Source organism: Desmodus rotundus, chromosome 5 (genome assembly GCF_022682495.2).
Source record: "Desmodus rotundus isolate HL8 chromosome 5, HLdesRot8A.1, whole genome shotgun sequence".
Classification (NCBI taxonomy): Eukaryota; Metazoa; Chordata; class Mammalia; order Chiroptera; family Phyllostomidae; genus Desmodus; species Desmodus rotundus.
The window spans coordinates 45,162,235-45,233,683 of NC_071391.1; the positions used below are offsets into that span (position 1 = coordinate 45,162,235).

The window sequence follows — 71,449 nt, forward strand, 5'->3', positions numbered from 1 at the left end:
GAGCCACTGACATAGAAGGAAATCCAACTGAAATAGTGCTACAAGCGCCAGAGGAAGAAAATACGTTGGGAAGGAAGAGTAGACAGCAGTGCAGAAGGCTTCTGAGAGATCAGGCAGTAAATAGACTAAAAACAGAAGCTCACTAGTTACCTTGAGAGGAGCTGTTGAGGTGAGCTGGTGGGAATAGAATCTTGAATGAAGTAGAGTAAGGAGTGTGTAGGGAAGAAGTAGAGAAAGTGAATGTACACAACTCTTTTAACAAGTTTGTACATGACAAGAATCAATAAAATGGGCAACATGTGAAGAACTGATAGAGCCTAGGAGAGTTTTTAAATGCGTATTTTGGAGCCAGGAGAGATTGAACACAAATGTCAACAGGATGGAATTAGTTGAGAGGCTCTCTGTCCTTTACCTCTCATATTACTAGTGGGGTTCTTCAAGGCTATGATCCTACGCAACTCTCTATCCTTCCCCCTCTATATGGTAACCATGAGTAGAGTGGGAGCAATATCACCTGCTCCCATAGCTTCTATCTCCCAAACAATCCACACCAATATCCTGAACTCAAGACGTAGCAATGTCTAGGACATCACCATTCGGTTGTCCCTAGGGCACCTTAAACTCAGCACATACAACTAAGCTCATTATCTCTGGTCCTCTGTCTCTGCTCCTAATCTACGTTTTCTGTTTCTTATCACAGAAATAATTATGTTGCCCAATCCAGATATCTAGAAGCCATCATCTCTGCCTTTACGCTCTCTCTCTCTCTCTCTCTCTCTCTCTCCTCCCCCCTTCTCCAAACCCATCCAGTCAATCACCAAGTCCTCTTCATTCAGATGGCCAATAGACATATGAAAGGTGCTCAGTGTCACTAATCATCAGAGAAATGAAGTTAAAACCACAGTGAGATCATCCTCATACCTGTCAGGATAACTATCACTAATAAATCAACAAACTAGTATTGGAGAGGATGTGAAGAAAAGGGAACCCTTGTGCACTACAAGGGGTTCCAAATTAGTGCAGCTACTATGGAAAACATAGTATAGAGGTTCTTCAAAAAATGTAAAATGGAACTACCTCATGACAGAACAATTCCACTTCTGAGGATATCCAAAGAAACCCAAAACACAAATTGGAAGAATATATGGTCTACGGCCATACCACCCTGAGCACTCCCGATCTTGTCTGAAAGAATGTATGCACCTCTATATTTATTGCAGCATTACTTACAATAGCCAAGATATGGAAGGAACCCAAGTGCCCATCAGTAGATGAGTGGATAAAAAAGCTGTGGTACATATATACAATGGAATATTACTCAGCCATAAAAAAATGAAATCTTACTATTTACAACAGCCTGGATGAAACTAAAGGGTATTATGCTCAGTGAAATAAGTCAGTTAAAGAAAGACAAATGCCATATGATTTCACTTACATGTGAAATCTAAAGAAAAAATAAATAAACAAACAAATGGAAACAGACTCACAGACACAGAGAGAGTACTGGTGGTTGCCAGAGTTGAGAGTCTGTTGAGGAACTGAGTGAAAGAGGTGCAGGGATTAAGAAGTAAAAACTGGAAATTATAAAAGAGTCATGGGGATATAAAGTACAGCATGAGGAATATAGTCAATAACATTCTAGTAATTGTGTATAGTGCCAAGTGGGTACTGGAAATATCTGAGGGAACACTTGGTAAAGTATATGATTGTCTAACCACACCTGAACCAATACAAAATAATGTTGAAATTAAAATGTAACTGAAAAATACTATTCAGCAGAAAGAAACAAGGAGCTCATACTCTTTGCCACAGCACGAGGAGCTGGATGGAACTGGAGAGCATTATGCTAAGTGAAATAAACCAGGCAGTGAGGGACAAATACCATATGATCTCACCTTTAAGTGGAACCTAACCAACAAAACAAACAAGCAAGAAAAATAGAACCAAAGACATTCAAATGAAGAACAATCTGACAGTAACCAGAGGGGAAGTGGGAGGGGATAATGGGGGGAAATGGGTGAAGCGATTTCAGGAACAACTACAAAAGACACATGGACAAAACCAAGGGGGGTGGGATCAGAGGAGGGAGGTGGGGATGGTTTGGAGGGGGGGGGGGTAAAATGCAGACGACTGTACTTGAACAACAATAAAATAAATAAATTTTAAAAAAGAAAAATAGAAAAAAATTCACAAGTCTTTTTTAATTTTTCTCCTGGATATCTCATGAATTAGATTATTTTTCCCATCTCCTTTGCCTTTACTCCAGTTCAAGCCAAGAAAACCTCTTGCCTAAATCATCAGAATAATTTGTTCACTGCTGAGCCTCATTGAAGATTTTTCCTACCAATTCACAGTGGGCAGCATGATCTTCAAAACACAAATCAGTCTGTAGTATCTTCCCAGTGACATTAGAATGAAAAGTTGGAGTTCATACTTCCTAACCCAGCTCCTAAGGCTTCCATGAGCCATCTCAGTGTATCTCTATACCCCCATCCTAGCAAGTCTACCTCTTCTTTTTCATACCAAGTCCCAGAGGTACCAAAATTATCCCATGGCTACGATGTGCCATGCCTTATCTCACTTTTCAGCTTTCACATATTTTTCCACATGGGAAAGACACACATCCTACTTCCTGCTCTTATTAATTCTTTTTAAGTATATCTTATTAATTATGCTATTACAGTTGTGCCATGTTTTTTCTCCCCTTTATCCCCCCTCTGCCCTGCAACTTCCACCCTTAGTTCATGTCCATAGATAGTACATATAAGTTCTTTGGTTTCTCCATTTCCTATACTATTCTTAACCTCCCCCTGTCTATTTTGTACCTACCACTTATGTTTCTTATTCCCTGTACCTTTTCCCCCATTCTTCCCCCTCCCTCTCCCTGCTGATACCTCTCCATGTGATCTCCATTTCTGTGATTCTGTTACTGTTCTAGTTGTTTGCTTAGTTCATTTTTTGTCTTTGTTTTTGTTTTTAGGTTCAATTGTTGATAGGTGTGAGTTTGTTGTCATTTTACTGTTCATAGTTCTGATCTTCTTTTTCTTAGATAAGCCCTTTAATATTTCATAATAATGGCTTGGTGATGATGAACTCCTTTAACTTGACCTTATCTGGGAAGCACTTTATCTGCCCTTCCATTCTAAATGATAGCTTTGCTGGATACAGTAATCTTGGATGTAGGTCCTTGCCTTTCATGACTTTGAATACTTGAATACTATGCAAAGTGAAATATAGGAAAATATACAGGGAACCAACAGTGAAGGGAAGGAAAACAGGACTCAAATCAATAATCTGGAGCAGAAAGAAGAAATAAACATTCAACCAGAACAGAATGAAGAAACAAGAATTCAAAAAAAATTAGGAGAGGCTTAGGAACCCCTGGGACAACTTTAAACATTCCAACATCTGAATCACAGGGGCGCCAGAGGGAGAAGAGGAAGAGCAAGAAGTAGAAAACTTATTTGAACAAATAATGAAGGAGAACTTCCCCAATCTGGCAAAGGAAATAGACTTCCAGGAAGTCCAGGAAGCTCAGAGTCCCAAAAAGGTGGGGCCCAAGGAGGAACAAACCAAGCCACATCATAATTACATTAGCCAAGACTAAAGATAAGGAGAGAATCTTAAAAGTAGCAAGAGAAAAGGAGTTACCTACAAAGGACTTTCCATAAGACTATCAGCTGGTTTCTCAAAAGAAACCTTTCAGGCAAGAAGGGGCTGGAAAGAAGTATTCTTATTAAATCTTAACCTTCAAGCGTCTGTTTAAACATTTGTGCTTAGGAAGATATTTCCTGGCTCCTAATCTTAATGGAGCCACTTTACTCATTTTTTAAATATATTTTATTGATTATGCTATTACAGTTGTCCCATATTCTCCCCTTTATTCCCCTCCACCCTCCCATCCACATTTTCCCCCTTTAATTCATGTTCATGAGTCATGCATATAAGTTCTTTGGCTTCTACATTTCCTATACTATTCTTAACCTCCCCCTGTCTATTTCATATCTTTCATTTATGCTTCTTATCCCTGTACATTTTCCCCTATTCTCCCCTGTCCCCCTCCCAGCTGATAACCCTCCATGTGCTCTCTATTTCTGTGAATCTGTTCCTGTTCTAGTTGTTTGCTTAGTTTGCTTTTATTTTTGTTTTGTTTTAGGTTCAGTTGTTGATAGTTGTGAGTTTGTTGTCATTTTACTGTTCATAGTTTTGACCATCTTCTTTTTTTAGATAAGTCCCTCTAACATTTCATATAAGGGTTTGGTGATGATGAACTCCTTTAATTTGACCTTATCTGGGAAGCACTTTATCTGCCCTTCCATTCTAAATGATAGCTTTGCTGGATACAGTAATCTTGGATGTAGGTCCTTGCCTTTCATGACTTGGAATACTTCTTGCCAGCCCCTTCTTGCCTGTAAGGTCTCTTTTGGGAAATCAGCTGACAGTCTTATGGGAACTCCCTTGTAGGTAATTGTCCCCTTTTCTCTTGCTGCTTTTAATATTCTCTTTTTATCTTTAGTCTTGGGTAATGTAATTATGATGTGCCTTGGTGTGTTCCTCCTTGGGTCCAGCTTCTTTGGGACTCTCTGAGCTTCCTGGACTTCCTGGAAGTCTATTTCCTTTGCCAGATTGGGGAAGTTCTCCTTCATTATTTGTTCAAATAAGTTTTCAATTTCTTACTCTTCTTCTTCTCCTTCTGTTACCCCTATGATTTGGATGTTGGAATGTTTCAAGATGTCCTGGAGGTTCCTAAGCCTCTCCTCATTTTTTTGAATTCCTGTTTTTTCATTCTGTTCTGGTTGAATGTTTCCTTCTTCCTTCTGGTCCACACCATTGGTTTGAGCTCTGGTTTCCTTCCCTTCCCTGTTGGTTCCCTGTACATTTTCCTTTATTTCATTTAGCACAGCCTTCATTTTTTCATCTAATTTGTGACCATATTCAACCAATTCTGTGAGCATCGTGATTACTAGTGTTTTGAACTGTGTGTCTGATAGGTTGGCTATCTCTTCATCACTTAGTTGTATTTTTTCTGGAGCTCTGATCTGTTCTTTCATTTGGGCCATTTTTTTTATTTTTATTTTTATTTTTATTTTTTTTTTTGTCTCAGCATGCCTGTCACATATAATGGACGGAGCCTTAGGTGTTCACCAGGGTGGGGCAGCCCACATCCATAGGTTGTGATGCTATATGTGGGGGAGGAGTCCTGGAGGAAACAATGCCACTTGCACTGCTCTCTGCTGGTTTTCAGTCACTTCCCCCACTATTCACAATCAAATTGGTGCTGATTCCTGGGTGGGTGGGTTTGTGTACATTCTAGGACCCTCTGGGTCTCTCCAAAAAACTCTCCTGTGAGGCTGGGAGTTTCTCCTGCTGCCACCTCAACCCCCACAGGTGTTTTCAATCAGATGTTTGAGGTTTTATTTCCCCATGTTAGAACTCTGGGTTGCAAGGTCTGTCACCCAGTCCACCAGCTGCTGCCTTGCCAGCCAGCTGCAACTTTGCCCACCCTGCTCCACAATCCACCACCTCGCTGGGTCAGCCAGCCGCCATCTTGCTGCAAGTCCTATCTGCCCAGCTGCCTGTCTCCACCCCTCCTACCAGTCTGGATGAATGTTTCTTCTTTAACTCCTTGGTTGTCGGACTTCCATATATTTCTATTTTCTGTCAGTTCTGGTTGGTTTTTGTTTTTAAATGTGTTGTTGTCCTTGTTTTGGTTGTGCGAGGAGGCACAGTGTGTCTACCTATGGCTCCATCTTGGCCAGAAGTCTGGAACCACTTTACTCTTTTCTCTTTGTTTAACTTAAAGCATTTAACGTTATGAAATTAATTATTTCTCATACTTCTGAGCAGATCTTATCCTCCTTTTTGGTAAGGGGGATAACACTTATGTGAATATTTAAAAGAGGAGGTTTACAGAATCCTCTTTGGATTTGTTCCCAATGCAGAGATTATTGGTCCTCTCATTGATGTTCACTCATAACTCACATTTACGTTATTTGAACTGAGACATGTCTAATGAGAAGTTCCCTTAAATTTTTGGTAGCAACATCAGGTACCAAGCTGGTTCAATTCTTAATGGCTATTTTTCACAGGAACTTTTTAAACAGTTTTTCACTTGTTACAGTAATGATACTCACTAAGGTAGATCATGGTATGGGTTTTAAAATAATACTATACACCTATTTTTTTCAATATTTTCACAAGAAAAAGTCAATCAACATAAACAGACTGTTAAAAGGTCCAACCAATGATGGAAAACTTTAGCTAAGAATATACTGAAATTGTCATCCTAGGAGGCCCCACATGAGATGAATTTGTGGATAATTGTTCCCCAACACCTTGTCATGACACCTTAACTGTCCCTCAATGTGGCATTCTTTCAGTTCCTCAAATGCAAGTTCTCTCTCCTCACACCTACTTTTAAGCATTTGTTCAAACTCTGGCTTAGTCTGGAATGGTCAACCTCTTTGTTCCCCTCCTATACATACTAACCATTCTTAGATTCCATCTTAGGTGCTACTTCTACAAGAATATCTGTCCTTTAAGAAAATGTTCACTTGTCTCCAAGGGTGTCCAAATTCCATTTGCCGATGAGTAATGCCATAGATTTTTGTTAAGAGATACTGATGGTATGTCAATACAAAACCTCAAATACCCTCAATGAAAAGAGCATAGTTTTGCCTGAAGATAGAGATGATTCCTTATGTTGATAATGCATAGTAAGGCAAGAAAATAACTATACGATATAGGAGTTAGACAAAGGAAATTATATAATCATTATTTGTGGGTAAGTGATTGCATATGTAGAAAAATGCAAAAAAAAATCTGTCAAGAAATAATTTGAATTAATAGGTAAGTATATAAAGGCTGCTGAATAAAAGGCCAATGTACAAAATTCCACTCTATTTTTAATAAAAATAGATATGATTTTTTTAAAAAAGCTTTACAATAGTATAAAAAATCATGTATCTAAGATTAAATCTAATAAAGGATATAAAAGAACTTCTACATAGAAAACCAGAAGTTATCTTTAAGAGAAACTGAAGAAGACCTAAATAAATGGAATAAATGTAGATATTATATAACATATAATATCTCAATATTATATATATACTCAGAAAAAAATGAATGAAATCTTGCCATTTGTGATAACATGGGTGGAATTTGAAGCTGTTATTATGCTAAGCCAAGTCAGAGTAAAACAAATAAAGTATGATTTCACTTATATGTGAAATCTAGAAAAAACAAAACAGAAACAGACCAATAGATACAAGAACAAGCTGATGGTTTCCAAAGCAGAGGTGGATGGGGAGATGGGGAAAAAAAGAAAGCATCTATGTATAAGCAGAGAAATGGGTTGGGATATTTAGCAAAAAATGTGTGAAATAGAAATTTTAAAAAGAGACACTATATAAACTACAAGAAACCCAGGAACAAGGGAACATATGGAAAGCGTATAACATTGTTTGGGATAGATTTCAGGAAAAAACAAACCTCAAAGAGAGTGAGTCAATTCTCTATAAATATTCAGTCCTCTGTTCAGTTCACTGATTCAAACACTAATGTGGAGTACTCACAGCTATAACAGTTTCTCCAGAGATGTCTTTTTTGCAGTAAATAGATAAATACATAATTTTTTGAAATGTAAAAGACAAAATTCAGACCTAAGATTGTATGGAACTTAAGTTGTGGCTCATACTAAGGCAGGGAGTAGGGAGAGAGAGAGAAACCAATTGGGTCTCTCAACAAGGTAGATTGTATGACATGCAATGTGGTCAGTTTCTAGTCTCCCTCCACAAATATAGGCTCCAGGGTTTTGTACCAGCTCCCTGCCCTTTCCTTAGCTTGGTTTCCTCAATATCTGTACCACCTTCCTGCCACTCCTCTCCAAGCCCAGATAAACATCATCTGACAGCCACTCAACTTGCTGTCCTGATCTTTCTTGATTTAGGCAGAGGATTGAGGGTTGAGGTCTGCAGTTGCAGTCAAAGGAATGTATCAAAGACAGAGCATCACCTGGACACACCTGTCTGCCTCTCACAGCAAACAAGCTCCCTGAAGGAGACTGGGAAAGAGAGCTTCTATGCCTGGGTTATAGACTCAAATGTCTTCAAAAGCTCTCCGTCCAGTCTTCCCCTCTCCCTTTGTGAACACAAACCTCCACCCCCAGAAACCCTAAGGTGCCCTTTTGCCAGGGTTTTAGCAAACAGATACTTTGGGGTTATGGTTATGGGTAATTTCACATTACAAATTAAAAAGATCACCACATTAACTGTTTTAATTTTACAGAAGCTCCAGAGAAGTACAACAAACTTGCTCTTGAGCTCCTTAGGAGCAGAGACTGTGACCCATAGTTATAATCCCAGCATCCAGCACAAAATGTTACAAGAACTTGATGCTTAATAAATGTTTAAAGTGACTTGTTTCAACTAATTCACTCACTATTCTGTCAGGGCAGCCATTCTCCAGATCAGGTGAGACAGAGGGTCCAACTCAGACCTCAGTTACATCTTTTTTGCTCATGGCCCCAATTGCTTCAGGAATTTTCTGGGCCTAACTCTTCAGAATTTCAACTGTATCTTGGGCCCTGACATTGGCCTGAGGACACAAAAGAGTTTAAATCCAAACAATGGAAGTTAGCTTCAACTGAAGGGTTTCTTTGTTATTTTCCACTTGAACAGGATGTGCCTTCATTTGCTTATTCAGTAAACACCTAAATATCAGGAAAAGGAGAAGTTACAAGGAGTCCAAGAATAACCCAAATCACGACCTTCAAGTAGCCCTATGTGTGTATCCTTGTCTGTTTGGCTGAGGAAGAAGTACCAGTTGTTAAAAAAATAATAATAATTTTTTTTAATGACAGTTTGTGCGTAGAGATTTATCCCAGTTTCACACTACCAGCTCCCAGTATCCACTTCTAACCTTAAGGTGGGTTGTGGAAATACTGATGAGAATGTGCTTCTGAAGTACAAAAGGAGGGGTTTTTTTAAGAACCCAGTATGTGCAGCTTGGGGCCAGGACAGATCCCTCATCTTGCTGGAAACTGCAAAGCCCACAGCATGTATGTGCCCATCCCTGCGCTAAACTGGGTCACTGAACCAGACATGGCTGATCACACACACTGGTGAGTTTAACAGGAGAAACTGGCAAATGAACAACATCAGGTGCCGTCACCCGGAAGGAACAAGGTTCGCTCAGAGGAGCCACTGGTCAGCCAGAGCGGAAGCGTGAAACATAAATGGCTCAAGAGGACCCAGAGCCAGCTGGGCCTCTGCTAAAGCAAAGCCTGAGCGGTCTCACCCCGGATCCCCACCCTTCACCCCTTCCTGGGACTGATTCTTGGGCCCTTATACAGCTTTAAGGGGCTCTGAGCTGGGGAAAGGGCCAGAAAAACCGAGATAGCGGAGAAAAAAAAAAAAAACACCGGGAAACCGAGAGGTGTGCAAAGACCCCATCTCCTCCTCCGATTGGCTAGGGTTTTCCTCATCCCTGTCTGTGATTGGCTGCTCCCATAAAGATGCCGCTGGTGCGCCGAACCCTGCCCGCCGCTCATTGGTTTCAGCCCTGTGGGCGGGGCCGGAGATCCCTGCCCGAGGCTGAGGAGCGGGCCGCTGCTGGGACCTTCTCCGGGTGGGCGGTAAGTGCTACGGTAAGACCAGACGCTTCTGAGTTTTTGGACACTTAGCAGTAGGACCTTAGTACCTACACTTTCGGCTTTTGCCTATGGGCGCTAGTCCGGGCTAAGGAGGGAGGTGGGTAGACAGCTGTGCCTCTTCTGAAGTCAAAGGTCCTGCAGAGTCGTCTCTGCCACCCACCCGCCCGCTGCCCTGGGGCCCTGCCTCGCGCCCGGTGGCCAGAAGGTTACCATCCCCCTCCGCTCCCAAACGCGGGAGATCACCGCTTCCACTCGCCACTCTCCCCACTCTGGTCCCTCCTCGCGAGTCTTTAACAAGCTCCGCCCCTCCAAATGTCTTTCCCAGACTGACTCCTCACCCTGCCAAAGGCAATTTGGAAGCAATTAAACGTTTACTAATTAAAGTTTTGTCGAAGTAATTTATGTTTAATAAAAAAGAACACTATGAAACAGGTTTTTTGTCTCTAAGACCAATAGCTACCCACCCCTAAATCCATTTTGCAGAGGCCACTGCTTTTAAAATTTTCATGTTTAGATCTTTTTATGACCCTAGTAAATCTAAATAATATGCTTACACCACATTTGTTGATTTATGATTTTGAGATTTTTTTACCTCACTTCCCTACTCCCACTAATTTTCGATTTCCATTTTTATTCTTTTGTTGATCTTTGTAGCTTTCAATCATAGATTTCAACCTGTATCGTGTCAGCCTTAGGTGGTGGCTCTCTGTGTTACAGGAGGATATTGACACTTCTTCCACCTGCAACCTACAATCAGCTGGACCTCAACAGTTACATTTTATTCTCATATATTCAAAAATATTGGAGGCACTGTTCTTGGACTTGGAGATATAGCAGTGAACAAAATTGATGATGTCACTATTCTCATGAAACTTCTAGTGTGGGAAATAAGACGATAAATAAATGCATACGTGTCAAATGATGGTAACAGCAGAATCATGGAGAAGTCATTTCAAGCTGGGAGAACAGCAGGAACCCCGGGGTGGGGTTGGGGGGTGTAGAATAAACAGGTACGGGGTTTCCAGGGAAGTGTGGAAGTTTCTCTCTCTGCTTGACTGGACACAGACACTGTTTCAAAGATGAAGAGCAAGAGCTTCCTATTGTACTGGATGCTCAGGAACCAGGATAGGCTCTTCAGTGGGTTAGTGATTTCGTAAAACTAGATTTTAGGATACTGGATCCCACAGTTTGGTAATGATAGTGGGAGCAGGGGAAAGCAGGAGGCAGGGTGGGCCTCCTGCTAGCCTTTAACAGAGAGTGCCGCAAAATCTACTTACTGCTTCATTTCCTCCAGGAAGACTTACTGGAATACCCGAAATCACAGTGATTTCTCTCTCTCTTGAATTTTTATTATAAGTTGAAGCTGGAGAGGTTAGTAATTTGCCCAAGATAGAATGGTGGGGCTCGGGACCAAGCATCTGTACAATGAGAACAGTAGAATAATGGTTTCTACTTAAGGTTGTGAAAATAGTGTCTGGAATGTAGCATAAGTGTTCAAGGGGTGCTTGCTGTTATTAATATATGTTCTCAATTATCTAACAAATTATAAAAGCATTTTGAGTTTAGGAACTACTTCCTATGTCTAGCTGGCTTATTTATTTGAGGAGTATTTCTTCAGCAATAACTACATTTCAGGTGGTGTTTAGGTGCTACAGATACAGCACTAAGTCTAAGATGCCTCTTCCCTTTACAGACTCCAGCTACTAACACAAACTTGCAAAGTGAACAAGTAAACATTGCCAGCTGTACCGAGAGCCTGCCATGGGCCATGTAAGTTCCAAACCCACTGGTGGCCCCGGCAGAAATCTCAGGTTTCTTGCTAGGGTAGTGACTTCATCATACAGGTTTGATTAACATCAGATGACCTTTGTTTTTATCTGCCAAGGGGTGTTGTTTCATCTCTGCGTGCAACACATCACTGAAGGCAGAGGAGTGTTAGCATCTCAGTGAAAGCTGGTGCTGGATAAGGAGCAGGGCTTTACAGGGTGTGGGGAAAGGATTGCTTGTTCTCTACTTCACACTTCAGTGTGCAATGCAAGAGAACCAATTAAACATAGTCAGTGGTTTCTGGCATATTATCTTTTTGCCCCTTGAGGTGCATAAGTATACATGTAAACATACCACAGACTAAGACTGGGGGTATTTCTGGCCTTATTTTCAATATTGAAACATCATATTTTTTGTGACCTTATCCAAGTTCAAGAGAAATAATGCTGATTTGGAGAGCATGATTGAGGTGGAGTGGGTGAACCCACCTCTGACCCACAAAGGAGGGTCAGAGGTGACCAAATGAATAAAAACAGAACTCCCAACTTGCTTTGGCATCCCCAAATGTCCCTCTGTAGTGTGAGGAATGTGACCCAGTCAGAACTTCACTTGGGAAGCCCAGTGCTTATTAAACATGGTCAATGAAGGATCGAAAGGAGAAACTTGGTTTTTTCACTCATTAATTTTCCCTTTTACTGATCCCTGTGCTCCTCTGTTACCTTTTCCTCTCATTTGTTTTTCTTTTCTTCTTCTCAGCCTTTATTACCTCTGCCTGGTTTTGTTCATGTTCTGAGGAGGCTGTGAAAAGGAACCATGGATCCTGCAGCATTGGTAGAAGCCGTAGTGGAAGAAGTGGCCTGTCCCATCTGCATGACCTACCTGAGGGAGCCTGTGAGCATTGACTGTGGCCACAGCTTCTGCCACAGCTGTCTCTCTGGACTCTGGGAGGTTCCAGGGGAATCCCAGAACTGGGGTTACACATGTCCCCTCTGCCGGGCTCCTGTCCAACCCCGGAACCTGAGGCCCAATTGGCAGCTGGCCAGTGTGGTAGAAAAAGTCCGTCTGCTGGGGCTGCACCCAGGAATGGGGCTGAAGGGTAATGTGTGCGAGCTCCACGGAGAACAGCTAAAGATGTTCTGCAAAGAGGATGGCCTGGTCACATGTGAGGCCTGTGGCCGGTCCCCTGAGCATGAGGCCCACAGTGTCGTGCCCATGGAGGATGTCGCCTGGGAGTATAAGGTGGGAGACAGAGGCTAGCTATCCCAATTTCTCCCCTGCTCCTCATTTGGCTATCTCTAAATTAAGGACTTGATCAGAGGCCCCAGAGATAAAATGAGAACTGATTCCTTTGGTCCTCACGCCCACAGAACCTTGGGATCTGATTCTGTGAGCCACATCTCTTCCTACATTGATGATATCCTTTGACCTCCTTCCCTCCCACTTCCAACCCCATCCCCAATCCCAGAGTGGCTTAATGCCTTACCCAAAGATGCTTCCTTACTGAGAATTGAAGACCAGTCTGGTCTACCTGGGGTTCTTGGTGCCTTGGATGATTTGTGTAAGAGGTAATCAAGGCTGCACCCATCAACACCTACAGACTCCTAGCAATGCCTTAGTCATCTGATATTGTATGAGTCACTTTAATTTCCTTGTTTTTATAGACAAAACTGAGGCTTAGAGGTTTGAGATCATGGTAGTTGGTTTTAGAGCTGGAAGAGACTATGGCTGAGTCATTTGGGATTGACTTTATGTTAAGTTAGTCAAAAGTTAGCTAAAGGAAGATCAAAGGAAACGAATCAGGTCTTCTTGCCCTTTGACCAGTATTCTTTCTCCTCTACCAAGCCTTTCTTTGCGGGGGAGGAGGGGCGTCATCTCTGACACACCGGCTACCCCTTTGGTATAGCTACCCTCATCGACTTCCAGTTTCTTATACTTTCCTCCGTTGTCCATGCTTTTATCTTTACTAGACATATCTTTACTAGAATTAAGTAATGACTCTGTGATCCAGTGATACAATACTGGTCTTAATTCTCTTTCTAGAAGTTGGAATTAGAAGGTAAGAGTATAAGACAAATCCTCAGAATTGACTGTTTTTCTATGTGAGAAGAATTTCTAAAAAATTAAAAGTATTAATTTAGTCATTTTGTTTTAAGAGCATTAGAATAGGGAGGCAGTATCACATGGGCATAGGAGTTACACAGCAGTGTTAAGGCCCAGCCCAAAGCATTGACTAGCTGAATGACTTTGAGTATGACTCTCTCTCAGCCTCAGTTTTCTTAATTTATACAATGGGGATAATACCAGTCTCAAGGGATTGTGAGTATTGAATGTATGTTTAGTACGTAAGCCATGTGTGACACTTGGTAACTCTTTAACAAAGTGGTTAATATTATCATCAGAATACTTTATGCTTTTCCAGGAATAATCTTTTACACTGGTGTTCTAGGATAGTGATTCTTACCTCTAAGGGCATTTGAACTACCCAAAATTCTTCCTAAAATTCAGTTCTAACTCAGGAGGCATGGGGTAGGGCTCCAAACTCCACATTTCTAACAAGCTCCCAGGTGGTGCTGACGCTGCTAGCCCACTTGGACCACACTTGGAATACGAAGATTTTAGGAGGCCATAGGATAACTTAACAGGTAAGGATAAAAAGAGGCATGGATAGGAAGGCCAAGGTGGTGTTCTGGCAAGCTTGGAAACAGACCTCTTCTTCTGTAGAAACTTAGAGACTCTGGGAGTTGAAGTGATTTTCAAATCAAAAGCTACTTTGGATGTCATGTGGGCAGGAATCCACTCCCTCTTTGGCATCCCTTTGCTCCTGGCATTCATTCTGGCTCATCACCTGAGGCACACTTTTCCCATTACCAACCAGTGCTAGGGAGCCTCATTATCAACCCAGCTGCCCGGGGTGACCTCATGAGGTTTTAATCTCTTCCAGTGGAAACTCCACGAGGCTCTGGAACATCTGAGGAAAGAGCAAGAAGAGGCCTGGAAGCTGGAAGTTGGTGAGAGGAAACGAACTGCCACCTGGAAGGCAGGTTGCCACCTGGGGAAGGAGTTTGGGTGGTCCCAGTGGTGTTCTGGAGCTGGCTTATGGCAGCTTCCTCATCTCTGTGAAGCAGAGTGTGGGGTTTGAGGTCAGAGAGCCAGGAATGTTCATACCAGCTCTCTCTACCAGGTGTGCAGCCGTAGGTGGGCCATGTACTTCTCATCCCAGATTCTTATTTGTGATGGGGGGTAACCTCGGCCTAAAGATGACCTCGTATGTCCTTATATACACCTCACTTACGTGTCAGCTCACGATGGTACAACTTGTGTAATGCTTAGCAAAACATAGTTTCTGTTTCACTTTCCCCAGTTAAAGCATACTTACTAAAAGTTAAGTTATTAAAATCCTGGAAAATCACTTCTGAAATAAATTTGAGGACCTTAACTACCAAACTATCAGAACTTCAGATCAACAGAAGATAACCTGAACCAGTCAAAAACAACGTATTGAACTGATGTGATACCAGTAAGAAGCAAATGCATCTAACACTGTAGCTGTCACAGTGCCTTAAAGGCTTAAGTGTAATGCTCTGGTGGTGGTTATGAGAATAGAATATATTATTCAGAAAATAGGAAGTAGAGCATATAGTACCAAGATAATGTTCCGGGCCCTACTGGAGTCAATAAGAATAAGGAATAGGGACCCAGAAGCATGTGGGAACAGAAAGGTAGGAAAAATAGTATCCTTTGTCTTGGCCTCTATAGTACTTGGCACACAGTTGGTACTGAAACATTACAGAGTGTGTGTGTGTGTGTGTGTGTGTGTGTGTGTACACACCCCCAGGTGTCCTCAGTCCCAAGTGGCTCTTACACAAACAATATCAGTGCTTCTGATCTTGGCGGTGCAGATGCAGGTAGAAACCCGAAAGCAGAGTATCATGTGGGAGTTTGAGAAGTATCAGCGATTACTAAAGAAAAAGCCCCCAGGTCGGCAGCTGGACGTAGAAGCAGCCACAGCTCTAGCCAGCCTGGAGCAGGAGGAGAGGGAGACCAGACAGAAGCTGGAGTTGAATCACGACACACTCATCCAGCAGAGCCGGGTCCTGTGCAGGCTGATTGCAGAGCTGGAAGAGAGGTCTCAGAGGCCTGTCCGATGGATGCTGCAGGTCAGTGGCTCTTAAAACCACCCCCCCCCGCATCCCCACTAATGCCTGCTCTTCTACCCTCAGTTGGTTGTCCAACCTGGCCCACTGTAGGCACGTAGGTGGGACAGCGTCCAGGCAGCTCTGGTATCATACCAGCCTTCCCCTTTAGCTAGAGAGTCGAGATGGAGCCTGGAGTCGGCCAGTCCAGCTCAGCCTGCCCTGCTCCCTTCCTATAGGATTCTACCCTCCACCTCTGCATACCTTCTCTCCCGCCTTGCTCTCTGCCTTTCGTGCCCTTAGAGAAACCCCCTCCCAGAGCTCATCGTCCCTCTGCTCCCTCCCGGGAACAGCACATACTCACATGCTTCATTTTTTTCTCCTTCCAGGGTATTCGGGAAGTCTTAAACAGGTATGTTCCCATCCTTCGAGCCCTAGGCAGACCTGGGAGGGATAGTGGGCCTGGCCAGAAGTGGAGAAGTAACAGAGACCCAGTACTGTAGAAAAGCAGGGGCTGCTCCATAATGTTCTCCCTCTTTCCTTATATTAGCCAAAGAAGCTTTGTTCATCTTTCTTTTTTCTTCTGTGTGTTTGGTAAGATTCATTTCAAATATTACCAGTAAGAATTTCAGAAAAGTTACAAAATATGTGTTTTCCAGTAGATCTCCCAAGGAGGGAAAAACCCTGAAGATGCAACCATTAGTGTTCCAAGCTCTGAGTGTAGCGTTTCTCCACTGGCACACCTGTTCCTCTCCCCGTGTCAGGTGCACCTCTAACCCTCCTCACAGCACTGGTACGCAGATGTTCTCCCTGTGCCACAAACGGTTCATCTCAGTCGAATAAGCATCACATCTCTGCTTAGCCTGGTGATGCAGGAGAGGGGCACCTGTTCCCTGTACTAAGGGAAGGTCCATGTGGCAGAGCTAGCACTTCTTGCCCCAAGCCTTAACCCTCCTCCTCTAGGAGCAACTCTTGGAACCTGCAGCGGCCAGAACCAGTCTCCCTGGAGCTGAAAACAGTTTGCTGTGTGCCAGGCCTAAGAGAGATGCTGAAGACGTATGCAGGTAATGAATGCTGGGGGAGGCTGTGACGGGCAGTGGGAGGAACCCTTCCCAGAGAAATAAAATGGTTCAGTGCCCTCTGCCTGCCCCCAGCTAGCCCCACTCCCACCCTTCACTGAGAAGCCTGTGGCTGTGTTTACCAGGCAGGCCTCACCCGTGCCCCTCACTCTGCCAGCGTCACCAACCAGGATCTTTTTCCCCAGCTGATGTGCGCCTTGATCCAGACACTGCTTATTCGCGGCTCATCGTGTCTGAGGACAGAAAATGCGTGCGCTATGGAGACACCAAGCAGAAACTGCCCGACAATCCTGAGAGATTCTACCGCTATAATATCGTCCTGGGCAGCCAGTGCATCTCCTCAGGCCAGCACTACTGGGAGGTGGAGGTGGGAGACAGGTCTGAATGGGGCCTCGGAGTGTGTAAGGAAGATGTGGACCGGAAGGAGGTGGTCTATTTATCCCCCCACTATGGATTCTGGGTGATAAGGCTGAGGAAGGGCAGTGAGTACCGGGCAGGCACCGACGAATACCCGCTCCTGTCCCTGCCAGTCCCTCCCCGACGGGTGGGCGTCTTCCTGGATTACGAGGCCCATGATATCTCCTTCTACAACGTGACTGACAACGGCTCCCACATTTTTACTTTTCCCCACTATCCTTTCCCTGGGCGCCTTCTGCCCTATTTCAGTCCTTGCTACAGCATTGGCGCCAACAACACCGCTCCTCTGGCCATCTGCTCCCTGGACAGGGAGGACTGAGAGCCACCATCCCAGCCAGAGGCTTCAGAATTTCACCTGGGCCACAGGAATCTTGGAGGGCCCTGCCCCTGCTGAGGGTCTCCTTCAATTAAGTTGAGCCTAGAATCTGGAGATTCCTCTACCTTGCCCAGGGGCCTGCTGTTCTGGGCTAGAGTCTCTCACTACACCACTCACGTGAAAGAGGTGAGGCTTAGTCAAATGAGCATTGTCCCCTGTGAGGGAAGCGAGGCAGGGCCAAGGGAGAGGATCAGAGTAGAATCAGAGTGGCTCTAACAATGATGACTTCTTTCCGTAGCTCTGGCCCCTCTCTTTCAGTCCCTGTTGTTGCCATAATTAAGTCAGTGAGGACAATGAAGTAGATCCAACCTTCTGGAAACCTGTTGGATAGGGTTTACCAACAAGCCAGAAGAATACTGCTCATATCCAGACCTGGCAGCTGTGCTAAAGCCCATCGGAGGAGACCTCACCTGAGGTTTGCTGCGAATGAGCAAGTGTTTGACCCCAGCTCTCCGACCCGTAAACCGTAGAAACGCATCACAAATGCCCAGACCGCTCCAGTGGTCGTCCCCCTCTGAGCACGAGCTGGATGTACCACTGTGTGCCAGACTGAGGAGACCTGTGTCCTGGTCCTGCCCTTCTCTCTGAGTGACAGGGTCAGAAAACCTGTGAGCCTTGTTTTAATTTTCACTTTATGGGTTAGAAAACTGAAATGGCCTTAATAGAGCAAGTTATTTCTCACAAAGCTGTTGAAAGAAGATTGTAAAGATTATAAAGTATTTCTCACATTTAAATGAAACAAGATTGACAGACTCACTTCTCAGGTCACATGTCTGCATGTCATTCATTACATTTGGGTCTGAAACTTCCCACTCGTTTGAAAGATGTTTCGTCCTACATGGAGAAATGAGCAGAGGGGCTGCATACTCTCCTACCTCACAGGGTTGTTGTGAGGACCTCAGATCCATCCCAAACTTGTGTTCCTTGCTCAGGGACAGAGGAAGGCACGCCGTGGATATTGCCTGTGTAGCCTTCCTATCTCTCCTCAGCCAGCATCTTACAGCAGGGCCTGTGTGTCTCAGGGCCTGTCCTGACAGTCTAGGGCCCTTTAGACAGAACATGGCCGTGCCAGGGGCATACTCTGGGTCCCAGTAATATATTGTGAATCTATTTTCTTGTATGTTTGTCTTCTTGCATTAGAGTTGGGACTGTGACTGCAGGGTAGCAGAGATAATTTTTAAAAGAAAAAAATTACCCAGGAAGGAAGGCTCACTCACCCACAAACTAGTTTGGCCAAAGTTTGGATCTTTTGGTGTCACCAAGGGAATCCACATGGTTCTGGTAACTACCTAACATTCTCCCTGCCTTTGTCTTCTCTAAAGCTATGGGGGAAGGAAGTGTGGGGAAAAGAATAGGACTGGGCACTAGAAGCCAGTGGTAGAGCCATGTAATAATGAAGGGGAAGTTAAGACCATCTCTCTGTGCTGTTGACTTAAAAGTGATATTGTGTGTGGCAAAAATAATTCACTGCAGGCCTTAAGAGTGTGATGTGGGAATACTGTCTGGAAACAAAGTGCAAGGCTTGCGTGTGAGGGTTAATGGCTTTGCCTGTTGTGAGAGGCTCCAGTATGCACCTCACATATCGTCACAATGACTGTTTGACACGACCCCTGATGTAGTTTAGACATGAAGGTAGTGGCTGTTTGAGTAGGATTGAGCAGCAACGAAGATACTGGGTAATGTATGGACAGAAGCAAAGTAATTCCTGTAATAAATAATAGCAAAAATTGTCTTTCTAATTTAATTGTATTGGTCATTAACATATGAAGGAGGAGCCCTGACTGGGTACTCGGTTGGGGTGTCCCATACACCACCAAAACATTGTGGGTTCAGTTCCCAGTTAGGGCACATACCTAGGTTTCGGGTTTGATCCCCGGTGGGGGTGCACATGGGAGGCAACCAGTCCATGTTTCTCTCTCTCTTTCCCCGCCCCCTCCCTCTCTCTAAACACGTCCTCAGGTGAGGATTAAAAAAAAAATTAAGGAGGTAAAACAGGCCAAAATGGAGAAATAAACTCATTCCACCTACCCTGCTTCCAAGTTGCTTCTTAAGCATTAGCAATAGAAGGTGGATGGACTAGTAAGTCACAGGCCTGGTCTTGGCAAAGGGCTAAGCCGACCTACAATAGAAAGGTTGCCTTTGAGTGGGAGGAATACACAAAGTGGTCCAGGTGGGTAAAAGGCAGGTGGGCAAGTAGCCGTGTGAAGGGTAGAGTGCCTGGGGAATTATGTATATACTTGAGAAATAGATTCTTTAGGAAGTGCTTCCCATTATCTGTCCTTAGACAGTTGGCAAAGGGGCTTGAGACAAATCAATGTTCTTTCCTATGGTTTTCTTAGGATAATCCTTGGAAGGTTCAGAGAAAAGATAATTAGGTGATAAATTCCTTCAAACCTAGAATGAATGAAGGAGTGGAATGGCTTCATTTATAATGTACTATTTAGGGGCTTTGGTTGTTGGGGTTTTCCCCCCCCCATTTGTATGCCGATTTGGGAACTGATTGCTTGTTAGAAGAATTACAAGGTTAAATGATGTCACATTGTTTATTTCATACTTCTGATTTTTAAGACCAGGCAAGAAGGTCAAAGTTCTTAGGTATATTAAAACCCTCTTTAGGGTACTTATGCATACTTGTAAGAACCCCAGGAAGACAAGACCTTATCCGTCGGCTTCCCCATTGCACCCCCAGTCTAGCACTGTGCACTTGTGTGTACACACTTTGATAAATACGTGAACGAATTTTCAATTTTACTCCTAGAATCAAAAATAAGCTCTTCTTGCCTTAAAGGGCATGAAAGACTAGATAATAATTATAACCCTGTTCAAAAACTGATTTGATGGACGACTGTCCGTATGGACCACTGAATGGGGAAGGGGCAGGTGGGGTGGGGGATAGGGTGCCTGCACATTTCCTGAAATGACCACCAGGGCACCTCCAACTTGATGTGATTATTTACTACAAGGTAGGAGTCAGGAACAAGCTTTGCATATTTCTGTTTCACTAGCAGAGAAACCAAGGGGAGCAGTGCCTGAGCCTTGAGGGGATAGGTTCCTAAAAGGGTGAAATGCTTGAGTCCTGCAAAAGGAAGACACAGAAGGCAGTCCTTGGCTTCACCCACAGGAAATTTCATCTGCCTTTGTTTCAAGCAGAATTGACTCCAATGTCTTAAAAGCAAACACTGAGTGCCTACAGTGGACCACAGGCTCTGGTTGAATGGTCACACATTGCTTCATGTGATGGGGCAGGGGTTGTATCTGAATGTATTAGAAAAAGAACAGGATTTTCTGTTTGAGGTTGGCCATCGAAGGGAACCAGCCCACTAAATACTTGAGTACCCACAGTGGGTCCCAGCGAGTTTCAGGGAATACTGACATGAATTAAACAAAGCTGGCAGGGTGGGCTTCTAATGAAAATGCTGTGAAGGAATATCTGGTTTGGATGCAAGCTGGACTACGTCTTTGTTGCTTTCCATCAAATATAGTCAGTCCTTAGGTTTGCTTATTAAGAAAGAATAGTGTGACTTTTCAAAATAGAAATTCTATCAAATATGCGTAACCACCTCATCTTGATTTGGTTTTGTGTTATGGGGTTGCAAGAGGAGAATTTCTTTTTACTACTCTGGACGCTCAGTGCATTATCAGATTTTTAGAGGCTGACTTCTGCCCCACGAGTATTCAGAAACAGAATATGTTCTAGTACGTGAACAAGTCCAGTGTTAGCAAAAGCTATGGATGCAGCAGATCTGTTTGGAAGAATTATCCCATGAATGATAATTACAGGACTGTATTCTAATAGTGCCTAAAATTACCTCCTAAATTATAGAATTAGAAATCAATTGTGTAGCCCTGGCCAGCTAGCTTTCTTGGTTAGAGCATTATCCCGATATGCCAAGATTGTGGATTCAATCCCTGGTCAGGGCACATACAAAATTACAAGAAACAACCAATGAATGCATAAATAAGTGGAACAACAAAATGATATTCTCTCTCTCCCTCTCTCCCTCTCCCTCTTTCTCCCTCTCTCCCCCTCTTCCTCCTTCCCTGCTCTCTCTAAAATCAATAAATAAAAATTGTTTTAAAGAGAAATCTATCAAGTTTGTTCTTTAAGTATGTACATCATGTTGATCTTACATTATGTGCTTTCCTTATTTGATTTTCCATACCCTCTATAAATTATCATTGTTCTATCGGTAGAAAGGAGATATTAACACTCAGATACAATAACTTGTTATCAATACTATTAGGAAATTACTGTTTATTAAGATTTTTCAAATGTACCAGCATCAAATATATGTATCTCTTACATGTGAAATCTTTTTACTTTAGTGCATACTGATCATTCACTTAAGACTTTCTGAAAGGAGGGAAAATAAGAAAAACAAGAATCTGGTGACATTTCAGCTTCATTAACGATATTGTTCTCTATTAGCCTTTTCATCCCAGCACACACCCTCTTAGAGGTGTTCAGAGGAAGACATATCCATGTCATATTTGATTCCTCTCCTTCATGTCTTACAGTTAAGTAAAAGGACTGGGAAGAAAAGCGAAAGGTATCCAAAACAGAACTCACAATGCCACGGCCTCTGTTGCTTAAAAACAAAAAGCTGGTGATTAGTACACTTATTCCAACTAGCCGAACAGTGGGGGACATAGTAAAAGGCTATAGAGGTAGCTTACCGAACTTAATAATAAGGGTGTATCAATGTACCCAAAATGAATTGGAAACAGAGAACCAGAGACTCGGTTCCTTCATCCCATTTTACTAATCTGTTTCTCTTACTATGGAATAGATTTCTCTTTCCAAGTTCATGTGTTACAAAGTGGCCACCATCAGTGATCCAAAATTTACATCGCAGATAAACGAATCCATTTGACTGGAGAAGGACTCTGGTTCAGGTGTGAGCACGTGACCCGAGGTGAATAGAGTCATCAGTGGGCCAGAAGGTAGTCATATATTAATAGCTGCTTCCATATAATCACATGAGGAAATGAACAACTCTCATAAAATCAGCCAGGTGTGAGGAGGCCAAACATTTGGTTTCTTTGGCAGAGGGACTGGGGTGATACAAAGTTGGAAATACGGGTCAGACGCTACGGAAAGAAAAGCCCCAAATCTATATTCTCTGCTCAAACTTATCTCTAATTCAGATTCCAGTTCATTGAAATCATTTCAAAAATACCAGAAAATTAACCATTGTTACTCACATTCTTGCTAGAAATTGAAGTTATACGAAGATATTCTTTGCAGCTTCATCTTAGAACTCCTAGGGCACCAGGTGAACCAAACCAGCTCCACAGATCTAAGACATATTTAAAGTAGGCTGGTCAGAGAGTGCTTCAGCAAGCTCCATATTCGTTCCCGTATCTGTTTGGTCCTCAGACCGTAGATAATGGGGTTTAAAGCAGGTGGGATGAGCAGGTATAAGTCAGCTAGCAGCACTTGGGTGTGCAAAGGCACTACGTGCTGCCCTAGCCAGGCCACGTAGATGGATGCCATCCCAGGCAGGTAGTAGAGAGCCATAACCCCCACATGGGAGCAACATGTGCTTAATGCTTTTAACTGAGCATTCTTTGAGGAGAGACCAAAGACTGCCCGGAGAATCAGGTAATAAGAAGCAGCAATGAAGGCCACATCAGAGCCCACAATGATGGAAGAACCAATCAAACTGTAGAGACTACTGGGCATGGGGTCTGCGCATGCCAGCTTGGCCACAGCTATGTGCTCACAGTAGGAATGGAGAACTACGTTGGAGCCACAGAAAGGTAGATGACTCACCATCCAACTTAATGGAGTCATGAATATGATAGCTCTGATCATGACGGTCACACTCATTCCCAGCATCACTTGAGGTGTGAGAATCCTCTTGTAGTGTAGGGGCTTACAAATGGCCACATAGCGATCAAAAGCCATGACCAGCAGGAGCCCTGTCTCCATAGCTGTGGCTATGTGGACAAAATACATCTGTGTGAAACAAGCATTAAAGCTGATGGAGCTGCCTCCTGAGGAGAAGATGCTCACCATCTTGGGCACTACAGAGGACGCCATGACAATGTCCATGGCAGCCAGAACACACAGGAAGCAGTACATGGGCTCTTGTAGAGTGGAATCCATCCAGATTACAGTCACTATGAGGATGTTTCCTAACAGGGCTACGGTATACATGGCACTCAATGAGATAGCCAGCCAAAGATGTGGAGACTGCAAACCTGGGATACCCACAAGGAAGAAGGTGGCAGGGGTTTCCACTGTGTGGTTGTGGGGTAGCCTCAGCATCACAGATGAGATTGCTTTCCTGTTAAGGCATAAAATGATGTAAGAAAAGGATATAATCCTGTGAGACTAATTCCCAGCTATGGTGTTAGGAGAGCCTGGTGATATTTTCAGCTCAGGACCAAAAACCTGACATTTGACAGTTATCCTTCTCCGTCTTCCATCCTCCTCATTATTCATTGTTCAAAGACCAGCTTATGAGAACACCTCCTTTGGAAGTGTCCTCAGCTCTACCTCCTCCCCCGCCCCTTATCAAAGCTAAACTAGGTACTTTCTGAGCTTTCATGGAATCTCTCGTGCTGACCTCTGAGGGACCTAAATGAACAATTCCAATATTCTACCTATGACTTTATTGTATTCAGTCATGTGTGTCTTGGTCATGGTTTACACCTTTTACCAAATCTGTGACACACGGCTGTGGTGCACAAGTCCATTAAAAGAAGATGTGTGTGCTCATTATAGCAAACAGTTGAATGAATGAATGAGAAATCAGAGGAAAGAGGTTTTTTTTTCTTTGTATGTTCAGATCCTAATATTTAATATTTGTTAGTGACACAATGAACTTCCTGACATTAAACATTTCATATTTTGTATCCCCAGGGTAGGGCTAGACAAAAGATGAATAAAGCACCCTTCTGGTTGAAGAGAGGGATTAGTAGATTTACAAAAATAAGGTCATTAGAGAACATTATAATTTTTCATAGTAAACTATCTGGAAGTATTTATAATGCCTACCTTTTCTTTATTTCAGCCTGGATTGCCTGGTGAACTAGTTTCAATTAATAGATTAAATAGCTGCAAGCAAAATTGTAGTGCTCTTTACACAAGGAGAGACCAAAAAAAAAACCCAAAAAAACAGACTTATCTTCTGGAGGGTGGGCCCCTTGTCATACAGGCTAATCCCACTATGTGAGTATCCTAGGAATGCATCTGTATCAATATACCACCTGGTGGTGTTTTAAGAGGATGTATTCAGCTTCAGTGAATCTTTTTTTGAAGACTCTTTCAGTGAACACTTTGCCCATTTCACAATGGCTAATTTATGAGCACACCTGCCTGAACCACACTGTGTTCAGCAGTTTTTGACCAAAAATGGCATGACCTCCGTGCCCCACCCTCCCTATTCACCTAATCTCGCCCCCAGCTACTTTTTTTGTTTGTTTCCCAGGATGAAAAAAATCCCCAAAGGGAAAGAAACATTTGCCAAATTGGAAGTGGTGAAACAAAAACAACAGAAGCACTAAAAGGCATCAAAACCATTTTGAGCAGTGGAAAAAAATGTCAATAGATGCTTCAAAGGGAGAGTACTTTGAAGGTGACTGAAGTTTAAACATACAAGAATACACAATTTTTTATAAAAAATTCCTTTTGGGGGTACCCTCTCATAGATGAACCCCCCAATATGTTTTTATGATTCTTCAATATAGGTAACTGTCTCTTCATGATAAGCTACCATGGCATTCCAAACAACAATGAAGCTTTATCTTTAAAATTTTGGAGACACGATTGCAAGCTGTGGTCTTTATTGAACCAGGCAAACCACCACCAACAACAACAAACCCTAAATGTAAGAAATGCCTTATAATGCAACGGACTGAATAAAATAATAAGCTCTGCTTCAGGTCAGATTAAAAGAACTTTTCTGTGTATGGTCACTGGGTGAGACAACTTCACTGACAGACCATGAGAAGACAAGCTTTCTGATAGAGAACAGAAGTGAAGAGCTACCAGGTTATCAGAAATAAGATTTCTGTGTACTCTCCGGATGCCACAAACTCAGTATTGAGCATCACTACTTAAGGAGCTGAAGAAGAGCCTGAGGAACCAGAATATCTGCTCCGCCAAATTGCCTCTGATCCAAGATCTCTTTCTCCTGGCTGGCTGCCCCGTATAATCTCCCTTTCTTCTGAGGGTCCCAGTTGTGCACTGCATATCCCTCCGCTCTCCACCCTGGCAATATCTAGCTGGTAAGATTTTTCATTCTCTTGATGGTTTTATTTTCCTCATTTCCCTTTCTTCTTAATTAGTTCTGCTAGCGGTTTATATATTTTATTAGTCTTTTTAAATGATGGGACATTTGGCTTGGTTGGTCTTTTTTTTTTTTTAATTTCACTTTTCAATCTATTGCTACTGAAAGTTTTCTTGCTAAGATCAACAATGATCTCCATCAATGACCTGTTGCCAATCCAGTGATTTCTTTTCATTTTTTATTTTACCTGACCTACCCAAAACATTTACTATTACTGCCTACTCCTTAATTTTCTGGCTTTTTGATTGAACTATAACATCCATACTGTAAAATGCACAAATCTTGGGCATTCAGCTTGATAATGTTTTTATAAAGTGAACACGTGAACACACTCACGTGGCCACTATGCAGATCAAGATACAGACACAGTTGCTTCCTGGTCGTTAAGGTTGTCTTCAGAAAGCTCTGGTCAAGAACTCTCTTAAGACATTTCCAGCCCAGCATCTGCCTCCACCTTCAGCCCTGCGGTGACATTCACATAAAGACCTGGAGGGCCAATCACTAAAGAAAAGTTTAGAAAAGTCACTTAACTCCAAGAAATAAAGTCAGGATGTTAGCATTTTTCATTCCTATTAAGAGGATGGGAAATGCACAATCCAAATTTTAAAAATTTTAAGGTAAAGGCAGCCATGCTTAACTCATTTGATGTAGCCTTTGTGTATGATAACCTTATGCCTCCCCTCTACGACCAAATAAAGGCGCACCCGATAAGCCCTTCTGCTCTGTTTCTTCTGTCTCTCCATCACACTGTGGTTGAACTTACCCCTTTCTCCCAGCTTTGAACCAAAGTAGTCATGTGTTCCCTGCTTTCTCCCTTTCCCCCATCCTCTCATCGTTTCCAGAAGTTGATCTTGGCATCCAAAGTACCCACCAGACCTGGCCAGACCTTTATAGTGGAGTGGAGAGCTTATATCCTTCTTTCTAGGGTGGCCCTGGCTTTCAGACTCCATCTGCCCAACCCCCAATCCCCAGGTCAGTTACCCACATCCCTGGAGTTTTCTCTGTTGGATTTCTTCTGATATGTCCACATTTCTTTCACTCAAAAGATTGGAGATTTACAGGACCCTTCAGGAGGAGCTGAAAGAGCAGCATAAGATCAAAGATGAACAGCACAGAGTCACGGTAAGTATTGTCACTTTCAAAGACCTCCCACTGGGAGCTGCCCCTTTAGATTCTCTATCATCCTGCTTTTTCCTTGGACACCCCAGCTGTCCTTGGCCTCTGTCCAACAGCCAAACACTGTAACACCTCCAGAGACTGGCTTTTCTCTGTGCTCTGACCCCTGGGGTTTTCCAGATAGCAGGAGGGGGCAGATGCTTAGTAGATAAACTCTTTGTTTCTTAAAATCCTCAGAGGATACCTAAGAGTGAGAAGAATATTCTGCATCCTGAAGAGAAAACAATAGGCCCAAGATTAGGTAGATTTGTAAAAGCTTGCTATGTGCCAAGCACCCTGCCTAAGTGCTGTTCAAAGATGATCTCATTTAATTTTCTCATCCCTCTAAAGTAGCTGCCATTATTACTCCTTCATTTTATAGATGAAACTGAAAGGCAGAGAAGGTCACAAAGCTGCTAAGCCAGAGTCAGGATTCAAATTCTAGCAATCATAATTCATTTCTTTATTGCAATAAAACTCTTCACACTGACAGCATACTTAATCTCTCAAAGTCCACTTCACTGTTCAGTTCAGTTCTGAAGTTCTGCCTAAGGGCTTATGGTGGGCTTCACTATTTCCGTATTGATTCTCTGTTATAAAGACCTGCATGAACAAAGAAGGGAAATAGAGTGTAAGGGAATCAAGGTGAATAAGCTTTCCAAAGCGGGGGAAGGGCATAGACCTCAGCACAAAGATAAGAAAAGACAAAATATTCTCCAACAGAAAATAAACCAGAGAAGGTAGAGTGCAGGGTACTTGAAAGAGATTAAAAATAAATAAGGTGCATGGTCCATATTTGAAAGATCATGATTTCTGCCTGGGCATCATCATGGTGCAGAAATAAAGGTAAGACAAAGAAGCCAACAGACACAAGATACCAACTTTATTTTTCTAATGGCAGAGGATATGGAGATACATGGAAACAATATATCAGAAGATGATGGTACATTCTCCCAGTGCCCCGGGTCCTCAGCAGAGACACGGTTACTAGTGATGTGAATGGTGAGAGGCCTTAGGTTCCTTTGCAGGGGTGTGGAGTGCTTCATGCCTTTCTCTACCTGACCCATCACATTCCTAAATGTGGAGGAGGGTGGTTGAAGTTTAATTTACTAGGCTTATCATCTATTAGGAGGTCCAGTCTTCGAACCAGCGAGAGAACTAGTCTCCAACACCACTGTACTTAAATGTTTAAACTCCAAAGCCTATTGCCTGTAGGATAATTCAAAGGCCAGAATGTAAACCAACATAAACCACAGTGTGCAATATTGATAGGAAAAGTGGGCGATCAAATGCAGAAGGCAAGAGGGGTGATACCTAAGGAGCCCCAGCACGAGATGAGGCAGCTAAACTGTGACAGCGCCAATGGGGACAGATGGGCCACTTTTCCCTGGAATTCAACCTGGCTTCTGCTGAGGCATTAATGGCAGGAGTGGATCCTATATGAACAGGGTGTGGCCTTAAACTCACCAAACCCAGTACCAGAGCAGAAGGGTTTCAAAAGGAAGAGGAAACATTCCTAGAAGGGTGAAGCTTAAGATAACAGAGTAATGATACAGAGAAAAGGTATAGAAAATACCTTTTTTCTATTTTCAGAGGAAATAGAATCAAGAGCTTTCCACATCTTTGATCCTCCCACCCTTTAGAATGTAGTACGAAAGATTAAATCTACAACTCAGTAGAGCAAAGCTTTATTTGGATATGCCACACAGGCATAATGGTAGACGGCAGGCTTATAGGTGTAGGTATGGTTGCAAGTGCATAATGCAAGACAGTATTGATACACAATCCCATTTCAATCACACAGCCCTTTTGATTGAACTACTTTTCATTAGGATACTGCCATACCTTCCAAGGAAGAATTTCACTTCATGGCATGAAGAACCAGTCCCAATACCACCTAATGAAAACAGCCTACAAGATTTCAGTTGCTTCTTCACAAAGAAGAAAAGTCTTTTTATTATAGAAAACAGCCGAATTTCCCATACAGCAGAATAATTCTCCTTAGAATTGGATCAGTTTAACAAGTCTCTAGAGATGAGGATTTAGATAGTGACACATCAGTTTCTTATGATCTTTGGTTTTCTGTCATGAGAATATTTACTTCCAACTGCCTCTACAAGCCCTTCCCTAAGCTATCTATTGCTAGGAAGCTAACCAATAAATACAAAGTTTAAGCAAGCATTTAATTTTATTTTTTCAAATTTATCTGTTTCTCATATTTATTTCATGTTTGAACAAAAAGCAACAGTAAAAATTGGGAAGTGAATGTATGTTTGTTCTAATGTCTATTTACATTGTATCTCATTCATTTTTATTTATGTCTTTATTCTTAATGTTAATTACATTTTAAAATTATGACTTTTATTACATCTGTTTCATTTCTTAACCAAGAAGTATGATAATAAGTCACCTGCTGATGGACATTTGGGTTGTTTCCGCATCTTGATTATTATGAATAATGCTGCAATGGACATAGGGTGCAGATTGTGCTTCACAATCCTGATTTCAATTCAGAATAGAACGTAAGTATAAGTGGAGCAATAATGAGACCGTCCATTCTCCAATCAGGAAAAGTCTGAGGGCGTATTTCCTTCACCCTCAGAAGTCCCCTCAGAATCTGAATCAGTTATGCTTGTTCCTGCGTAGTAGACTATGTAGCACCACCACACGCACCCCATTCAGTCAGCCACTGAGAGGTGGCCAGTGAGAGCTCACAGCTTCATTCCTCTGCAGGAATTACCTCCAGCCAAAGGATGCTGCCTCACCCTAAGTTATGCAGCCTCCTAATGCAATGACTGCATCCAATGACTAGCCAAGCCTTGGTAGAAAAGCTTGTTGCCCTTGCCCACTCAGGACAAGTGTTCAGAATCAGCTCAGATCCAGAGTTCCCCATAAGATTGATCAGCTGAGAATTCTGATGAAAGTACCTTGTAATTCACCTTCTTTCTCTGCAAAATCTGTTTGGATGTTGTTTCTGAGTATATTCCATGCTAAACTTTCTGTGTGAAAAGGTCTCAGAGTCTGTTTCTGGGACTTAAGACAGTTGAGCAGGAAGAGCCCTAGAAAGTAGACTCTGCTGTGATTACAAACTGACAGCCTGGAAATGAGGACCCGGAAGATGGCCATCTAAGCTGTCCTGGGTATAATTCAAGTAGGAGAGTCCTTATCATGCTGTGACGTATACTTCCCTTTTCTCCTTTTTCTATATTAAAAGGTACTTTTTTAGGGGTAGGACAAGTTAACTAAGAAGTTAGCTAATGTTGGTTGAATGTCTTCACCAACTCAGGTTGGTTCTAGATCTGATCATAGAATTTAGAGTATAAGCAGGGTGCTGCGTTAGGCAGCCTCTCAGATGACCCCCAGTGATCCCACCTCCTGGTATGCCTGCCCCATGTAATTACATCTCCTTGAGGGTAGAAAGGACCTAGTGACTTATTTCTAACGAACAGAATGTGACAAAGCATTCATAAGGTCACAGGAAGACTGATTTTCAACTTTCTCTCCCTCTCTTTCACTTTCTCCCCCTCTCAGAGCCCTCACTATTGATGAATTGAGTCAGACTTCCACGTTGTGAGAAGCCCTACAGATACACCCATGTGGCAAGAAACTGGTGCCTCTGTGAAGAGTCAGGGAGGACCTGAGGCTGCCACCAGCATGTGAGTGAGCTTGGAGGCTGATCACCTCTCAGTTCAGCCTTGAGACGACTGTATCCCTGGACAACACCTTGACTGTAGCCTTAGAAGGACCCTGAGTCAGAGCCAGACAGCTCAGCTATGCCCAGGTTTTTGACCACATAAACCTTGACATAATAAATGTTCATTTTAAGCCATTAAGCCTAAACATTTTAAGCTTTATTGAGATATAATTGATATACAGAAATGAGCACATATTTAATGTACATATTTGGGTGAGTTTGGACATATGCATACGTGTGTGATACCATCACCACACTCAAGATACTAAACATATTCATCACCTCCAAAAATGTCCTTGTATTATTTTGTGTGAGGGGAGGTGTCATATGTACAGTAAAAGCACTTAGCATGAGAACTACCCTCTTGACACATTTTAAAGCACTCAATACCTTGTTACTAATTATCTATGAGTACTATGTTGTATAGCAAATCTCTAGAACTTTTTTATCTTGCATACCTGAAACTTTATATCCATTTCAGCACCAATTCTCCATTTCTCCCTCACCCCAGTCCTTAGCAACCACTACTCCATTCTCTACACCTATGAGTTTGACTATTTTAGATATCTCATGTAAGTGGAATCCAGAAGTATTTATCCTTCTGTGACTGTCCTGTTTCACTTAGGATAATGCCCTCTAGGTTCGTTCATGTTCTCACAAATAAGAACCAGTGAGCACGTACTTGGCACTAACTCCAAACATCTTTCCCAGGTCCCCAACTCTGGTGGGCATGAGTAAAACAGGACTTGGCTTATTATTTTCTTTTCCATGCATAGGTAGAAAAACACTTGACTCCTCCAAACTTAGACATAATGTTCAGGAAATCTAAATACCATGATGGAGTTATGAGATGGAAGTTAGAGGTAATAGGGGAAATGTCAATAAAATTGGAACCTTAGGTGATCACACATTCTAGATCTCCCAGTAGTGAGGAAAGCTACCGAAAGAGCCAAAGCAAAACCAGGGGTCACTTTTGCAGTTGTTATGCAGTGGTCTTTCTTTTGCACTTGATGACTGTTGGGAACCGCCCTGCCTGGTTTCAGAAGCTGTAACCCCCCATGGCTAAGGCTGAGTCAGAGACCTTGAGACTGTAAGGCACTAAGGAGACAAAGGTTATCTCCCTGGCAGGGTTGCAGCCTCTGCTCCCTTTTACTTCACCCAGTTTGGCCCCAGGCAGATGACTGGTTAGCCCATGACCGGTAAGATTCCACAAGGGAGAGATGGCCTAAGACAGGCATGGTCACGAAGAGGCCCTCAGGGAAGGACTTGGGGAGCTATGGAGAAAGGAGGTGATGGACCCTCGCCCCTAGGCTTTTACATAGCCTGAGTCCTCATTCTGCCTGCAAGAATTCTCCTAATCTCTTGGCTGCCTTATTTCCCGTGCCTGACTCAAGCCTGAAACAATGACGGAGGTCGGTGCAGCCCTGGGCAGGAATGGACAGTTCCCCAGAGATCAAGCCTAAGAAAGAATGCATAAAACCTTGTGAAACCTGCTTTGCTAAGAATGTCCTCAATTTTCTGATAAGGATGCAAGCATGAAATCAGTTTGTTTCCCCAAGTTTTATGGCCCTTTAGCTAACTGACCCTGACTCAGAATAAGCCCTCAGAGTTCTTTGTTATCTATCATTTGATCCTTACTGCCTGACAATGAGGAATGAAGACCTTCCTTGAAGTAATGCTCCCAGAAAAGCAATAAAAGCCTGTCCAGGCAAGGGTTGGGGTGCTCTGTCTCTCAGAGAGTGGTCATGCCGCCCCTTTTTCTCCACAGGACTTCTGTAGTCTGTGTGAATTTGTTCATCTCATCCACAACATATGGACCCCACTAGACAGAGTCCACATCAGACTACCTCCCTTTATACTTTGCCCAATGATAGTTTGTTGTATACCTGAAACCTAGTAACCTCAACACTTTCCCACCTGTTCAGTTTAATGTGTTATGGAGTTTATAACCAGAATTGTACTGAATGCAGCTCTGTCTACCCTTTGTCATCCTTCTGGGAAAGGATCACTGAGAGGAAACTGCTTCCTTGATCTTTGCACTCTCAGTGCTGGGCATAGAGGTACGGTTAATGCTTGCTAGTTAGAAATGTTAAATGCACAACCATTCAGACCTTGGGGGAAGGGCCATTCAGTTTTTTCACAGTTAAATAAAATGAAGGCCAGGGAAAGACTAGAAGCTTTAGAGTTTTTTTTAAAGGCTTAATTTTTTTTATTTTTACCTCTTATAAGCGTGATCTTGGGCAAATCTTTTATCACTTCTGGGAACATCAATTTCATCTGAAATTTAAGGAGGGTATTTCCTGCCTTTTCGGTATGGTTGAGAATCACATTAGTAATTTTCAACCCATAGCAGCTAAGGAACTAAGTGTTTTACATATATTATCCGTTTTCTATCTGGAGGGTGAAGCCAATGTTCCTATAACAGACCTCAAAACTTTATCTTACTTTGTGATTCATTCAAAAAAAAGCACATTATGGTCAGGGACCCTACAGATGGGCTCAGGGGTTAAGGAGAGTTCCTGTGGGAAGAGGAAGGTATTTCTTTACATGGGGCCCTCACAAGCCTCAGGCCACAGGATGGGAATAGGCCTGCAGAGAAAACACAAGGGCAATGTTGAGAGATGGTCACTTTGTCTCATTTCCTTCATTGAGCTGATACTTTTTTCCAGGCAACATTCTGTTTCATGAGTAGTATTCACCATACCAGCCAGGCATACAGGTCACTCTTTTTTTAGAACATGCCACACTTTATTAGTGCAAGCAGTCTTGGCAGCATCTCAGTTGTTACATGCTTAAATCAGAAAATGTTTTTCTTGTAGCTAAGGCCACTTTAATGAAATGAACCAAGATTTTTAGGACTTATATTAAAGCATACACAGAAAACAGAGTAAAAGTATTATATAACACCACAATATATTATAAACTCTAATCAAAACACTTGACCCAGGCAACTTAAACTATGGATGCAGTTTATAAAGCAAGAGTACTCTGTCCTATTCCTTTGTGTGAAAAATGCAAACAATACTATGTCCCTCATAAGACATCAGCATATTCATAAAAATTATGTGACTTGTAATTGCTGAGTAAACAATAATTACTATTTCTGTTACTGATACTGTCATTTGTACCTTCTACAGATCAAATATCCTATAGTCATTAAATAAACATTTTTTCATTCTTAGAATTTAGAGTTGGACATTCTTTCTTCTCATTCCTTTGGAATTACTAAAGCTGAAGATCATTGGACCTAACATCTCAGACTTCTTGAAGTTCCCATTTGGGAGGCTGCCCACCATATTTAAGCACATTCTCCACATGCTTATTTGAGAGAGAAGGAAGTAGTAGTCATCTAATCTTAGTTTCTATCTTCAGGACTTGGAGGAGATGCTCTCGAATCTGCTTGGTGCGGACAGCATAGACAATGGGATTGAGGATTGGAGGAATGAGGAGGTAGAAGTTGGCCAACAGAGTGTGGATTGGAGGAGGCACCTGGTGCCCAAATCGGTGAATGAGGGAGGAAACAGCAATGGGAACATAAAAGATCAGAATTGCACAGATGTGAGAACCACAGGTCCCCAGGGTTTTAAGTCTGGCCTCGGGGGTGGCCAGCCCCATTACAGCCCTGAAAATCATCACATAGGAAGCAGCAATGGCCACTGAGTCCAGGATCAGCACCAGAAAGCCAATGCTCAGCCCATAGACATTATTCACCCTGCTGTCACCACATGCCAAGGTGACAACAGCCATGTGCTCACAGTAGGAGTGCAAAATGACACGAGCTTTGTAAAGAGGCAGCCGCAAACGGATCATCAGAGGCAAAGGTCCAATGTAGAGTATACCCCGGAGGAGGGCAGCCAGCCCCAAACGGCCCACCACAGCAGGACTGAGCACTGTGCTATGACGCAGTGGGTTGCAGATGGCTACATAGCGGTCAAAAGCCATGGCGAGGAAGATGCCCGACTCAACTGTGGCAAAGCAATGGATGAGAAACATTTGGGCCAAGCAGGCATCCAGGCCAATGTCACCAGCACCAAACCAGAAGATTCCCAGCAGTTTGGGCATGGTGGAAGTGGACAGAACCAGGTCAATGACAGCCAACATGCTCAGGAAGAAGTACATGGGCTGGTGAAGGCTACGTTCCACCCTTATCACAGCCAGGATGGTGACGTTCCCCACCACAGCCACAATGTACATAGAGCCAAAGGGGATGGAGAGCCAGATGTGCAGGGACTCCAGCCCTGGGATGCCAGTGAGCTGGAAGGAGCTGGGTACTGAGCAGACATTACGAAAAGTAAGCATAGCCATTCATAAATGAACCTTTTCACTTGTGCTCGAAAATGCAGTAGAACTTTTTCTTTTCTAAAAATAAAAGACAAGAATATTCTTACATCCTATAGTAAAGAATAGGATCATCAATAAGATGCTATAAACTTCTTTTTCAAAAGGAATTACAAAATGTCACAGCTTATCATGTTATTATTGTTATAATACCCACAAATTTACCAAGTACAAGCCAAAATACATATTTGAATGAAATGTCTGAGCATTTTTTTGCAATATGGCTCTCAAGGAGTAAGTTCTTACATCAATGAATGAAATGACCTAAGGCAGACAGGTCCCTTAGTTAGTCATTTAACTCTTTAGGAGAACTATGAGGTGTCTATCAGGATCATATTTGAAGATTTCCAAGTGAAGACTGCTTAAACAAAGAGACACATGGATGCTGAGAAATACAAATAGCAGTTAATGTTTACTTAGCACTTCGGGGTCTAAAAGATACCAGGATGTGTTGGTACCTATGCATATTACAGGAATGTCAAGGAAGGGAAGAAGGCTTGTCTTCCACACTTTGAGCCTAATTGAATTGAATATAATAGAGTAGTCAATAGTTTGTGCTTTAGAATTTTCCAGATCTGGTTTCAAATCCTGGCAATAGGAGCTTAGGCAAGTTACTTTATCTCATTAGTTAAATACAACTGACTTCATTTCACAACAAACTTAAACTGCTATGACCTAGAGAAGTCAACAATAAATAGGATGCATTCTTATTTAACCTGACACAATAACACCAAGCATTAGTTCTCTTTAGAGTTAATATGTAAAACCAAAAATATATTCAATAAACTTCAGAGAACTCTGGAATGTCTGTCTCTTCAGGGAGGCATGATGCTGGAGGATGACAATAATGTAAGCCTGTTTTTGTGGTGACTTTATCCCATAGAATTCCTCTCCATAAGCTGCGATTCCTCCACCTCAAGGTTCTTATAGATCACTGTAAATGGAAGTAGAAGGAATGTTGGCAGTAGCAGTAAAATGGACTACTACTCACCCATAAGAAGAGGTAAAATAGTGCCATTTGCAACAACATGGATGGAACTTGAGAAAAACATGCTAAGTGAAATAAGTCAGACAGAAAAAGTTAACAACCATATGACTTCACTCCTATGTAGGATATAAAACTAAATGCAACAAATGAACAAACAAGAAAACCAAACAAAAATTCATAGACACAGACAACAGCATGGCGGATACCAGATGAAAGTGGGTAGGGTACTACAAGGTAAGGCAAGTCAAATATACAGCGACGGAAGATGATTTGACTTTGGGTGGTAGATACACCATGTAGTGTAGATACCATAGAAATGTACACCTGAAACTTATAAAACCTTATTAACCAACGTCACCTCAATAAATTTAATTTTTTAAAAGGAAAAAGAAATTGAAAAACTTTTTTTTTTAAAGATTGAGTCATCAGGATGGGAGGAAATCAGTGCCCAGGAGCCAGTCTGTAACTGAAGTGACCAGGTGAGGTGAGGTGAGGGACTTCCCTCTCGGTTTCCTTGCCCTATGTGCTGGTTATTCTCCATTTGTCCCTCCAGATCCCTGTCCTGTGTCCCCAGAAGCTTATGGTCATGGGCTCCATTACCCAGCTTTCCTTCTCCTCTGGCTTCTAGGTCAGCTCAGTCAATGTGAGGCACCAGTAGGAGATAGAAGACAAGGCCAGAGATCAGGGATTTATTCCCCAGTTTCCTTCCTGCCAGATGCAATTGACAAGGCTGTGTTTTTCTACCAAAGGCCACAGCTCCTGAAAAGTGTTTTGGCAACTACATCTTCCCTTACCTGTGCAGGCTTGAGTTAGGTGGGGTATTCACTGTTGTCATTGCTGGTGTTCCACCATCCTTTGTCAGTTCCCTTAAGCCTGCCCAGGGCCTCTGCAGACATCCCTCCAACCACCCCCCTTGACCACACTGCTTGTTCTCTGACAGATATATCATACCAGATCCCAATAGCATACAATCTTCAGCCAGTATTGTCTCTTGAAAAGTCCTCTGCTGCTTTAGCAGAACACATCATATGAAAGTTGACAACTTTACAACAAGTTCTAAAAGCAAAAGAGATATAATCTCATGGTGGTCAGAGCTAAGTGATCCTTACCATGTTTTCTATATTTACAATAAAAGGGAACTTGTCTACTTCACCCACCTATAATAAACTGACTTTTATAACTTGATATTATACTAAGCAAAGATATAATCATGTGGAGAATGTTGTTTTACTCCAAGAGTTCTTGAAATGGAAAAAATCAACAGAACTTGCCAAGTGAATTTGTCTTCTGTTCCCGTGCTTGTCCCCCTTATAGAAGTTACTCTCCTTCTGTTAGTGAGGAGCTGTTTTAATAGTCTGTCTTCCCTTCTGATGCCATTTGAGTCCTGTAACTCTGGGGCAGTGGTTCCCTTCTAGGTGTGAACATAAAAGTCGTGTTGTAGAAGGATGTCTCAGCCCAAATCAAGTATGGGGATAAATGTGCACTTAGTGAATTATGGGCATGTGACTTCTCTTGAGAGCAAGCAGTCTTCAGGCCTCTGCTACATCAGACTTTATTAGATCCAAATCAAATATCCTCAATCCTCTGAATTGGCCTTAAGTCCTAGAAAATGTGGATTTTTTTATGCTTTATCTTTCACCTTCCTTCCCCATATTTGACAACACGTAGAGTTATCTTCCTGATGGATATTTCCTCTCCATTTCATCTCTTCCTCTTCCTATCCCCATCATGAAACTGAAAAGGGCGCCCACAACTGGAGAGATGCACTTCAGCCACTAGATGGGGGTAGCTGAGGGTTGATGGCCCCCATTCTTTCCCTAAGGTCCCAAGGCTCCTTAATTTATGCCTCCCTAGTCAGAAACAGCCCTCGCACTTTAAACACAATAGGAGGAGGTTACTGCACCTCCTGTTCAGGGACACTGTGAGGGTAATAAGGAATCACGGAAGGCCAATCTCCCACCTGAGCTCTACCCAGAAACATTTGCTAACATCAACCACAGCTTTTACCATTCCTCATCCTGCCCACTGCTTCCCAAAAAGGCTGAATTTTGTCCACTTCCAACTGCTTTATGTCCTTTTGCCTCGGAGGATTAACTGTGTCCTGATGTTGGAATGCTCTCATCTCTTTCACCTGGCTAATCCTTCCATCGGCACCTTGCCCCAACTTAGATGTTACCTTAAAATAGCCTGCTCCAACTCTTAGTTTGTGCTCTACGTGTGTCTTTGTGCTGCACACGTGGTGCTCCGAATCGCCTGCTTCCAGGCCTGTTGCTCAGAACAGAATGTTAAGTTCCGTAAGAACAGAAAGCATGCCTGTCTCGCTCTCTAGTGCAATGCCTGTGCTAGCACAGTGCCCACCAATTTTGAATTGGAATAAAATATTGTGCCTATTTAAAGCACCTGGAGGAGGGCAAAGGGGAAAAATCGGACAACTATAATAGAATAACAATTTTAAAATCTTTAAAAAAGAAAGTAAAATAAAAATGCCTACTAGTAAAATAGTGTAGAAACTAAACTAAACTCAAATAAAATAAAGCACCTGGAGGTGTTTTTGGAGGGACTTGTATCGGTATTAGTGGACTAGAGGCTTCTTCAGCCTCCTTGTGTGTGGCTCTGTGGACTCCACCCTTTTTAAGTCCCCTTTTGAGAGAATTCCTTTACTTTGAGTCTTATCTTGGAGACTTACACAAGAGTACAATCTAAAGTGGGATACCTAAATATCCTTAGTCTGTTCATCCCTATAGATTGGGGACTCTTCCTAATGATCCCTGTTTCTTTCCTAAATTCTCCTTTATAAGATGCTCTTCTTACCTGGGCTGGTTAGTGTCAGAGAGCAAGAGCCTGGGGCTCTGCAAATGCCTCTGAGGCACGGCACTTATAAGCATTCTATTCAGAGCTTGTGGGAATTCCACCTGGACTAACAACCTTTTCACTTCCTTCAGTGGAGAAGAAAAGAGCAAGCTTTGTCTCAGAAGGATGAACACAGAATCTAAATTTAGGCACAGCTATCCCTGCCATGTCAGAGTTGGTCCGAGAGGTCTAAGGAGAAAAACATACCTTTGAGTCTGTGTCCCTTGGGTCCAAGTCCTGCTCTTGCTCATTGTCTGGCCTCCCTGGAGTCTGAAGCTATTCTAAGGGCACCAAGTAGAAGTCAGAAGAGCTTTTCTAGAAGAGGGATAAAGACTATCCTTGAGACTAGAGCTCACCCTGGCAGTAAATCTCTAATGAAGTCTGATATCCTTACAGCACTTGAAAGTGATGGTAGAGTCTTAAACTAACTTTAAGACAAACCAATCATTATTCCCTAAAAAGTAGATACTGTAGACTTTTTCACCACTTTGGTTTACATTGTGAGGGAAGGACCTTGAGGACTGGGTAAAGCAGGGTAGCATCTCCCTTACATCTTAACCTAACCTTCCCAACCTAGCCTTCCATTCTGCAGAAAGAGAAGCCGAACTGAGAAAGCAGTTTCTCTTGGATGCTCATGGGTTGGTGGGGCCTTGTGCTTTAGGACATGTGTCAAAACATGGTCTTTGTAGTACCAAAAACTTGAGTTTGCAAGCCAGATCAGTTACATACCCACTGTATAATCCTGAAGAAGTTACTTTATCTTGATTTCTTCAAGCATAAATGGGAATAATACCTATCTCTGGGTAGTTCTTGCAATTGAGGTTTTTTTTTCATTGAGATACAGTATATAAAGGGGCTAGTAAGAAAAGAAACATATTAGGTGTTTAATAAGCAGCATTATTGTTATTACAATGACTGCTGTTGTTTTAGCATCTTTGGGAGGGGTTAGCTCTCATGACCCTGGAAGAGATATCCTAAGTGTCTCCTTCAGACAGCGTTCTGATATGGTCAGGGCAGAGGCTAATGCAGTAGAATCAGTACAGAAAGGATCTCATTTTCACTCTTACAGCCCTTACAGATGATCTTACCTGGCTGATGAAGCTGGGAACTTCTTACTTCAGGAGAAGCTAGGAACATCTAGTGTTGGGAAAAGCCCTGCCTGGTTTCAGAAGCTGTAAACCCCCCATGGCTAAGGCTGAGTCAGAGACCTTGGGACCATAAGCCACTAAGGAGACAAAGCTTATCTTCCTGGCAGGGTTGCAGCCTCTTCCCCCTTTTACTTCAACCTGGTTGGCCCCAGGCGGGTGACTGGTTAGCCCATGATGGGTAAGATTCCACAAGGGAGAGATGACCTAATACAAGCATGGTCACGAAGAGGCTCTCAGGGAAGGACTTGGGGGGCGGATATAGAAAAAGTGGGTGATGGACCCTCACTCCTTGGCTTTGACATAGCCTAAGTCCTCATTCTGTCTGCAAGAAGTCTCCTAATCTCTTGGCTGCCTTACAGCCTTCCCCTGCCTGACTTGAGCCTGAAACAATGACAGAGGGCAGTGCAGTCCTGTGCTGGAAAGGGCGGATTCCCCAGGGCAATCAGGCCTGAGAAGGAATACATAAAACCCTGTGAAAACTGCTTTGCTAAGAATGTCCTCAATTTTCTGATAAGGGTCCAAGTATGAAATGAGTTTGTTTCCCAAAGTTTTATAGCCCTTTAGCTAACTGACCCTGACTCAGAATAAGCCCTCAGAGTTCTTTGTATGTTATCTATTGTTTGAACCTTACTGCCTGACAATGATTGATGAGTTTTACCTGTATTCCTGTGCAAAATGAACCCAATAAAAGCCCACTGAGGAAAAGGCTCTTGGTCCTTCTCCTTTGAGAGATCGGCCACCTTTCCTCCCCAGGAAGGTCATGTCTTGGTAGATTTATTTTCATCCTTGGCGGACGGGGGGCTCTGCGGGCAAAGCTCCCCCACAGTCTAGAAATTTTCTACATGCTCCCCAACCTCAAACTGTATAGTCAATGTAAAACTGCTTATAGCCACTGCAGTATGAGGGGAGACCCAAAAAAAACCCAGAATTTATTTTTTAAAAATTGTGTATTTATTCTTACATGTTTAAACTTCAGTCACTTTCTAAGTTCTCTTCATTTGATGCAATACACCTATCAAGACTTTTTTTCCTCTGCTCAAAAGGTTTTTAACTAATTGATTTTGATGCCTTTTAGTGCTTCTGCCATTTTGTTTATTTGTTTCACCTCTTCCACATCAGCAAAATGTTTCCCTTTGAGGACATTTTTCATCCAGGGAAACAAAAAAAAAAAGTTGTCAAGGTAAGATCAGGTGAATAGAGAGAGTGAGGCAAGGGGGTCATGCCATTTTTGGTCAAAAACTGCTGAACACTCAGTGTGGTGTGGGCAGGTGCACTCGTAAATTACCCATCATGAAATGGGCAAACGCATTGAAAGAGTCTTCAAAAAAAATTCACTGAAATTGAACACAGCTTCTCACAACAACGCCAGCTGGTACACTGGTACAGATGGGTTCCTAGAACACTCACCCAGTGGGGGAAGCCTCTACTACAAAGGCCCACCCTTCAGAAGATAATTCTGGTTTGGGGGGAGGCCCTCATATATACATAGTCATTTCTTGCATTTATGCCTGTGCACATGTTACGCTCTCAGCCAAGCGAAGTAGGAATGCCATTCCATTCAGACCCATATCTCGCTTTTGAAACTTGGTTCAGTAGTCCCCTCCTCCAAATGAACTCTGCCTTTAAATTTAGAGTGTAACAGGTGAGCTAGGCTTTTTGGTACCTGGATGTCTTGTGTGATATTAAAAACTATTAAGTGTTCAATAAATCAGTGCATTTGAATTGAATTATATTGTTAAAGGCTCATGTAGTATGGCCTCTCCCTTTAATAATTCGACTTTATTAACCAACTTAAGACAACTATGGAATAAGCCAGTCAGAGAAAGACCAATACCATATGATTTCACTTATATGTGGAAGCTACTGAACGAAATAAACAAACAAGCAAAATAGAAACAGACCCATAGATACAGAGAAGAAACTGACAGTTGCCAGTGGAGAAGGGGATTGGGGTGAAAAGGTGAAAGGTACCAAAAAGATAAAGGGATTAAGCAGTACAAATAGGTAGTTGCAGAATAGCCACAGAGCTGTGATTTGCAGCTTGGGGAACAGCGTCAATAGTGTCAAGGTAACTGGGTATGGGGCAGGAGGGCGCTTGGGGCCACTCTGTAGAGTGCATGGTTGTCTGGCTACTTTGTTGTACTTCTGAAACTGGTGTGGAATGGTATTGAATGTAAATTGGTTGAAAAATTTTAAAAATAAAAACAAATCAACACCTCCAGAAAAAAAAAAAAAAGACAACCTTCTTAACTGATGGAGAGGTATGCAGGTGATGTGCAGAACATTATATGAACTTTCCCCATAGGATAATATCTTAAATTAATATTAAATAAGTCAGGTGTACAGCCTTGAAAGCAGAGATTAATCAGAAACATGGCTCATATTCATTCTCACACTTTCCAAAAGAGAGGGTGTCCCGGCCCAAACACGAGATACCGATGGCAGACTGGGCGAACTGCATGCCCTTCGATTGATGAATGGATAATGAAAGCGCAGTGTACTTACATAACTGAATGTTGCTCAGTCATGAAGAAAATCCTGCCAGTCGTGACAACATGGATAGACCTTGAGGGCTTTATGCGAAGTGAAGTCAGAGAGAGAAAGACAAATACTGCATGATTTCACTTACACATGGAATCTAAAAGGTTGATGTAGAAACAGAAGAGTGGTGATGTCAGGGGTTGGGGGTGGCGGAAATGAGAAGTTTGTCAACAGATACAAACTTCCGGTCATAACATGAGTAAGTTCTGGGAATGTAACGTACAACATGGTGACTATAGTTAACAATATTGTATTTTATACTCGAAAAGTGCTAAGAAGCAGATCTTAAAAGTTCTCATCACACAAAAACGATAATTATGTGAGGTGATAGATGTGTCAACTAACCTTATTGTGATGATCATTTAACAAAACATATGTGTATCAAAGCATCACATTGTATACCTTAAACTTACATAATGTTATATGCTAACTGTATCTCAATAAACCTTGTGGTAGGAGGAGTAGCTTTAAAATCAGACTTAACTTCTCTATCCTACATCCAAATCTTTATATACTTCCAATTTTACCAAAGATTTTAACAATTCTTTTAACTTGAGTCTGCATGAGGGAGAGAGCAATAATCTCCTAGAATTACTTGGGAACCTTAACGTGTGTTAACACATTTCCCAGAAATGGTTAGTAAATGAAATCTAGAGCCGGATAGAAAGAACAATTACACAAAGCATTTTTGTTAACATTTAGAGGGTGAAAAATCAATTTTGCACTCTCAAAATGGATCCTGAGTAGCAGAGAGGCTAGTGAGGAGGTTAAAATAAGATTTCTAGGCCCAGTAATAAGCGCACAGAAGGTAGAAAAAAAATGCATGAATAATTAATGTCATTGAGGGTTCTCATAAATCAAGGTGGAGTATTATGAATTACTAACAATGATTATAAATGTACCTCCTTTTATATATGTGAGAACTTTTCTATAGAAAACATTAAATCTTTGCCATATTTTCTGAAACCATTCTCTCCACTTTAAGAATATTAAGTATATGGTAAGAAAAAATGAAATAAAAGTATTTAAAGTAAATGCATTGGACACAAATTGTTTAAATAGTGACAGGTCCATGCTTTGTAGAAATCAATGAAATGAAAACAGTATTTTGTTTTGCTCATGTACACAGCAGATATTTTAAAAATTACTACAGGACAATTTAGCAAATGAACTCACTTAATGCTGGGTGAAACACAACTGGACACTTTTGGAAAGCAACTTGACAGTAGAATTAATGAGGTCTGCAGAAGGGTCGATAAGATTCCCTGGAATTCTACCCCAAGGTTGAGCAGAAAAGGGCTATGGACCAATATGTCTGTGCCACTTTCCATGGTGGGAAGATGGACTTACCACTACTCTGGGAAGTATGGGTTAGAGTAACCACAGACACAGACACCTACACTATTGTAACTTGTGATTATGATTATTTTTAACACAAGTTGAAAAAACTAGAAGCAGAATGAAAAATTACAATATTGATAAAGTTTACATTTAAGTAATTTTCTTCTTTATTTGTATAGCCTAGATTTTATATTAACAGTTTTTCTAGATAGTATAAACAATGATTAACAAAGAAAATTAAAATTTCATATTGATTATACCAGTATCTGATGTTTTTCTTCCTGCCTATCTCTTGTGAATTTTCCCAATATCCCTCTTGAAGTCTTTGCAAACCTTAGGCCTAGGAAGAGAACAGACACCTGGGGCCAGCCAAGAGCCCCAGCAGGAGAATAGAAATAAAAGTTTATAATCTAGTCCTGGGAGGCGAAGTGTGATAAGGAGTGAAGACTGCTCCCAAGGGGCGGGGGTGGTAACTGAAGACCCAGAGGGAAGGGCACAGGTTCTCTGTACAACTCTTGGGAAATAACTGGCTATTTTCAGCATCTGGATAAAGAGGTGAAGGACAAAGGAGAAAATAGTGAAGAGATCAGGTCCATGGCTCCCCCATACACTGTGAACTACATTCATCGAAGACTCCTGACAAAAGGTGACTGCTGTAAGAAACAAATAGACTCTGTGGACAGCACCCCAGTGGGTAAGTACATTCCAGAGATGGGACCAAAGTCATTGAAAACACTCCAGTTTTCAGAAACTACATTCATCTTTAGTTCATCCAGGGCTTACCTTCTTCACAGTTCTAGTCAAAAGTTGAAGAAATAAGTTGATGATCATTTGGTCTGGATTATGAATCAAGTAAGAGAAACCCCAAGGCTTACCCAGTGCTTTGTTGCCTAGTGCCCTCCATACACAAGGAGAAAGATTGGGCTATCCCACCTGATTAGGCTCTTATCTTCTGCTCCAATCAGGCAAGCTCTCCTGAGTGGACACTTACAGGATCAGCAGGTTTCTTCAATTGATTATATCCATGTCTAGTCATACAGCGGGAAAGAAGGATGTGGAGTCACTAAAGTCATATGGAAATAGCACTGTGTCTGTGTTCCATGGAAGATGGTGAAGAACCAAGGGGAGGGCTCAATACGGAAGGGAATACAATGCCTATTTCAGAAGCCAAGCATCCTAACATTTCACCTTCTGTGTGCGTATACACACACACACACACACACACTTATAAATAGCTCATTTAATACATGAAACATCTCTAAGGTAGCTATCACTCCCCTTATTTCACAGACTGGGAAATAGGATAGAAAACCGAGGCCGAGAGATGACACTCCCTAAGTCACACAGCCAGAAACAATGAAGTTAGTGTTTGAACCTTAGTGGGTATTGCTTCTAATTCAAGTTTATTTCACCATAACAAAACATCTCTCAGGAGCCTCAGACTCACAATCACAAAGTTCTTCCAGGAGTTGAAGGCATGTCACTCGTGTCCAGGAAAGAATGCCCTTGTGTGGGTTGACACAGAAAAGATTTCTCTGAAATATTTTAGGAAAGTAACACAACTCAGGGGCCACAACTTAGTTCAAACCACCATTCAAAAAGCCAATTATCAGCTTGGTGGATTTATTTTTATACATACCTTCACATTCTTTTTGTCCCAGCTTAAAACAATTGTATTGGTTAAACTGGGTCTGGCACAAGTAAAAGTTGTAAGTCTGGGTTTCCCTCAATCCTATGAACATTGATTCTTTTATGATGGGTAGACACTACTTTGACCTACCCTGACACTGAGCAATTAGACTCCTTTCTGCTTTAGGATGGTGGTTCATCATAATAGTTTCAGAGAACATTTCAAGCATTCTCCTTGTTATGAGATAAAATCGTATACTAACTAGTGTTCTCCTTAAATCTTTGTCCCATCTCTACAATTCCTGGACTTTGAAAGCATCCTTAAAGATGTCCCATGAACAGAGAAACAGGAAATTATTCCAATTTGCAGAATATAAATTTTTGGTCTACTCCCCATAGTGAACAGTAGAATCCAGGGAAAGGAAGCTATTGCTAGGTGCCAAGCAATATTTTTTTTACTTATTTTTGTGCCTTATATTTACCCTTTGCAGATGATATTGTCTCCATTTTTCATTAAAAAAAAGACACTTTAAGAAGCTGGGCAACTTGCCCAAACACTGAGTAAGATCTGGCGTGGGAACGCCTGTTTGGTAGGTGGCAAAGCCAGTGCCCTGAGCTGGTACTGAGGTGCTGCCTCCCTGGACCCCTTTCCCTTTCCCATCTTATCCTGCAGATCCACAGAAACCTCCATTTGATCTCTGAGGAAGTGGCTTCACACATGTTATCACTTACTGGCATATTAAAGTACCCAATTCACAGAATTGTAAAATCAGAGTTAATGTAAAAGAGCACTTGTGAGCCATTTTATACTTCACAAAACTTTCATTTTTCTTTTCAACACCCAGTCAAAGCCTAACCTAGAAGTAAGAAAATGCATAAAAACATAAAATTGTATTGGAGCATGAATGAGGAATCCATGAGGTTACATAGGGGCATTTCTTATGCTTATTTGCTATGAAAATGTAATTGCTATTTATGTTTTAGACAAGGATATTTGAAATGTTCATGGGCTTATTTGAGACAAGTGAGGAGAACTTAGTGACTACTAGCCACTAACTCTGGTGTAAGCTAGAGATACTGAAAAAGGTTTTGTAGAGGAGAGGTGATCTGGATGGGCCTTGGAGAATGGGGGAAATTTTCTTGGATAAAAGTCAAGAAGGTGGTGAAACCACTCAGCAAAAAACATGGCTATTTGAAGAAAGGCACCATGGTGAGTATAATCATGGGGAGTCTGAGACTTGAGTCTGCTGAGAATCTGATGGAAAACATGAGGATGTCAAGCCCAAGACAGGGTAGGAAGCAAATTAGGCCCTCAGATTCTGAACCCTGAGGATGTGAAGCAATAGGATCCCTAGCGACAGGCACCTGAAGGACAGAAGAGCAAGAAATTGGCCAAGTGTTGGCCACTGCTCTTATGCTGACCTCTTTGTCTCTTCAAGGAACAGAAAACAGTCCACATGACCCTTTCACTGATCACAACCTTCTTGGTCTCTGTCAGTCCATTATTTTTCATTCCATCACTCGCATCAGATAATGGGTCAAAGCATCCAGTGAAATGTGCTCATGAAAAGATGCACCTCTACCTTTTTCTACTCAAATTATGTATAATGCCCAGATTCTCAGAGAGTTTAATAAGGTCTGTCCTTATAGTAAAGCTTTCTTAAGGAACTTTTTACCTTTTCATCATCTTTTTAACCATGAAATCTGGGCAATCTTAAATAAGAGATCTTTTCCTTTGAGAAATTAGGTCCGATGCCAAATATCATTGGGGAAATCAATTAGAATTGACAATATGACCAAACCAGTGTTAAACCTTTAGAGAAAAAGTAATTGTATATATTGACTAATATAAGGGGACAATTAACTAAGGAAAATATTTTTGATCGGGTTTTAATAACTTATAAGATTATTTTTAAATCTCTTAGCCATTTTTAAAAGAAAATATACATACAGAAGGGAAAAATGAAAGAAGGGTGTGTGTTTTATATTATAGTGTCTTTATAGATGGCACACATACATCTTAATGAATTTACAATCTGCCTCTTGCTATTCTCTCACTTATTGAGATATATAAACATTTTATCATGTAAATATATAGCTCTAAAAATAATATAAACATAATTCTAATTCATTGAATAGATGTACTAGAATTTAAACAATGCTTTATTTTTGAACATATATTTCTTACAACTTTTCGTTATTATAAAAATAAATAATTACAAGTAGATAATCATTGTTATTGATGTTATAATGTTACTATATATACAGTGATAAGAGGAGTATATTCAGGCACTGGGCTAAACACGTTACATGGACTTACATTTAATCGTTGCTCATAGAACTTTTCTGTATCTTTTCATTTCCTTTAGAAAAGGTTTCCCAAAGCAAAATTACTATGTCAAAGGGAATGAACAATTTTGGGGACTTCTACAGTGGAGTAGGACAATTAGCAGTAGAAATTATGAGCATGCCTGTTTCTACATTTACCAGTGGGTGTTTTCATGCTTAGTCTCTTTTATAAGACATGTAAAATGCCAGTTTTCAAGAAGACATTTATAATTCTTCTTTATTATAGGTCCCACCAGTTTCCCAGGATGGAAATAAGAACTAGTAGTCTACAGTTTCCAGAGGCAATCTCTCTCGTAGAAGTAAAAATCTAAAAATTAGAGCTCCTATCTCTTGGATATTTCTCACCCTCAGATATGTTCCTGTCTAATAATGCCTGCTTGGTGCCTACTTCTTTCTGGCTCACTGGCATCCCAGGACTGGAGTCTCTGCACATCTGGCTCTCCATCCCCTTCAGCTCCATGTACCTGGTGGCCGTTGTGGGGAATATCACCGTCCTGGCTGTGGTAAAGGTGGAGCGCAGCCTGCATCAACCCATGTACTTCTTCCTGTGCATGTTGGCTGTCATTGACTTGGTCCTGTCAACTTCTACGGTGCCCAAACTGCTAGCCATCTTCTGGTTTGGTGCCCACAACATTGACCTAGATGCCTGCTTGACCCAGATGTTTTTCATCCACTGCTTTGCTACAGTAGAGTCAGGCATTTTCCTTGCCATGGCTTTTGATCGCTATGTGGCCATCTGTGACCCTCTACGCCATACTTCAGTGCTCACCCACACAGTGGTGGGTCGTTTGGGCCTGGCTGCCCTCCTTCGGGGTATACTCTACATTGGACCCTTGCCCTTGATAATTCGCCTGAGGCTGTCCCTTTACCGGACCCAAATCATTGCCCACTCCTACTGTGAGCACATGGCTGTGGTAACCTTGGCATGTGGTGACACAACAGTCAATAATTTATATGGAATGGGAATTGGCTTTCTAGTATTGATCCTGGATTCATTAGCCATCACTGCCTCCTATGTGATGATTTTCAGAGCTGTAATGGGATTGGCCACCCCTGAAGCTAGGCTTAAAACCCTAGGGACATGCAGTTGTCACATTTGTGCCATCCTTGTCTTCTACATCCCCATTGCTGTTTCCTCCCTTACTCACCGCTTTGGCCATCAGGTGCCTCCCCATATCCATATCCTTTTGGCCAACTTTTACCTCCTCATCCCACCCATCCTCAACCCAGTTGTCTATGCTGTCCGTACCAAACAGATTAGAGAGAGACTTCTCCACATTCTTAAAGCAGAAGCTCAACCCAAGTGACTATTCTGCACCTATGGGGCATACAGATATTTAGTTATGTAAAGAAAGGGCTCTGACTCGGAAAGTCAATGCAATAATACCCATGCAGCTGGGTCTTACCTGAGTGTTGGAGATAAGGGCCTGTGAGCAATGAAGAATATATTCTGTATGACCATGAATTTTCTGAAAATGGAAAGGGGAATATCTTAAATATCATTGTGGAGAGAAATCAGAGCAAAAGTTTTTGTACTACTATATCCCTTTTCCTATTTGACTTCATCACATGAAGCACAACAGGTAGAAGCATGCAGACGACAGAAGTAGGATCATCTCTATTTTTGACCTTTTCTGGTAAAGGACTTATAGTTTCTCTTTGGAGAATGTTTTCAACAATTTCTAGAAGGTAAAATTATACTCTAACACTTTCTTGAAGACCATTTACAAATTCTGTTAGTAAAGGCCTAGAAAAATTCAACTGTGTTGGCAAGCTTGTCCAATCCTTTTGGCTTTCCCCAGAAAAGGCCTTTTATTGAGGATGAAAGCAATATGAATATTAGAAATCTTAATCTAATGGAATCTTACTGCCCATAAGAGTTAAAGTCCTCAAGCCAGATTATTTACCCATTTAAATCAAGAGATAAAAATATGATATCCCCCACCTTCTCCTAGTAATAGAGTTAACTGGAAGCAGGGAGGAGGAAACAGAGGACATTTAGGAGATTTCATTTTGGAGGCCCTGAGATGGCACACGCGAAGGACAGCAACTGAAATGGTAAAATGACAGTGAGAAGATGACAGTGGGATTACTGGCATGAAAGAGAATAAAGGTAGAGAGAATAAACAAAGACCCAGTGGTAGATACAAAGCTCGAAACAGCTTCAGATCTTTGGTAAATTCTTGTTTCATATTTTTTATTTTTATATGATTTTACCCTTTTTACATTTATTGATTATAGCAATTTCATAATGAAAATTATTATTCCAGGCTAGAAACCTACAGAAAGTGTGGTAATACATGAAAAATGGAATGAATGAATCACTTCTAACTGTAGTTATTCAGAATTATGGTATGTCCATTGTAGTTCTAAAGTGTTTCAGACTTTAAAATGCACATCTCGCCTCCTCAGTTTACAAACCATTACAAAATCTAAGAAAGCTAAGGTGACTTACCTTAGGTTAAAAATAAACTATCATAGTATTCTGAGAGTATAATCTAAAGAATCCACTGGTTAAGCCAGAGGTAAAATTCAAGCTTCATATTATATTAAAGAGAAAAGAAAACTTAGGATATCAAACTCTTTTCTATACTTCAGCTTGTTCCAAATTTCTATTTTTTTATAACCCTATGCCTAAACCTAAGGTTGGCTGGGTCATATATATGTTTCTCTATTGTTTGGGGGTAAAGGTTGCTCATTCACCTTATCAAGGGCCCTGGAGTCCAGTGCCAAACCCAAGTCCACTTATTGGGGAAAGGTTATGTTGATGTACATAATTTTAGTGCCAAATGTAATCTACCTTTTGATTTTTATTAGGAGTTGACGAAAGGATTCTATAGGCCCCAGAGCTAGAAACTTGTTTTACAGCATTATCTCCTGACCATGACCCTGGGCTTTGGGGAAAAATTAAGAAAAATCCACTAGTGGCACCAATGCTGAGGGAAATGACAAGGAAACTTTGTCATGGGATAGCTCTTTGGCATAATGCTTAAAGTCCATTTATACTGTGTAAGCAGAGAGTGTATGTGGAGATCCAGATTTTAATCTGGATTTAGCACTAATCTTTCTGAATGTAATTAACTTTCTAGCCAAATAACCTCAACCTCACAGGAAGGTGTTTCTTTCTAGAAATCTGCTGGGTCTACCATAGATCAGGACCAAATACCAATCATCTCTAGCTTCTTCAGATAGCATTGAATGCTTGGGGGTAAAGAAGAGAAAATACCATCTGTCGGTATCCTCCTGCTCTATCCAGGGACAACCGCCCATGACAACACCCTTGCCTATCAGACGCAGGGTATGAACTTGGTTACAGTAGAGCATTTAACTGCTATTGTCAACCGCACTCCTGGCTGGGCTCTTTCATGGTGAAGGGGTTATCTCAGAACAGGATGGAAGAGAACATGCAGTGGTGAATGCCGTATGGGGACGTGACAGAAGTCCAATGATTAAATCTCTCTCATTTAAAGCCAACATTTTGTTTCTCCTTCACACAAATGTCTCTGCTCCCGTTTTATCACCCACCCCAAGGTGGGGGTAAAAGATACTGTCATCAGCTGCTTTTGAGTCTGCAAGTCCTCATGGAAAAGTGAAGAGTGTGGAAGTTTTAAGGGAGGAGATGTTTTTACAGTTATTTGTAAAGGGTCATGTGGCACAGGTTGTCTCAATGTTAGTTTTAATGATTTTCACATTTATACTATGTTTATGTAATATGTTAATATTAGGGCAGCTGTATCATTTTTCAAAATTTTTATAAGTTTAAAACTATTTCTAAATAAAATATTTAAAACATGAAAAAAGAACTTGGGCTCTGGAATTACAATAAATGGCAGAGAGAGATCTGAACCAATAACAATCAGACTTTGGATGAATTCTACAATCTAAACCTCAGTTTCCTATTCTTGAAAATAAAAGTAATGGTACTAAATTTTTATGGTTTGTTATAAGAATATAATAAGTTAATGAATCTAAAATGCCTACATAGTGCCTGACACATAAAGAAAAACCAACTTGCCTCTTAAAAGTAACAGATGTTGTTTTGTACTGAAAGGCCCGGGGGAGAATGATGAGACAGAAGAGTAAATGGAACAAGTTCCTGGAAAAGCCGGAGAAGGTCTGCAATTGTGCCTCACTCAGGATTGTACCATCCTCCGCTCTGGAAAACTCTGCTCTTGGCTTCTCATATCAACAGGGCCAGCTTTCTCCCATTCTCCTTGGCTGCCCAGCACCCACTCAAGTACATGTGAGGCTTTTCAATTAGTGACACCTAAGTAGTCTTGTGACAGAAAAAGGCTAAACCCCTCTTAGCATTTCCTTGTATAACGAGTAGAAAATTTATAGTACAGACTTAGCTGTGCAAATATGTCATTGATTTAGGGGTTTGTTCACTGTATCGTTCACAATGGGGTTTACAGTAAAAACAAAACCAAAGTGTTATAGAAGATAGCACTTTTAACCAAATCCAGTCCACTTACATGTTTTTTTCTTAGTCCATGTCAATTTATAATTTAGGGTCATACAGACTTAAAAACTCCCCCAGGAGTTTTTCTATCACCCTCTTCCTCGTGTTAGGTTTCAAACCATAGTAGGGGGTGGGGGGAGGCTTTTATAAGATTGCCACCATGGCAATCAGTCACGTGAGAAAGGATTGTCTCCTGCTTCCTTGCACCCTGGCTGGCCTCTGACCCCAGAAGCATCTTGTGTTGGTATTTTCTCACATTCTGACCTGTGGGAGACAACCTCCTTCTACTCGATCCTCTGATATGGTTGACTGAATGAGATCGCAGTTCCATCCCCATATGACCATGGCAGACAGTGTCCACTCTGAATCTTTCTGATGCTCATCCCTTCATCCCAGCTATAGGAGCCTCTGATAACTGGCCAGAGTGATCACTCTTACTCTGTCTCAGCCAAACTCTCTTGTGCCTCAGGAGTGCTTAAGATCCATTCCTATAGCACTCAGAGCTTTGAAAGCTTTGGATTAAGGAGTGCAAGACACGATCCCAACTAATGCCCTTGCTCCTGCCAAGCACAGAAGGCCTTTGTGCCTAATGTCATTTGAAGCCAGGAAGATAAACCTGTTCTTCCAGACTAGATACCTTTATAAATATTTTTTTTCTTTCTGGATCAAAGCTGTTGAACTTAAATGCCAAGAATTTTGTGTCTTTCTAGAGGAGCATGGCAGAAGGCCCTGGCTGTCCTAATATGCTTCTCTGACTGGATTCTAGAACTGAGAATCTAGAATTGAGAATTCTATAATGGAGCTTGAGAAATGACTGCAGAAGATCTAGAAGTGAAAGTCTAAGATCTGAGGGGGTGAGCATGGACGTGATTGAGAGTGATACATAATACTTCAAGGGATACATGCATTTCACCATATGCTGCAGGCAGATTAGATAGACAAATAGATACACGGTGTAGATAAATAAACAGACAAATAGATGGGTATAATTTTGCTCAGAGGAGCTAATGTTATTCTCAACTTGGGTTGCCCAAGATGTCTCAGATACATCTAATGTTGTAAGGTCATTGTACTATGTCATCTTGGCCAAGTTGGAACTATGTTTCCCAGAGTTCCTTTCCCTGTGTGGCTCCTGGTTAAGCCTGGACAAAAGATACATTTCTGTGAGATTAGAAGGCAGAGTAGCAACCATTATTCCCTAAAGGTTGGTGTAGAGCACCAGGTGTTGCTAAAGCTTGCGCTTTTTTTCACTGATCTGTGGATTTATCTTGTTGGCATGGGGTACAGCTAAACCCACAATTTCTTCATCTCCTACAAAGCTCTTCCATTTCTCCAGATACTGGACCAGGTGTGTGATCAGCTCCACGGAGAAGGGCAGCTCTTCCTGCCAGTCCCCTGCATTGTAGAAGGTGGAGGCAGTGATGCATAGAGGTGGGTTCTTGGCTTCCTTTACAGGTTCTAGTTCATCCTTGGGAGTTTACTGTTTACCCTTACTTTCTTTGTAATAAATCCTTTATTCATATAATTCTGAGTGATTTTGACTCCCTGATCAAACTATAACTGGTATATCAGGTTTCTTTCCCTATCCACCTTCATTCATTTAAAGGCAGGAAGGAAAATCCATAGTCAGCACTATTCTCTGTACCTTTTCTGTGGAAACAGGACCTCACTTTGACCTTTTACTTCAGTGATTTATCTTTTTGCCCATAGAGCTAGGATAGCTCACTTCCAAAGGCTTCTTTCGCCTCTCAGATTCAAAGTTGATGGCAATGGGATTAGTCAGGAACCTTCTGTAATGATTCTCTTGCAGAGCTGAAGAACCACAGGAAATTGCTTCATTATTAACCTGCCTGATAATAAATCATGTTTCAGATAGCTGCATTGCACACTGGAAGCTTTACTGCACTTACGCATCCTCATTCCTAGTTTGACCCACCTCACTTCTGCTCTTCAGATGTGTTCAGGCATGGCAACCTGCATAATCTCTGAAATGTAATTGAGTAGCAGACATTGAGGAGTGAGGCTGCTTCTTTCCTTTCACCCAAGCATTCTCCCTATATAAGCACTGGCATACTTTTCACTTATGAATTTGATATGTGTGTTGTTAGCCAAATCAGGGCCGGTTCTGTTGTTTGTTTGGTGCACATAATCTTGAAGAAAGCTGAGGAGAAACAGATTTGTGTCAAGGCAAATAATCAAGGCATATATTCCTAGGAATGAGAGCTAAAGAGTCTCATGGTTAATGGTCTTGCATAGCCCAGGAAGTTCAAAAGACAAGATATCAAGGCCCCCAAAATAAAGGTTATTCTCAGCTTTTTTAGTGGCTTAATTTTTGATATTTTTTTTAGTTATAGATATACAAAGACATAGCCAAACGCATATACAGAAAAATATCAGGAGGGCTAAACTCCATGAAGTTTTCCATTGTAATAACTTGAGATTCTTTTTGTCCCATCCTTACTGAAGTATAATTGATAAGTACAAACTATATATTTAAGGTATATGGCCCTAGCTTGTGTTGCTCAGTGGACTGAGTGCCAGCCTGAAAACCAAAGGGTCACTGGTTCAATTCCCAGTCAGGGCACATGCCTGGGTTGCAGGCCAGGTCCCCAGTAGGGATGCACAAGAGGCAACCACGCATTGATGTATCTCTCCCTCTCTTTCTCCTTCCCTTTCTTTCTCTAAAAAATAAATAAATAAAATCTTTTAAAAAATTGTGTAGTTAAGGTACACAACTTAATGTTTTGATAGACATATACAGTGAAATAACCACCACAATCAAGCTCGTTAGTACTTTCATCACCTCACATAGTCACCTTTTTTTGTCTCCTCTTTTAAAAAAAAATGTTGACGTTTCTGTAAGAGTCATTGGACAACAGTATTTTTTGTACTTATTAATAAGCTGACACTGTGTCATGCATATCACATTAGTTCCTCAGTTAGTGCTTAACCTCATGAGGAATGAGAAAAGTAAAACCCCTCTAAAGTCCTAAAGTAGAGGCAAAGGTATTTGATTTGCACTACCAAATTAAAAACAGGTCCATCCAAATCCTGACCATTCTAGAAGTTTTAGATCAAACACCAGAAAAAAAGATTCTCTAACTTTTTGCAAGTGACTCCTTAAATGCAGTTTTTCAAAATCAAGTATAGCTACACTAAAGTTTTTAATGTATTTAATGTTTTGAAAATAATTTTATACCCACCATTATCTTTTTAAAATAAGAACAAACTCTCCTTTAACAGTCATATATTATAACATCTCTTTTTCTCTTTAAAATTGTAGCATTTGTCTTGGGGGTGGGGGAGAAGATGATTTATAGCCCCAGTGTCACGAGAGAAGAGCTTCAGAACTAAAGAAGGGGACACAAAGGTAGGACAAACCACATTCTTACAGAAGGTCTCAACACTACAAGAACTCACCTACCAACAATGAAAGTAGATATCAGATCAGATCTCGGAAGATGGCGGCAACATAGGTGGGAGCGGAGTCCACTTCCCCTCAACGCCAGGGAAATACCTAGCTGATCTGAGGAGCAGAGTGAACAGCCAACAGTATTCCAGCATATACGAAGATTAGAGACCAAAGATAGAGGACATTGAAAGATCTGACGGTAAGAAGAGTGCTGAAGGACAATAAGGTCCGCGGGACCCAGGACCGCGCAGTACAAGGCCGGCAGAAGCGCCAGCCCTGGCGCAGGGGCTGCGGCAGGAGTCTTGGGAGAGGGCCAGGCTGCGCTGTGAGCAGCCAGGTGCTTGATTAGACCAGGGGGGCTTGAAAAGGAGGAATTTCTCAAAAAGAAAAAGAAAATAGAGACACTCAGGGGCTAATTAGAGAACTCTCAGTGGTGGCCGAGGCCCCTGGCGCCCCTCCCCCTCCACCCCTGGACTGCTACGCTCACCTGAGGTCGGGTCGCGAGCGCGAGCAGATTAGCGAACGGGACCCACACTTGAAACCCCAGAGGGGCGCCCACACCTGAAACCTCCGAGATAATTTGGACCAGAGTCTAGCTGCTCTACCCACAGGCCCAAAACCTCGGAACCGAGTGCCGCGTGATTCAGTCCCAGGGCGGCCCCACCCGCCCGAGAGACTCAAGCCCAGGGCGGCTGGATCGGGCCCCCAAGCACAGAGCCTGTGGCTCAGCTGGCTGCGCGCGCTCACCAAGCACAGGGCTGGCTGGGTGCCTGTTTTCTAAATACAAAGCTGCTGGCGAGTGTCCTAACCCCAAGGCGGCTGAATCCGCCACCTGCGTGCCAGCGTTCCAAGCCCTGGCGGCTCTATTGGTCCACCGGCTGCGCGCTCAGGTCACAAAATAACGTCACAGACCCAAAGCGGCTGGATCCCCGGGCTGCGCGCGCATGCGTCACAAGCCAAAGCAGCTGGATTGGCTGATCAACGGACTGATTGACTGCCAGGGACCACACTTACAAAACAGCGAAGAGTGTGACCCAGGAAGAGAGAAAAGTGAAACCAATCCTTCCAAACACCCCCTCCCGTTGCACAGACAGGACACCAGCAGAAATAACCTGACCGGTTTAAAGCCAACAGAAGGTTTTTTTTTGTTTGTTTGTTTTTTTGTTTTTTTTTTATCCTTTTTCTTTTTTTTCCTTTCCCCCTGAATACCTTCTTCCTCTCTCTTTTTTTCTTTTTTTTCATTCCTTCTTCCTCCCATCCTTTACCATTTTTATGTCTTCTTCCTGCCTTCTTTTATCTATTTCTATGTTTTAATTTTTGCTAAAATTCCTTCTTATCTTGCCTCTGATCTTTCTTTATTCTTCCCTCCTTCCTTCCTTTCCTCCTTTCCTATTTCCTTTTTCCCTCCTTCCCATCTTTCTTTTGGTTTGTTTTGTGTGTGTGTGTGTGTTTTTTTTTTTTCTTTTCTTTCGCCCCCCCTTTCTCTTTTTCCCACAGGTGAGACAACAAAACCTGGAGTGCTGAAAAGACTAGAGATAGACCGTGTTAAACACATAAACGTCAGCTCAAGACCAGTGAGCACAGGAGAGTAAGGAGACAGCACCACCGAATCCCATTGGCATTCTACCATAGAAGTTCATATCATAAATCCAGGGAGTCAGAACAAAGCAATTTAAGACGCAGAGGCCAACAAGAAGAACCTCACAAACAATGGGAAGACAAAGAAACAATTCCCAAATGAAAGGAAAGGAGGAAGTCTCAGAAAGAATACTAACCGAAAAAGAGGCAAGTCAACTATCAGATACTGAGTTCAAAGCAATGGTCATCAGGAAACTCACTGAGCTCTCTGAGCTCAAAGAGAACTACCAGAAACTACAAGGAAACTACAATGAACTCACTGCAAACTATATCAACATGAAAAAGGAAATAGAAAATATCAACAAGAGCCAAGCGGAAATGAAGAATACAATTTCTGAATTGAAGAACACAGTAGAAGGAATTAAAAGCAGACTTGATGAAGCAGAGGATCGGATCAGTGAGCTGGAGGATAAATAGAAAAAAACACCCAGAAGGAGCAAGAAAAGGAAAAGAGGCTCAGAAAGAATGAAGAGGCAATAAGGGAAATGCAGGACAACATGAAACGTAACAATATCCGTATAATAGGAATACCAGAAGGAGAAGAAGAAGAGCAAGGGATAGAAAACCTGTTTGAAAAAGTAATGATGGAAAATTTCCCTAATCTGAGGAGAGAAAAAGTCACCCAAATCCAGGAAACACAGAGAGTCCCAAGCAAGAGGAACCCAAAGAGACCCACTGCAAGACACATCATAATTAAAATGGCAAATTTCCAAGACAAAGAGAGGATCTTAAAGGCAGCAAGGGAGAAAAAGGAAGTAACATACAAGGGAGCCCCGATAAGGTTAGCAACTGACTTCTCAATGGAAACGCTCCAAGCCAGAAGAGAATGGCAAAAAATATTCCAAGTAATGAGAACCAGAGGCCTCCAACCAAGACTACTTTACCCAGCAAGGCTCTCAATCAAGATAGAAGACCAAATAAAGAGCTTCCCAGACAAAAGAAGTCTAAAAGAATACAGCTCCACCAAACCAGCTCTGCAAGAGATGCTAAAGGGACTGCTTTAAGGAAAGGAAGGAAAAGAGAAAGACAGAGGAACACAGGTAGGAAATAATGGCAATGAATAACTACCTATCGATAATAACCTTAAATGTAAATGGATTAAATGCTCCAATCAAAAGACATAGAACAGCTGAATGGATAAGAAAACATAACCCACACATATGCTGCCTACAAGAAACCCATCTCAGGACAAAAGACTTACACAGACTGAAAGTGAAGGGCTGGAAACAAATTTTCCAAGCAAACGGACAGGAAAAAAAAGCAGGGGTAGCAATACTCATATCAGACAAAATAGACTTCCAAAGAAGGGCCATAAAGAGAGACCCAGAAGGTCACTTCATAATACTCAAAGGAAGAATCCACCAAGAAGACATAAACATTGTAAATATATATGCACCCAACATAGGAGCACCCAAATACATAAAGAAAATATTGGAGGATTTCAAGAAAGATATTGACCGCAACACAATTATAGTAGGGGATTTTAACACCCCACTATCAAAAATGGACAGGTCTTCCAAACAAAAGATCAACAAAGATATTGTGTCACTTAACAATACCTTAGAGGAAATGGACTTAACTGATATATACAGAGCTTTTCATCCCAAAGAAGCAAAATACACGTTCTTTTCAAGTGTCCATGGAACTTTTTCAAAGATAGACCACATGATAGGACACAAAGCAAGCCTCAACAAATTCAAGAAAATTGAAATCATATCAAGCATCTTCTCTGACCACAAGGGTCTGAAACTAGAAACCAACGCCAAGGGTAAAAACCCAAAACACTCAAAAGCATGGAGACTGAATAGCATGCTATTAAACAATGAATGGGTCAAGAACGAGATTAGGGAAGAAATCAAAAACTTCCTGGAAACAAATGAAAACGAACTCACAACAACCCAAAACCTATGGGACACAGCAAAGGCAGTCCTGAGAGGGAAGTTCATAGCAATACAGGCCTACCTTAAGAAGTTAGAAACAGTTCACACAAACAACCTAACCCTACGCCTACAAGAACTGGAGGAACAACAACAAAGACAGCCCAGAGCAAGCAGAAGGAAGGAAATAACCAAGATCAGAGCAGAACTAAATGACATAGAGACTAAAAGCACAATTGTAAGGATCAATGAATCCAGGAGCTGGTTCTTTGAAAAGATAAACAAAATTGACAAGCCTTTAAGTAGGCTCATCAAAAAGAAAAGAGAGAGGATCCAAATAAACAGAATTAGAAATGAAAGTGGAGAGATTACAACTGATACCACAGAAATACAAAGGATTGTAAGAAATTACTATGAAGACCTGTATGCTAAGAAATTTGAAAACCTAGATGAAATGGACACATTTCTAGAAAAATATAATCTTCCAAAACTGACTGAAGAAGAAGCAGAAAACCTGAACAGACCAATATCAGCAAAGGAAATTGAAGCAGTCATCAAGAAACTCCCATCACACAAAAGCCCTGGACCAGATGGTTTCACAGGAGATTTCTACAAAGCATTTAAGGAAGAACTAACCCCTATCCTTCACAGACTATTCGAAAAAATCCAAACTGATGGAAGACTCCCAAACTCTTTTTATGAAGCCAACATCATCCTAATCCCAAAACCAGATAAAGACACAACGAAGAAAGAAAACTTCAGGCCAATATCGCTGATGAACATAGACGCTAAAATTCTCAACAAAATATTAGCAAACCGCATCCAGCAATATATTAAAAAGATCATCCACCATGACCAAGTGGGATTCATCCCAGGGATGCAAGGATGGTACAATATTCGCAAATCAATAAACATAATACATCACATCAACAACAGCAAAGACAAAAATCACATGATCATATCAATAGATGCGGAAAAAGCATTTGATAAGATACAGCACCCATTTCTGATAAAAACACTCAGCAAAGTGGGAATAAAGGGAGCAGTCCTCAACATAATCAAGGCCATATATGAGAGACCTACAGCCAACATCACACTCAATGGACAAAAACTTAGAGCTTTCCCACTAAGATCAGGAACTAGACAAGGATGCCCTCTCTCACCACTCCTATTCAACATAGTATTGGAAGTCCTAGCCACAGCAATCAGACAAGAAAAAGCAATAAAAGGCATCCAAATTGGAAAGGAGGAAATGAAACTGTCACTGTTTGCAGACGACATGATAGTGTACATGGAAAACCCTATAGACTCCACTCAAAATCTACTCGACCTAATAAATGAATTTGGCAAAACAGCTGGATACAGAGTCAATACCCAGAAATCAAAGGCATTCCTGTACACCAGCAACAAAACTGCAGAAACAGAAATCAGGAAAAAAATCCCATTCGATATAGCAACAAGAAAAATAAAGTACCTAGGAATAAACCTAACCAAGGAGGTAAAAGACCTGTACTCAGAAAACTACACAACACTGAAGAAAGAAATTAAGGAAGATACAAACAAATGGAAGCATGTACCATGTTCATGGATTGGAAGAATCAACATTATCAAAATGGCCATACTACCCAAAGCAATTTATAGATTCAATGCAATCCCTATTAGAGTACCCATGACATATTTCACAGATATAGAACAAACATTGCAGAAATTCATATGGAACCATAAACGACCTCGAATAGCTGCAGCAATTTTGAGAAAGAAAAACAAAGCAGGAGGGATCACAATACCTGATATCAAACTGTATTACAAGGCCACTGTAATCAAAACAGCCTGGTACTGGCATAAAAACAGGCACATAGACCAATGGAACAGAATAGAGAGCCCAGAAATAAACTCAAGTCTATACGATCAATTAATATTTGACAAAGGAGGCAGGAGCATAAAATGGAGCAAAAACAGCCTCTTCAACAGATGGTGTTGGGAGATCTGGACAGCTACGTGCAAAAAAATGAAACTCGATCACCAACTTACGCCATACACGAAAATAAACTCAAGATGGATAAAAGACTTAAATATAAGTCATAACACCATAAAAGTCCTTGAGGAAAACATTGGCAGGAAAATCTCAGACATTCCACGCAGCAACATCCTCACAGACACATCCCCTAAAGCAAGGGACATAAAGGAAAGAATAAACAAATGGGACCTCATCAAAATAAAAAGCTTCTGCATGGCTAAAGAAAACAGCACCAAATTACAAAGAGTACCAACAGTATGGGAAAACATATTTGCCAACGATACCTCAGACAAGGGCCTGATCTCCAAAATATATAAAGAACTCACTCGACTCCACTCCAGGAAGACAAACAACCCAATTAAAAAATGGGCAAAGGACTTGAACAGACACTTCTCCAAGGAAGACATACAGAGGGCCCAGAGACATATGAAAAGATGCTCAGCATCACTAGCCATCAGAGAGATGCAAATTAAAACCACAATGAGGTATCATCTCACACCAGTCAGAATGGCCAACATAAACAAATCCACAAACAAATGTTGGAGAGGATGTGGAGAAAAGGGAACCCTTGTGCACTGTTGGTGGGAATGCAGACTGGTGAGGCCACTGTGGAAAACAATATGGAATTTCCTCAGAAAACTAAAAATGGAACTGCCCTTTGACCCAGTAATTCCGCTGCTGGGATTATACCCTAAGAACACTGAAACACCAATCCAAAAGAATCTGTGCACCCCAATGTTCATAGCAGCACAATTTACAATAGCCAAGTACTGGAAGCAACCGAAGTGCCCATCAGCAAACGAGTGGATCCAAAAACTATGGTATATTTACACAATGGAATTCTACGCAGCAGAGAGAAAGAAGGAGCTTATACCCTTTGCAACAGCATGGATGAAACTGGAGAGCATTATGCTAAGTGAAATAAGCCAGGAAGTGAGGGACAAGTACCATATGATCTCACCTTTAACTGGAACATAAGCAATAGAAGAAAAAAGTAAACAAAATATAACCAGAGACATTGAAGTTAAGAACAATCTAACAATAGCCAGGGCGGGGGTGGGGGGTGGGGGCGGGGATAGTGGGAAGAGGGTATTACAGGAACTACTATAAAGGACACATGGACAAAACCAAGGGGGAGGGTGGAGAGGGGGGAGGGAGGTGGGTTCACCTGGGGTGGGGTAGAGGGATGGGGAGAAAAGGCATACAACTGTAATTGCATAACAATAAAAAAAAAAAAAAAAAAAAGAAAGTAGATATCACAAAATGCTATGGTACATTTACACAATGGAATACTATGCTGCTGTAAAAAGAAGGAACTCTTACCTTGTGTTACAGCATGGATAGACATGGAGATTATTATGCTAAGTGAAATAAGACAGTCAGAGAAAGACATATGTCATGTGATTTCACTTATATGTGGAATCTAATGAACAAAATAGAACCAGAGGCATGGATACATGGAACAGATGGATAGATGTCAGAGGGGAGAGAGAATAGAGGACTGGATAAAAAGGTGGAGACATTAGCCAAAGAACATATATATAACCCATACACACAGACAACAGTGTGGTGATGGCCAGAGGGACAGGGTGGGGGCTGCGTGGAGGTAAGCAAAGAGGGGAAGAGAACCATCTGTGATAATGTCAACAATAAAAGTAAAGTTAACCAAACAATATATATAAGAATATAGAAGTATCCAGTGCCCTAAAGTAAATTTCAACATATATGACATTCAATAAAAAATTACCAGGAAAATATGTACAAGAAAAACCAATCAAAGCCAATCAATAAAGGTACAGATGATAAAATTTACATATAAAGATAATGAACAATTATTATAAATGCATCCTATATGTTCAAGAGGCTAAATGAAAGATTGGAGATGTTAAATAGAGGCATCAGAAAATATAAAACCCCCAATTAAACTTTCAGAAATGAAAATTACAATATCTGAAATGAAGAACACAATGGGGAGGGGGGAACAGACACAACAGTGAGACAGAGCATCCTAAGCAAAACACCACATGAAATGATATTCAAGAAGTTTGGGATATTTCTAATGTTTGATAAAATGTAGAGTGAAGTTTGCCTTCCTGGTTTTGTTAATCTGTATTCTAATCAGTGATCTGGCCATTTCTGAGCTACCAATGATCTGGGGCTCTCCTAGATAAAATAAGTGTCTGGGTTAGTCAAGAATCCATATATATATTTATGCTAAGTGAAATAAGCCAGGTGGTGAGGGACAAATACCATATGATCTCACCTTTAACTGGAACATAATCAACAAAAGAAAAAAGCAAACAAAATAGAACCAGAGACATTGAAGTTAAGAACAACCTAACAATAGCCAGAGGGGAGTGGGGAGGGGACAGTGGGGAGAGGAGTTTACAGGAACTACTTATAAAGGACACATGGACAAAATCAAGGGGGAGGGTGGAGGTGGGGGAGGGAGGTGGGTTTGGCTGGGGTGGGGTGGAGGGATGGGGAGAAAATGCAGACAACTGTAATTGAATAACAATAAAAAAATATCCAGGTAAATTGTTCATTTTTATTAGTATTTGTAAATACTTTTTTTCCAAAATCACTTTTAATAAAGCTCATTCTTAATAAATTTTAAAAAAGAATCCATATATAGAGACAATGTTTGGATAACTCAACTGAAAATTACTTAGACTCTAGAAAATTCAAAACTAGCATGCAAGAATGGTAGACATTGTTGTAATAAAGCTTAAATTAGTATAAACATATTTCCTTGTATTATTTATGTAATGATTAAACAAAAAATCTAGAAACCACATGCAAACATTCTCATGAATGCTATGTTCCATCTAAGCACACAGTGTTGACATAAGATAGTTATAGGAGAGTTATTTCTTACCTGTGAATAAAGCCAACAATGCATAGTGTTTATTACATGGTGATTAAGTTTGTATACAAATAGATTTCTATGTGGGATAAAATCACTCCCTGTGGAGTGTGTAAGTGTTACTAGAAAGCCAAGGTCATTCCCACACCAAATATAGGGACAAATAAGATCTTGCAGTCTGGAAATAATTATTTAATGCAATTTACTACACTCAATTTACTAATTAACAAACACAGTTTCCTGAATGCATTGTGGAAAAATATACCCACAAAATCTAGCAATACACAACAATAAAATGTATGGGTCATACTCTGCATCTCATACATTGGCTAAAATGACTTTGCTGACTTCACATGAATTGTTAGTCCATCTTCAGTTTGTCCGGGAATCTGCTGATCTATGCCGGGCTAGGCTGTGAGGCTCTGCTTGAAGCTGCAAGTTGATAAAGCAGCTTGTCTCCACTTTTTCCACATCCTCCTTAGACCAGGCGTTAATCAGGCACAGTCTCATGGAGTCAGAACACAAGCCCCCTCTGCACAAGCAAATTTCAGCCTTCTGCTTGCACAATATCTGCTAATATTACATTGACCAAAGAGGTGCACTTGGCCAACCCCATAGTCAACATGTGGGTAAGTATATTCTGGGAAAGTGAGCATTTTTAAACAGTAGTCTAATCTACAACACAAAATGACCCATTAGTACTGAGAATTTGGAAAGGCTCAGAGAACAGAGTTACAGGCTTTTGGTTTATACCACTTCCTTCCTTGCTGCCCCATTACTCACCTCAACACCTGGAGGACTGAGATACTTGAGAACTGACCAGCGATCCATTGAAACCATCAGCCTCCACATGTGTCTATGAGGCAAGCTATGACATTTGCAGATAACGTAGGCCTGGAGGGTCTGGAGGTGATTTTTCTGAGCCTATAAGCTTTTCCTCCTCATTGCTTAGAATTAAAGAAACTCCTTTTAATTAGTACTACGGAAATAAAAAGACCACAAATAAAAAAATAGAAAACATGGTTGTATAAGTACAACTTCATGAAAAAAGTATGTATGAGAGCTTCTTTAAAAACTGACTGAAGTAATGTTCAGTTATAAGAGTTCATGTAAGGAGACAAATGATAAAAAAAAAAACCCTGACATTCAATATCATTTTCAGGATATGATATAAAAAGAAATAATGGATTTTCTTTTTTTTTTTAATTTAAGTACTTGGAGTCTTGAACTTCCTTGACATAAAGTGCAAGAAAGAACACACAATTCCAGCAGACAACTCTCAGGTCTCAGTGGTTTACTGCAAACACAACAAAATCACCTTCCTCAGTTCTATGAACACTATGAGCCAGCTGTACCTGGGCTCCAGGCCGTCAGTCAGACTCACACATGCTCTGTGTGTCTTCTCCATCATGGGTCTAGGTTGAAGAGAAAATTCTGATTGGAAACATTGTGATTCTTTTTTTTTCTTCATTTTTTTGATTTGTTTGTTTCTTTCTTTCTTTTATTGTTGTTCAAGTACAGTTGTATGCAATTTCCCCCCACCACGCCCATGCACCCAGGCCATCCCCACCTCCCTCCCCTGATTTCACTGCCCCCCCCTTGGTTTTGTCCATGTGTCCTTTATAGTTGTTCCCGAAAACCCTTCCCCCCTTTCATTCCAATATCCCCTCCCACCTCCCCTCTTCTAGAGACTGTCACATTGTTCTTAATTTCAATGTCTCTGGTTATATTTTGCTTGCTTGTTTGTTTTGTTGATTAGTTTCCCCTTAAAGGTGAGATCATATGGTATTTGTCTTTCACCACCTGGCCTATTTCACTTAGCATCATGCTCTCCAGTTCCATCCATGCTGTCCCAAAAGGATAGGCACTCTTTCTTGTAGCAGAGATGAAGAGACAAAGATATGGAGCCAAGCTACACACACACATTATAAAGTTTCTAATTACTCTGGCACATTTCAAAGTGACTCAAATTCCATTGGCTAAATATAATTTTTAAACAAAGAAAGTAACAATAAGAATTAGCATTCCTACAATTAAGAAACACCCCTCCAGCAGGAGAGGAATGAGATAGTAAACACCAGTGAACAGCAATAACCTATCACAACTACATATTGTCACTATTTTCTTCTTTAGCTTCAGAAGTCTCATCTCAAAAAGGGAAGGTAACTCCACAGTATAGAGCACAAAAATAGCATTCAGCTCTTCTGTTCGTTCACTCAACAAATATTACTAAGATCTTTTTTTGGAGACTAAAGACATATGCATGTGAAAAGTTACATAATATAAATTTTTCTCAAGTGCTGTCAGAAGACTCCCTTCTTAATTGAACAACAAAGGAATTGGCCATTCTATAGGTCAAAAAGGAACTGACTTAATGGAAGAAATAAGTCTCCTTAGAAGAGGAGCTGTCCAACAAACTATGAAGTCACTGCAAAGGCTGTAAGTCAAAGAGTAGCAGAGGCTGGACACCATTTACCAAAGGAGATATGTAATTAATTTCAGTAGTATACGTGCTTTTAGTCTTTGGGTAACAAAATCTGGGGTTCAATTTCTCACTCATAGTCTGGGTGAAGAGTTCAGCAGTGTCAGCCAAGATTCCTACTGTTTTCCACTGATATGACAATAGCACTTTGGAAGTTTCTTGTGATGAGTCTATGAAAATAGGAGGGTCAAACTTCTGCTATCAGACAGACTATTGGTGAATCAGTGACATTGGGACTGCATTATGTTTATCATACTGGACAATTAACAAATATGGAGACTCTACAATTTTCCTGCTTGAGAGCATCCCTCTATTCCTTAACTGAGCCCTCACTCAGTACTGCATTAGTGAGCAAGAAAAAACAATGCATCTACACAGACTTTTTCCAGAATAGGCTTAGCACATGATCACGAATCTGCTTGGTCTTCACGCCATAGATGATGGGGTTCACCATGGGTGGGAAAAGAAGATAGAAGACAGCAAGGAGTATATGGACATGAGGGGCAGCCCGGCGGGCCACACGGTGCATGACTGAAGAGATGACAACAGGTGTGTAGGTGGACAAGATGGCACCTATGTGAGACACACATGTCCCAAAGGCCTTGTAGCGGGCCTCCTGAGAGGCAAGCTGCAGAACTGCCCGAAGGATGAAGATATAAGACAGGATGACAAACAGCAAATCCAACACCGTTATAAACATGGCCACAGCTATGCCATAGATATTGTTGAAGCGAGTGTCCCCACAGGCCAGCCTTACCACAGCCATGTGCTCACAGTAGCAGTGGGCAATCTCGGGGCCGTGGCAGTAGTGGAAGCATCGGAGCAGAAAGGGGAGTGGGATCACTAGTGTCACAGCCCGAATCATGGCAGTTGCACCAATCTTGGTGATAAGGGGCCTGGTCAGGACTGAGGTGTAGTGCAGTGGCTTGCAGATGGCCACATAGCGGTCAAAGGCCATGGCCAGCAGCACTGCTGACTCCATGATGGAGAAGGAGTGGAGAAAGAACATCTGGACCAGACAGGCATGGAAGTTGATCTGCCGATCTCTAAACCAAAAAATAGCCAGCATTTTAGGCAGTGTTGTAGAAGAAAGGACTAGATCGATGGTTGCCAACATGGCCAGAAAGAGGTACATGGGCTCATGGAGGGCTGCATCAGCCCAGATTATGAAGAGTAGAGTGCAATTGCCTAGCAGAGCCAGAGTATAGGCGAAGCAGAAAGGAATGGAGATCCAGACATGCAGGTGCTCCAAACCTGGAATTCCTACCAACAAGAAGGCAGCTGGATGGGTTGAGGTAATATTGGAGGTTGACATAGCTTCTGGAAATTCTCCTTGTCGGTTTTTATGGGCTCCTTCACCTTCAGAATGTACCTCATTGGGAGGAGTAGTTCTTATTATTCTCATTGTTAGACCTTAAAATGACTCATTTTTAGGTCTCATGGACATGGAGAAGCACAATCCATGTTTCCTCCTCTCAAGGAACTTTGAATTTCATTGACAAAACAGAACATTAAGCATGATTCCTACTGACATCACGTGACAGCTTTTGCAACACAAATAAAGACAAGGAAGTGTTTTCTGTGTTCAAGGTGATGTCAGGAATGTCCTGTTAAAAGAAGAGGAAGTATGTGTAAACAAATGCATTTCTTTAGAACATACATTGCTACCATTCTAGCTGATAATCAAGCTAAGCTCACAACCAAAAAGCCACTTTTCTATCCCAGAATATCCGGCTTGGGTGACTGTATAAGTTGAATACAACCTGCAATTTCTAATGCTCTTATTCATTGCACAATTGTATATTTTCTCTAGCACTACATCATCTGACATGGTTGCCATGGGCCACGTGTGGCAATTTACATTTATTGAAATAAAATTAAAGTGCAACGAGTCAGGTATCCCTAACACTTTGTAAGTGCCCAGTAGCCACATGTGCCCAGTGACACCTAATTAGACCATTCAGATACATAATGTTTTCTTTTTCGTAGAAAGCTCTACTAGAACGAACTGCTCTAGGATATATCTTCCAGGTCCTTTCCATATCCACAAATCTCTGTACATACAGCCCTGCCTCCAGCTTACTGAGAAAATGAGGAGCCTCTCCCTCTGGGTCTCTTCATCTAAATTCAGTTTTAGCTCCCTATTCACGTGGCTCTCTCTCCAGCCATCCTCTAGCTCCCTCATTTTCATTTCAGGCAAACTCTCTCATATTCAGCAAGACTGATAGCTGACTTTCATGATAAATGCCCTTCATTCTTAATCATTTACCTTTTCCTCTTCTCTTGTTCACTTTTCTCTTCTTTCAAATCCTTAAACATTGAAGTCGCCCAGTTTTTCCACAGCTACTTTTTTCTCATACAATCCAGTTAACGTGGGTTTTACAAGCATTACATAACAAATGTATTTAAAACATTTACTATAACACTGAACAAACTAAGTACTGGAAAAGTTTGGTCTCTTTTCAATATAAGAAAATTAAGTTTTGGAAATCTAATATCTCTAAGATGTCAGATTTGGTAGGGTTAAGCAACTGAGTTTGTGTTCTGGCTGTCTCCAATTCCAGGCCCTAAATAACTACATTTTATTGCTTCCATCTAAGTTACTTATAGGTAACTAAATCAGCATATCCAAATTGGAAAATGACTTCTTTCTATGTGGTACAGAAACATTTTAGAATGTAAGGGTCTTGGATCAAATCACAACTGCCATTTATACAAGTTGAAAGAACTTACACAATCACTTATCTCCAACACCATTTTCTTCTCTGTAAATGGGAAGGACAAAGGCCCTACGTATATGGGATGTTCTGTGGAGAGATTATGTATAATCTCCTTTCATGTATAAGGAATTATGTGTAATTCTTTAGTGTTTGCAGAGCCTTATTTGTCATTCATCTCTCTTCTTCCATAGAAATACACTTTTAAACAAAATCATTGTATTGATTAATATTGTCCCTCCTATCTTATATTCTTTTCCTTCTGTTACTTTCAAATCTCTGCTTCTCTTCACAGAGAACTTCTGGAAATGTTTATATTCAGTCAGAACTCTCTCACATATCCTTTGGTAATGGGACATTGCGATCTGAATTCATTCCCATGACTTCCCTGAAAATGCTTACACTGGAACCACCAGTGACCTCTCTGATGATGGTGCCATTGTAATCTACCTGCTTCCATGCAACTCCACCTCTCAGCAACTCACATCTGAATTGACAGTTCTCTCCTTTTGAGACCTTCTTTGCTCTTGGCTAATATGACACTATCGTTTTCTATCCCCTTAGTTTTTCATGTTGGTCACCTGCATCTGCCCTACCTCTAAATATGGAATTTCTTCAGGGCTCTATATTTAGCTTTGTTCAATTCTATATTGACAAAACATTCAGTATGTGTATTCAGTACATTTACTGAAAAAGTTATACTTTTACTAAATATTAAATGTAAGTGTGCAAATAAAATAGATTGGTGCCTTAGTGAACAGGTTTTCTTAGTGTTTCAGATGGATAATAAAATAATTTACATAGTAGATTTTTAAAAAGGGTAACGAGAATGGGACATCTGGGATTTACAAGAAGGGGAAGGCAGAAGTTTTTAAAAAGAAATTGGTGTAGGCTTCATTGGGTAGGAAATTAGAGCAAAGATTGAATGAGGTGAGAAAATATGTTAGCTCCGTTTCATTAAAAGTCAGAACCTTGGATTCCATGAAAGTGTTTATGGGGAAGATTATAACAGGGGGAAAGATAGGATGAAAGAATAAAACAATAACACAGACGATCACATCCAAAGCTGCACTTCAAGCTGGGTAACGTGTGATCAATGCCACGTGTTTAAGAAGTACAAACCGGTAGTTACAGAATAGTCACAGAGATATAAATTACAGCATAAGGAATATACTCAATTATATTGTGATCACTATGTATGGGGCCAGCTGTTTACTTAAACATTGGAACGAGAGGGGAACCACTCTGTAAAGTACGTGGCTTTCTAACCACTATGCTATATAGCTAAATCTAATAGACAATAATTTTGAATACAAACTGTAATTGAAAAATTCTAAAAACAACATCATGCAGAAAACAACTCAGTAATTGTCTGCTCAAGCAAGATATAAGAGGGATGTATTTACCCACTGGTTTCCCGCCTACCTCCCATCAAAGGTGAACCCAAGGTATTAATTTCCTCAGACTGACAGATTCACACATGTTCCAGAATAGCTGAACAGTCTCCTTCAGTGCCCACGCAATGGAACAGAGAAACCCAAGGGCAGGGTGCAGCTGAGTTTAGTGCAATCAAGCTATACTTGCACTCAAGTGGTTACCGCAGCAATGGCTAGAGCAAAAAAGTGAGTGAGAAACAAGTGAGAGAGGCATAAAAGAGAGAGCATATAGGGAGTTACCCCTGGGTGAAGAACTCTAGGCAAAGGGAACAGTCAGAACAAATAATGGAAGACAGTAATATTATTAGTGCTCAACAATCAGCTACAATGCCAGTGTCACTAAAGGACTAGAACGAAGGAGACATTTATAGAGTTCATACAGGTGGGGCCAGATCACGCAGGGCCCAGTAGGCCTTTGTGGGAAATTTGCAAAACTCCCTCATTTCTCTCACAAAGACATTTTATGAGCTAAGGGACATATTTGACAATTTCTAAATTTTCTCTGCTCCCTATCATGAGAATAACATGAAAGTGTAAGGGTAAAAAAAAGAAAAGAAAAACAGGCTCTGGAGGCAATGACAGCAATAAGGGAGAACGCTGCCTAAGAGCCAAGGTGGTGGCAGGGTAAGTGGTGGCGGGGTAGGTGGTGGAAGCAATCAGATTGGAGCCATATTTGAGAAAAGTGCCATGGGATCTTTTTTGACAGATGAAATGTAGATCATAAGAGAAAAGGCAGTCAAAACAGCACCAAATTTTTCAGATTAAGCAGCTAAAAGGAGCTGCTC

General features: G+C 41.4%; 5 protein-coding genes across 13 annotated transcripts in view; 2 read left to right on the plus strand and 3 right to left on the minus strand.

Moving 5' to 3' along the window:
- Positions 1-9,567: 9,567 nt before the first annotated feature.
- TRIM68 (tripartite motif containing 68) lies at positions 9,568-21,455 on the plus strand. 6 transcript variants are annotated; one of them, XR_011651207.1, is made up of 8 exons: positions 9,568-9,646; positions 12,176-12,658; positions 14,361-14,456; positions 15,319-15,576; positions 15,942-15,964; positions 16,516-16,616; positions 16,817-17,550; positions 17,663-21,455. XR_011651207.1 is itself a non-coding variant. In XM_024572768.4 (8 exons), exons 3-8 carry the CDS (start codon positions 12,233-12,235, stop codon positions 17,365-17,367), a joined length of 1,455 nt encoding a protein of 484 aa, XP_024428536.2. In that variant the 5' UTR covers positions 9,575-9,646; positions 11,346-11,422; positions 12,176-12,232; the 3' UTR covers positions 17,368-21,455. The 6 variants fall into 6 exon arrangements, 5 of the variants coding, with proteins under 5 accessions (XP_024428535.2, XP_024428537.2, XP_024428536.2 ...); XM_024572768.4 differs by adding an exon at positions 11,346-11,422 and having other exon boundaries at positions 9,575-9,646; positions 16,817-21,455; XM_045182046.3 differs by adding an exon at positions 11,346-11,422 and having other exon boundaries at positions 9,587-9,634; positions 16,817-21,455.
- A 238-nt stretch (positions 21,456-21,693) lies between these two features.
- OR52I2 (olfactory receptor family 52 subfamily I member 2) lies at positions 21,694-26,574 on the minus strand. Of its 2 annotated transcripts, none has more exons than XM_024572589.3 (2): positions 26,488-26,574; positions 21,694-23,717 (listed from the first exon to the last, which is right to left on the minus strand). In XM_024572589.3, the coding sequence occupies exon 2, from the start codon at positions 23,696-23,698 to the stop codon at positions 22,736-22,738; it is 963 nt and encodes a 320-aa protein (XP_024428357.2). In that variant the 5' UTR covers positions 23,699-23,717; positions 26,488-26,574; the 3' UTR covers positions 21,694-22,735. The 2 variants fall into 2 exon arrangements, with proteins under 2 accessions (XP_024428357.2, XP_045037930.2); XM_045181995.2 differs by lacking the exon at positions 26,488-26,574 and adding an exon at positions 24,431-24,490.
- Positions 26,575-33,267: 6,693 nt separating this feature from the next.
- LOC112315839 (olfactory receptor 52M1) lies at positions 33,268-34,872 on the minus strand. The gene has a single exon (XM_024572538.3). It carries the CDS (start codon positions 34,870-34,872, stop codon positions 33,919-33,921), a length of 954 nt encoding a protein of 317 aa, XP_024428306.2. The 3' UTR covers positions 33,268-33,918.
- A 9,529-nt stretch (positions 34,873-44,401) lies between these two features.
- On the plus strand, positions 44,402-49,470 carry LOC112315840 (olfactory receptor 52M1). Its single transcript, XM_024572539.3, has 2 exons — positions 44,402-44,473; positions 47,984-49,470. Exon 2 carries the CDS (start codon positions 48,111-48,113, stop codon positions 49,062-49,064), a length of 954 nt encoding a protein of 317 aa, XP_024428307.2. The 5' UTR covers positions 44,402-44,473; positions 47,984-48,110; the 3' UTR covers positions 49,065-49,470.
- A 16,722-nt stretch (positions 49,471-66,192) lies between these two features.
- Positions 66,193-71,449, minus strand: part of LOC112316085 (olfactory receptor 52K1) — a 6,906-nt gene continuing 1,649 nt past the window's right edge. For all 3 annotated transcript variants that reach the window (XM_045181959.2, XM_045181958.2, XM_024572794.3), the window contains one exon: positions 66,193-68,118. In XM_045181959.2, coding sequence (XP_045037894.2) covers positions 66,882-67,916 — 1,035 coding nt within the window. In that variant the 5' untranslated portion in view covers positions 67,917-68,118 and the 3' untranslated portion in view covers positions 66,193-66,881. The remainder of the gene's footprint in view (positions 68,119-71,449) is intronic.

Coding starts and splice junctions, on each gene's coding strand:
- OR52I2 (XM_024572589.3), bottom strand. CDS start 23,698: ATGCTGAGGCTACCCCACAACCACACAGTGGAAACCCCTGCCACCTTC.
- LOC112315839 (XM_024572538.3), bottom strand. CDS start 34,872: ATGCTTACTTTTCGTAATGTCTGCTCAGTACCCAGCTCCTTCCAGCTC.
- TRIM68 (XM_024572767.4), top strand. CDS start 12,233: ATGGATCCTGCAGCATTGGTAGAAGCCGTAGTGGAAGAAGTGGCCTGT. Junction 15,577..15,941: donor CTGTCCGATGGATGCTGCAG/GTCAGTGGCTCT, acceptor TTCTCCTTCCAG/GGTATTCGGGAAGTCTTAAA. Junction 15,965..16,515: donor ATTCGGGAAGTCTTAAACAG/GTATGTTCCCAT, acceptor CTCCTCCTCTAG/GAGCAACTCTTGGAACCTGC.
- LOC112315840 (XM_024572539.3), top strand. CDS start 48,111: ATGTTCCTGTCTAATAATGCCTGCTTGGTGCCTACTTCTTTCTGGCTC.